General features: G+C 34.8%; 1 long non-coding RNA gene across 3 annotated transcripts; it reads left to right on the top strand.

Annotated features, from left to right (window-relative positions):
- The first annotated feature begins 33778 nt into the window (after positions 1 to 33778).
- Positions 33779 to 68217, top strand: LOC116456841 (uncharacterized). 3 transcript variants are annotated; one of them, XR_004244820.2, is made up of 5 exons: positions 33779 to 34173; positions 34273 to 34387; positions 49209 to 49410; positions 65978 to 66273; positions 66651 to 68217. It is a non-coding gene; the product is annotated as an uncharacterized LOC116456841 (long non-coding RNA). The 3 variants fall into 3 exon arrangements; XR_004244821.2 differs by having other exon boundaries at positions 33779 to 34387; positions 49214 to 49410; XR_004244819.2 differs by having other exon boundaries at positions 33779 to 34387.
- The last annotated feature ends 3872 nt before the right edge of the window (positions 68218 to 72089 follow it).

The raw sequence follows: 72089 nt of genomic DNA, 5'->3' as shown, positions 1-72089 counted from the left end.
CTGTGAAGAAACAGGCACTCTCTTAAATTACTAGGATTTTAAATGGTACTCCTCTTTGGAGGGCCATTTGGCAGTATATAACATAATTACGTATGCATTTACCCATTCACTCAACAATTCTGCTTCCAGGAAATTAATTCAGTCAGATTATAATGTTAATCATTATAAAATTATTTATAATAGCAAAATATTGGGAGTGTTCTTAATTCTCATCAAGAGGTTGATAAATCTATAATACACTCCACCCAATGTAGTAGTATCTTTAAAATAAACAAGAAATACTGTGAGTATCCTCTTTGTGTGTGTGTGTGTGTGTCTGTGTGTGTTCATCTGTGTGTAGAGAGAGTTTGGTTTTAGCTCAATCAAAAAATATGATGATAGATGGATGGATAGACAGATTGAGAGATAGGCAGGTAGATAGATAAAATGATAGATTCATGGATAGCTATATCTGTGTGTCTGTGCACCTGTATTTTTTTAATCTAGAAAAAGAGTGAATAAATGTGCAAAACATTGACAATTGTTAACCCTAAGTGGAAGGGTATAGAAGTGTTTGTTGTATTTATATTGAACCATATATTTCATAAAGCTGCTATTTGAACATTTTTACCTGTAAAAATAACCGTCTCGTGTGTTTCAATCTAAATGCAAACACTCTTCACCAAGTACACTGATGGTTTTGTAAGTTAGAAATAGTCCACTATTAGTAGTTTTATACACTTTCACTTATTCTATTCTATTTTTTAAGAAATAAATTTTTCCAAATAAAATGTTGCGAAAATAAGAAAATGCATTTTCCCAAACAAGGTCTTAATATGCTTAAATTCATAGAAAGGAAATAAAGAAAGAAGGAGAGATAACATCGTTTAAGGATCAACTATGTCGTGAGAACCATTCTATGGTTCCTATGTCCTAGGAACCCAGGAACCTTCATCTTTATATATAAGAAAATGTGTTCAAATAAATTCAGAGAATCTGATAAGTTTCTGTGGTTTGAAACATTTACACAGCTGACAAGTGACAAGAAACTGTGCCCATAATATCAGGAAAATAAATATATTCTCTATTAATTTTTAAAATGCAGACTAGAAAATAGCATGCTTGATGATAAAAACATCAAACTGAAACAACCTTGAGGAATTTTTATATTTTAAGCTGAAACTTTCAGTGTATGATCTGCAATAGGATAGCTTCTTCTAAATGCTTTTAAAAAGTATTTTATGCAATTGAATTTTTAATCTATTGATCTTTATGTTCAGTACATTTCTAATATTTAAAGCAATGTTTGGCTTTTCTGAGAGGATCATCACAAAGTCCTTTATTGATGAGAAGTTCCTGGTAAAAAATCCCCTGTTGGTTTACTCACTGGCCATCTGCCTTTCCCCTCCCCTCTCTGCCTTTTTACCTAGAATACTCCAAGTGCATTATATTGGCCTCCAGTCAGAGAACCATAGTCTGCTGATAAAACACTCAGTGTCATTTACCATCTGGCTATTCTTTCATGGCTTAAGAAGTGCAGTTTCTTTTTTTGTCATCAAACTTTATTTTTTCAGTGTTAAAATAGGATCTTCCAGTAGTACAAAGAATGTTGACATTCTTACAGAATCTGAAGTGTCAAGCAGAGAATATACATTTTAGCTCACTTACCAAAATTATATAGTTGTAAGATTCTGGCATGCTCTCTCTTTGTGTACAGGTGGCTAATTTGCAGACACGACGTGGGTGCTGCTGTAGGAAATAGCACAAAAAGAGGAAAGCAGGTCATGCCAGCCTCAACCTAATACAGGGCTTTTCAGCACTTTTCTTCAAGCTGGGGATTAATAAAATCCACTAAAATCATTTGTAATTTTATAAAAGTCTTAATTAGATAAAACTCTTTTCTGAAAGTTAGCTATATTTTAAAAGCATAGAGTATTATAAAAAATCTGTTCCTTATGAATATAGTACACTTCATACAAATTTATATTTTTTAAGTTAAAAATAATGAGCACATTAAAATTTGACATCTGCAGCTGGGTGCGGTGGCTCATGCCTGTAATCCCAGCACTTTGGGAGGCTGAGGTGGGCGGATCACGAGGTCAGGAGCTCAAGACCAGCCTGGCCAACCTGGTGAAACCCTGTCTCTACTAAAAATACAAAAATTAGCTAGGCATGGTGGTGGGCGCCTGTAATCCCAGCTACTCAGGAGGCTGAGACAGGAGAATCGCTTGAGCCCGGGAGGCTGAGGTTGCAGTGAGCTGAGATCACGCCACTGCACTCCAGCATGGGCGACAGGGTGAGACTTTATCTCAAAAAAAAAAAAAAAAAAAAAAAAAAAAAGAAAAGAAATTTGCATGTTAATGTAGCGTTAGCATGGGAACTCGTGATGCAGAAAGGCAGGTAAACGTCAAGACTAGGAAGACACATCTTTGCACAAAATCTTAAAGGAATGACTGAGCCATATAAACATGGAGAGGGCAGAGGGAAGAATGACACTCCCTAAGATTATCTGCTTGAACAGAGGCGCATTCAGAATTTTCTTAGTAGAAGGAGAGAAGCAATTGAATTACATTGAAAGTTACTTGGCTAATAACATAAATAATAATATTTAACACATCAAGGAACCCTAAAAAAAAGCAATTGCTCTGAGGTAAGTTACGGATTAATGAAAATGCAGCCATTTAGTTACACCCAAGTAGCCATGGTTAAACAGCACTTTAGTTTTTGACCGTACAGGCTTCATGTGCAGTCACTTTATTTAGTTTTTAAACCTTCCATCTCTTACAACACAGAGGTCTTCTAAGGAGGCCTGGGGGATTACATGGTTAGTTGCACAATTTCTCTATCTGGAGATTTTGGGGTTTTATGGAGCTTTGTTTTATTGCTGTTGGTTGTTTATGCATGTTTGTTTTGTGGCTTTCACAGTCTGACCCACTGTTTTCTGCCAGGATGCAATGCATTGTGGGTATTAACAACACTTCCTTGCATTACCAGCTCTGGTTACAGTGTCCAAAATGCTCTCATTTATAAGGGATGCTCTTGTTGTGCCAGACAGTCAATGGCTATGACTAAGCCCTACAGTAATAAAAATGCAAGACTTTTTAAATTTTGATGTTGCATATGGTATTGGGAATAGCAATATTTAAAAAAAAAGCAGCATCAATCAGGACATTTTTGTTTCTCTTCATTGACTTCTATGGCGTAGCAGGTGATGAACTCGGAGAGTCAGAGGCTGTTTTAAGCAGGCCAGAGGGCCTGACTGAGCTCCAGTTGTAGGTTCTGGAGAGGCAACTTTCTTCCTGAGGCATCCCTTTTAGACTCTCCCGTTGGGTCATAGAGTAGTGCTGTTTCATCAGATTATCACCCCTGACCAGCACTCCTTCCCTCTTTATCTCTAACAGGAGAATTTCAATTCATCCTTAAGGCCGGCTCGCATCATGTGGAACATTATAATCCCATAGCAAATACAGCATAAGGATGTTAATTGATTGGTTAATCCCCTTGCCAATGCAAACATAGTTTTATGACAAACACTTCACATCCATAACTTTGTAAATTATAAAGTAAACAGGTATATCTTTGAAGAATCTAGAAACATATATACTTTCTTTGCTTTTGTTTTCTATTTCCTTTTATTCCCTGAATTTGTCTCTGAATGTTTTTAAGTTACATTTTCCCTCTGTCATGTGGATATTCCTATAAGAACTTATAATTAAATATCTCTTCAGCTTCATAACTAAAGGAGCTTGAAGCAACATATAGCAATGCACCCAATTTCAATTAAGTTGTCTTGCTTACAGCTTTTAACATAAACAGAGTAACATATTTTCCTCAAGCAATTTGCATACGTTTTCTTCAATTTACAACAACTTCAAGAAGCTGTATATGAAATTCATATATGAGCTGCTTTCCAGTCTACTGTAAATTCAGAGTTTGTAAAGCAATTAGATTTTCCTTTACTTGACAACTAAATTTTATTTTAATCTAAAAGATGTTTGACTACTCTTCAAGAAATTTTATGCATGCAAAGATGGTATCATTATTCACATTAAGGAAACAAGTTCACCAAAATGCCATAGTCTTTGTGTCTGACTACATTTTAAACATTTAAACTGTAATTTATTTTATAAAAGAAAGTTCTAAAGAAATAAATTTAAGGGAGAAAATGTATTAAGAGAAAAAATGGATTCATAAATTGTGTTTAAGCTATATGTAAAGATGTGAAGATTTTATTAAATTCTCTGCAAACATAAATATATGCTGGTCATAAAAATTACTTTAAAATGTGTCTTAAATACCTACTGTGTAGATCATAAAACTTAATACTTACAAGTCTTTCTCTGATAACTAATTTAAAAAACTGGATGCTTTTATGTTTTATTGTTCATTTTAAACTATAAGCCCTTATGAAAACTAAAATTTATTTTGAAATACATTATTTATAAAAGCAATTTCAGTAGACATTCATCCTTTAAAACATTCATTCTTGAATTAAATATATATTAGCATACTTGATGCCAAACATTTTACAAATACATGAATGCTTCTGAGAAAAATTTTAGGGCAATGTGAAATATTTAAAAATGTATTTGGACAAATATCTAGTAAATGCTTCAAGAGATCAAGTGGTTGAATAATTTGCATATGGATACTTTTATATTTTAATAATTATACTTTTCTTTTCCTGAGTGAGTTAGCTGCCAAGTTTAGTTTAAGACTGAGAAAAACAACCAACTAGGAGTCTTGGGCTGTTGAGTTATGGTATTGTTAATTATACCTGGAAACGGAGGCAAACTTTCTTCCCTTCCTCCTTGCTGACCTATAGTGCTGGATGACTGAAATGCCCACCATAGTTATTTGCCTTCCTGGCCAATTAAGTAGAACACCTCTGTTAGAATAACATACTTTCAAACCTTGGGCTACTTAATAAATACATGAAAATCACATACATTTAGAGGGGTTTTCTAGGCTTGCCATAGGACATCAAGGTGTCTAATATAGCTTAATATCTTCCTCTTTTCTTCCTGCAACCTTAAAAGCACTAAATGCCAAAAGCAATGAGATTAAAATAGAATCTGAGATAAATCTAGACAAAGGGCAGAGGTGGGCATGACAATCTGACCCTCTTGGTAAGATGTCCTCAGTGTATGCTTTTCCTCTTGTTTTTAATCTTTCTCTTTCTTTCTTTTTTTGTTAATTATAAAGTTGTATCAGGATGTATAGTGGATAGATAAAATATTAAAGTTATTATGCTTAAAACCCATCATAATACTGTGTAAGTTTTGCTCGGTCAGGATTGGCCTATACATGGCCTGGCTTCTATTGTGTGGAAAATTCTATGAAGACAATTACACTTCCATAAATTCTAAAAACTGATTATTCTCATCACTGCCAATGCTGAGTCTTGGGGTAATATTATTTTTATTCAAAATTGTAATTGGCAACTATTTAGATCATATTATGAATTTCAAAATTAACAGTGGTATCCTAATGAACTCCATCTCACAAGGAACAACAACTTTGGGTGGAAACTAGGCTAGACAGAGATTTATTCAGAAACGAGTAAGTTTGAATGTACATGAATATGGAAATTTAAAAAAATATTAAAATACAGAGAAATAGTGTAAAAGAAAGTCTCTCTCATATTTAAATATAAAAGCTTTTCAGTGTCATCTTTTTTCTATGTTGAACTCTTCAACCCTAGGCTGAGGCTAACTGCCACAAAAATATTTCTTAATAATTACTTTATTTCTCTGATGGCCAGTGATGATGAGCATTTTTTCATGTGTCTTTTGGCTGCATAAATGTCTTCTTTTGAGAAGTGTCTGTTCATATCCTTCGCCCACTTGTCGATGCGGTTGTTTGTTTTTTCTTGTAAATTTGTTTGAATTCATTGTAGATTCTGGATATTAGCCCTTTGTCAGATGGGTAGATTGCAAAAAATTTCTCTCCTTTTGTAGGTTGCCTGTTCACTCTGATGGTAGTTTCTTTTGCTGTGCAGAAGCTCTTTAGTTTAATTAGATCCCATCCATCAATTCTGGCTTTTGTTGCCATTGCTTTTGGTGTTTTAGACATGAAGTCCTTGCCCATGCCTATGTCCTGAATGGTATTGCCTAGGTTTTCTTCTAGGGTTTTTATGGTTTTAGGTCTAACATTTAAGCCTTTAATCCATCTTTAATTAATTTTTGTATAAGGTGTAAGGAAGGGATCCAGTTTCAGCTTTCTATGTATGGCTAGCCAGTTTTCCTAGCGCCATTTATTAAATAGGGAATCCTTTCCTCTTTGCTTGTTTTTGTCAGGTTTGTCAAAGATCAGATAGTTGTAGATATGCAGCATTATTTCTGAGGGCTCTGTTCTGTTCTGTTGGTCTATATCTCTGTTTTGGTACCACTACCATGCTGGTTTGGTTACTGTAGCCTTGTAGTATAGTTTGAAGTCAGGTAGTGTGATGCCTCCAGCTTTGTTCTTTTGGCTTAGGATTGACTTGGTGATGCTGGCTCTTTTTTGTTTCCATATGAACTTTAAAGTAGTTTTTTCCAATTCTGTGAAGAAAGTCATTGGTAGCTTGATGGGGATGACATTGAATCTATAAATTACCTTGGGCAGTATGACCATTTTCACGATACTGATTCTTCCAACCCACGAGCATGGAATGTTCTTCCATTTGTTTGTATCCTTTTTTATTTCATGGAGCAGTGGTTTGTAGTTCTCCTTGAAGAGGTCCTTCACATCCCTTGTAAGTTGGATTCCTAGGTATTTTATTCTCTTTGAAGCAATTGTGAATGGGAGTTCACTCATGATTTGGCTCTCTGTTTGTCTGTTATTGGTGAATAAGAATGCTTGTGATTTTTGTACGTTGACTTTGTATCCTGAGAGTTTGCTGAAGTTACTTATCAGCTTAAGGAGATTTTGGGCTGAGACACTGGGGTTTTCTAGATACACAATCATGTCATCTGCAAACAGGGACAATTTGACTTCCTCTTTTCCTAATTGAATGTCCTTTATTTCCTTCTCCTGCCTGATTGCCCTGGCCAGAACTTCCAACACTGTGTTGAATAAGAGTGGTGAGAGACGGCATCCCCGTCTTGTGCCAGTTTTCAAAGGGAATGCTTCCAGTTTTTGTCCATTCAGTATGATATTGGCTGTGGGTTTGTCATAGATAGCTCTTATTATTTTGAGATACATCCCATCAATACCTAATTTATTGAGAGTTTTTAGCGTGAAGGGTTGTTGAATTTTGCCTTTTCTACATCTATTGAGATAATTATGTGATTTTTGTGTTTGGTTCTGTTTATATGCTGGATTATGTTTATCGATTTGCGTATGTTGAACCAGCCTTGCATCCCAGGATGAAACCCACTTGATCATGGTGGATGAGCTTTTTGATGTGCTGCTGGATTCGGTTTGCTAGTATTTTACTGAGGATTTTTGCATGGATATTCTTCAAGGATATTGGTCTAAAATTCTCTTTTTTTGTTGTGTCTCTGCCAGGCTTTGGTATTAGGATGATGATGGCCTCATAAAATGAGTTAGGGAGGATTCCCTCTTTTTCTGTTCATTGCAATAGTTTCAGAAAGAACAGTACCAGGTCCTCCTTGTACCTCTGGTAGAATTTGGCTGTGAATCCATCTGGTCCTGGACTTTTTTTGGTTGGTAACCTATAATTATTGCCTGAACTTCAGAGCCTGTTATTGGTCTATGCAGAGATTCAACTTCTTCCTGGTTTAGTCTTGGGAGGGTGTATTTGTCAAGGAATTTATCCATTTCTTCTAGATTTTCTAGTTTATTTGCGTAGAGGTGTTTATAGTATTCTCTGATGATAGTTTGTATTTTTGTGGGATTGGTGATGATATCCCCTTTGTCATTTTTTATTGCATCTATTTGATTCTTCTCTCTTTTCTTCTTTATTAGTCTTGCTAGTGGTCTATCAATTTTGTTGATATTTTCAAAAAACCAGCTCCTGGATTCATTGATTTTTTGAAGGGTTTTTTGTGTCTCTATTTCCTTCCGTTCTGCTCTGATCTTAGTTATTTCTTGCCTTCTGCTAGCTTTTGAATGTGTTTGCTCTTGCTTCTCTAATTCTTTTAATTGTGATGTTAGGGTGTCAATTTTAGATCTTTCCTGCTTTCTCTTGTGGGCATTTAGTGCTATAAATTTCCCCCTACACAGTGCTTTGAATGTGTCCCAGAGATTCTGGTATGTTGTGTCTTTGCTCTCATTGGTTTCAAAGAACATCTTTATTTCTGCCTTCATTTCGTTATGTACCCAGTAGTCATTCAGGAGCAGGTTGTTCAGTTTCCATGTAGTTGAGCAGTTTTGAGTGAGTTTCTTAATCCTGAGTTCTAGTTTCATTACACTGTGGTCCGAGAGACAGTTTGTTGTAATTTCTGTTCTTTTACATTTGCTGAGGAGTGCTTTACTTCCAACTATGTGGTCAATGTTGGAATAGGTGTGGTGTGGTGCTGAAAAGAATGTGTATTCTGTTGATTTGGAGTGGAGAGTTCTGTAGATGTCTATTAGGTCCGCTTGGTGCAGAGCCATCAGAGAAATGCAAATCAAAACCACAATGAGACACCATCTCACACCAGTTAGAATGGCAATCATTAAAAAGTCAGGAAACAACAGGTGCTGGAGAGGATGTGGAGAAATAGGAACACTTTTACACTGTTGGTGGGACTGTAAACTAGTTCAACCATTGTGGAAGTCAGTGTGGCGATTCCTCAGGGATCTAGAACTAGAAATACCGTTTGACCCAGCCATCCCATTACTGGGTATATACCCAAAGGACTATAAATCATGCTGCTATAAAGACACATGCACATGTATGTTTATTGTGGCACTATTCACAATAGCAAAGACTTGGAACCAACCCAAATGTCCAACAATGATAGACTGGATTAAGAAAATGTGGCACATATACACCATGAAATACTATGTAGCCATAAAAAATGATGAGTTCATGTCCTTTGTAGGGACATGGACAAAGCTGGAAACCATCATTCTCAGCAAACTATTGCAAGGACAAAAAACCAAACACCGCATGTTCTCACCCATAGTTGAGAATTGAACAATGAGAACTCATGGACACAGAAAGGGGAACATCACACACCGGGGAGTGTTGTAGGGTTAGGGGAGAGGGAAGGGATAGCACTAGGAAATACACCTAATGTTAAATGACGAGTTAATAGGTGCAGCACACCAACATGGCACATACATAGGTAACAAACCTGCACGTTGTGCACATGTACCCTAAAACTTAAGGCATAGTAAAACAATAATAATAATAATAATAATTACTTTAAAATTTAACTTTGCTACAAAATTTTTAATGTTTAGAGATATCAGAAAGGAAACAAATGCTAAACCTAAGGAGTCAAAGAAATTAATAAATATTTTGTAAAGTATGTATCTTAATTATCACCATCCAATCCACCTCAGCTCTCTTGAGTTTGTAAGAAATATCATGAATATTTTTACGACTGAAAAATCAGGGGCAATTTGGGAGTAAATAAATATTCATCTGTCAGATTATTTTTTATCTTTGGTACTGGAACGCTATTGACATTTATCCCGGGATCTCTACAAGAATCTATTATCCCATTGTACAGGATTTGTAAAGGATCTGTTACTCTTTTGCTGTGAAATTGAGAATGTCAATGAGAAGATAGAAGAAAAAATTATTTACACAAGAAATTTAAAAATAGGAGATTATGGCGGAGAAAGCCATTTATTTATTCATTTTAAGAATAAAAATTTAATAAATTGAAATCAAATATTTAAATCTGTGATTAAGACAATGTTGAGTGCTTTTATGGACTAGAATAAGATGCTAAGATAGAGCCTAAAGTTTCTTTGTGGGAGTTTCCTAGGAGTAAAGGAAGAAGATGGTTATGCTTGTAGTTTAGGAATAATTTTGTCCAAGGTACAAGAAGTAGACTAAATAACCTCTCAATGTCCTTTTGTTCTAATATTTAAATAATTATTTTAAAAGAAATCAAGAACTAAACGTTTGCTATGACTTGCAATATCTTAGTGCACTGACCTAGGCTGTGTAACTCAATATCTGTGAGTATTAATCTATTTTAACGAGATAGGAACAGAAAAAAATGAATTGCAAAACATGTTAATGAGATCAAAGGTCTCAATATATTTTGCATGCTTCCAAGACCCAGAGGTCAAAATCCAGAAGGAGGAGGAATAAAGTGGAGAAAAATGAAAAAGAGCTTGATTCAGAATTTAGTCATTAAATGTAGATGCTGTGGATGAGGGACTAAATTTAATTGTATTTTACTGTGTTTGTGATGAGAATATACATTAGTTGGAAGATCTCCTTTCTATGGGTCATTTTAACTGAACAAAGTTGCATTTTAACCTGAATAAAGATTTTATTTCTTTAATGTGACCCCAATGTAGCCATTTCCAATGGTGAGATGATCCTCTGAATAGCAGTGTTAGTTAATTGAAATTTTAATCCTTACAAAAGAATAAGTACCACTGACATTGATTGCAATCCTTCACATTAATTATCAAGTGCATATTTTTTAAAACTGTAGTATTTCAAGACTTTTTTTAGTATCATCTGTAACATGAGTCGATATAAAAAGAAGGATGAAACTTCAATTTTCGGACATGGATCTGTAATAGATGCATTAATTAATTCATAGTATCACATTAAAATAATATTGAAATACTTCACAAGTTGATCTTTGTATTAATTTCCTTTAAATTGATCTCATTTTATTACTTTTGCTATGTTAGTAATTACAACGATATGTTTTAATATTAAAAAACATTTAACAATAGCTAGAATTTGAAAAAAAGAAGTTGTAGGGAAAAAGCTATACAGGTAGAGACTATCAATGTGTGTGTGTGCAAATGTGCATGTGTGTGTGTGTGCTTGTGTGTGTGTGTACCTGCACCATGTACATTTTATCCTTAAGAATTCCTTCCATAGAGTGTTCTCTAAACTGGCAAGGAATAATATGGCCCTAAAAGTATCTTTGAACATCAGCCCAACTTCATACATGCCTACCAGCCAGGAATTCTGCTTCCTTACACATTTTTTCTCTTTGCTTTTACATTTTACAATATCCAAATTTTACCTCATTCCTTTATTCCTACAATTACCTAGGGCTGGCAGTATCCTCATCTACATATCTTTGCTTCATTTTTTTGCACTAACAAATCTCTACATTCTTACAACCTGAATATACCAGCTACTCTACTGTAGCCTGCTATTTCTATTTCTTGTTCAAAATCAATAACTGATATCATTAACTATGTGCTCTGTGCCAGACATTGTTCTTTATCTTTACATGTATTGTCCACATATCCACAGCAATTATCTTATGTAGATACTACTATTATTTTTAATTCATAGCTGACAAAACTGAGATGCAATGGTGTTTAATTAAGTGGACCAAAATTACTTAGCCAGTAAGTGGTGGAGGCAGAATTGGAACAAGGCAAAGCTTAATTCCCTGCTTCTGTTTATTCCATCGCACACTAGACTTCAGACTACTTTCTTTGAGCACACTGCAAACATAATTTCAATAGAAAGATTAAAAGTTCAAACTTAGCAAATGATTGGCCATAAGTTCTAGCTTTGAACCTGGAAAAGAGTTAATTCCCACATTCACATCTAAACCATTGTGCTGACACATTTAGCATAATACTTTCAGAAGTTACACTCAATTCTCACCTAGAGTAGGGCAGAGCAAGATGGCCTAATAGAAGGCTCCACTGATTGTCTCCACTCCAAGAACACCAATTTAACAACTATCTACACAAAAGAAGCACTTTTGTAAGAACCAAAAATAAGGTAAACACTCCTAGTGCCTGGTTTTAACTTCATATTACTGAAAGAAGCATTGGAAAGGTAGGAAAGATAAATGTCTTGCTTCTGTCTATTGTCACCCTGCCCCACTTCCCCACAGCAGTGGCCATGTGGTGTGGACACAGACTCTGTGTAATTGATAGAGGAAGAGCCCAGCAATTGAACAACGTTGCGATAAACTCACTGCTGCCCTGTCATAGCAGATGTAACTCAGCTGATGACCACTGACAGTGGACGCATTTAGACCAGCCCTAGCCACAGGGGAATTGCTAATCCCAGTGATCAGAACTTCTGACATGCCTTGCCATAGTAAGCTAAAGTACTGTGGGGCACTAAATATACTTGAAAGGCAGTATAGGGAATAAGGACTGCAGCTCCAAGGCAAGTTTTAGTGCTTAACTGAGCCCAGAGCCAGTGAACTAGAGAGGCATGTGACCTACTGAGACACAAGCCAGGGTGGATAAAGGAGTACCACCCTTCTGTCAACCTTAGGCTGCACAGCTCATGGCTCCAAAAGAGATCCCTCCCTTCCACTTGAAGAGGGAAAAAGGAAGAATAAAGAGGACTTTGCCTTACATCTTGGATACCAGCTGAGCTACAGCAAGATAAGACACCGGTTAGTCATAGGCCCCTTTCCAGGCCCTAGCTTCTGGATGACATTTCTAGAAATACCATGGCCATTAGGAAACCCACTGCCTTGAAAGGAAGAATCTAGTCATGGAAGAACCCATCACCTGCTGACGAACGAGCCTTTTGACCCTGAATAACCATCAGTGATACCCAGGTAGTACGCTATGGGGCTTGGGTGGGATCTGAGACTCGCTAGCTTCATGTGAGACTCAGCACATTCCCAGCCCACTGCCCCAAAGGGTGAGATCCCAGACAGGCAACTTAAACTACGAACTGATCGAAGGCTTCTCCAGCTTTAAGACAACTTTGGTGGTAGTTTGGCAGTACTCACTGTGGGCCTGTGGTGGCAGTGGCCACAGGATGAGACTCCTGTGCCTATGCAAAGGAGAGGGAAGGGTGGGAAGGATTACATCTCTTGGTTAGAGTGTAAGCTTAGCCAAGGTAGAATAGAGCACCAGGTAAATTCCTGTTATATTGACTTCAGTCCCTGGCTGCTAGGCAGCATCTCTGAACCCACCTGGGGCCTGAAAGAACTTGCTTCTCTGAAGGGAAGCACATAAACCCAGTTGGCTTTGCCACCTGCTGATTGTAGAGCCCAAGGGCCTTGAGTAAACTTAGGTGGTATCTAGGTAATGGTGACAGCAGGCCTTGGGGGAGGCCCAGTGCTGTGCTTGTTTCAAGTCTAAACCGGCACAGTTCCAGTAGCGGTGGACACAGGAATGCTGTGTTTCTCCACCCCCAGTTCTAGAAGATCTAGACCATAGAGAAAGACTCCATTTGTTTGAAAAAAAGTAAGAGAAAAGAACAATAGTCTCTGTCTAGCAATCCAGAGAATTTTTCCAGATCTTATGCAAGACCACCAAGATGGTACATCTAACGAGTCTGAAAGAATCACAGCATTATTGGGTTTGGGGCCCAAGTCTCTTTAAATACCTGAAAAGCCTTCACAAGAAGGATGGGCACAAACAATTCCAAACTATGAAGACTACAATAAATGCCGAATGCTCCAGTGCCCAGACTCTGACCAAAATTTGCAAGCATCAAGACTATACAGGTGAACATGACCTCACCATATGAACTAAATAATGCAACTGGGACAAATGCTGGAGAAACAGAGAAATGTAACTTTTCAGACAGAGAATTCAAAGTACCTTTGTTGAGGAAATTCAAAGACATTCGAGATAACAGATAAAAGGAATTCAGAATTTGGTCTGATAAATTTAACAAAGAGATTGAAATTATTCAAATGAATGAAGCAGATATTCTGGAATTAAAATGCAATTGACATACTGAAGAATACATCAGAGTCTCTTAATAGCACAATTAAACAAGCAGAAGAAAGAATTAGTGAGCTTGAAGACAGGCTATTTGAAAATATAGTCAGAGGTGGATAAAGAAAATGTGGCACAAATACACCATGGAATACTCTGCAGCCATAAAACAGGATGAAGCTAGAAACCATCATTCTGAGCACACTATCACAAGGACAGAAAACCAAACACCACATGTTCTCACTCATAGGTGAGAACTGAACAATGAGAACACTTGGACACAGGGTGGGGGACATCACACACCGGGGCCTGTCGTGAGGTGGGGGGAGCGGGGAGGGACAGCATTAGGAGATATACCTAATGTAAATGACGAGTTAACGGGTGCAGCACACCAACATGACACATGTATATATATGTAACAAACCTGCACATTGTGCACATGTACCCTAGAACTTAAAGTATAATAATAATAATTTAAAAAAGAAAGAAAGAAAAAGAATATATAGTCAGAGGATACAAAAGCAGAAAGAATAAAAAAAATGAAGCACATCTACAAGATCTAGAAAATACCATCAAGAAGTAAAATATAAGAGTTATTGGCTTAAATAGGACGTAGACAAATACTATTCTGGACTTAGGAACAGGGAAAGATTTCATGACAAAGACACCAAAAGCAATTACAACAAAAGCAAAAATGGACAAATGGGATCTAATTAAACTAGAGGATTTCTGCACATCCAAAGAAACTATCCACAGAGTAGACAGACAACTTACAGAGTGAGAGAAAAAAAATTGCCGACTATGAATCTGACAAAGGTCTAATATCCAGCATCTATAAGGAACTTAAACAAATTTACAAGAAAAAGCCAACCCTATTAACAAGTAGGCAAAGGACGTGAACAAACACTTTTCATAAAAAGACATACATGTAACCAACAAACATATTTTACAAAGCTTAACATCACTGATACTAGAAAAATGTAAATCAAAACCACCATGTAATACCATCTAGCACAAGTCAAAATGGCTATTATGAAAAAGTCAGTAACAGATGCTGGCAAGGTTGCAGAGAAAAAGGAATGCCTATATACTGTTGGTGAGGTGTAAATTAGGTCAACCATTGTGGAAAACAATATAGTGATTCCTCAAAGAGCTAAAAACAGAACTAATATTCAACCCAGCAATCCCATTACTGGGTAAATGCCCAGAGGAATATAAATTGTTCTATCATAAAGACACATGCATGGGTATGGTTATCTCAGCATTATTCACAATAACAAAGACATGAAATAAACCTACATGCCCATCAATTACAGACTGAATTTAAAAATGTGGTACATATACACCATGGAATACTATACAGTCATAAAAAAGAATGAGATCGTGTCTTTTGCAGGAAAATGAATAAATTCAGGAGGCCATTTTACTTAGCAAGCTAATGCAGAAACAGAAAACCAAATACTGTATGTTCTCACTTGTAACTGGAAGCTGAAAATTAAGAACACACGAACATATAGAAGTGAACAACAGATACTTGGGCCTACCAGAGGGCAGAAGGTGGGAGGAGGAAGTGGTTCAGGAAAAATAACTAACGGGGACTAGCCTTAACACCAGGGTGATGAAAGATACTGTATAACAAACCTCCATGACATGTTTAGCTAGATGACAAACTTGCACAAGTACCCCGAACTTGAAATAGGAGAGGAAAACAAAAGAGCTAGAGAAAGAGATAGGGGTAGAAAGTTTATCCAAAGGAATAATATCAGAGAACTTACAAAACCTAGAGAAATGTATCAAAGTTCAACTACAAGAGAGTTATGGAGCACCAAGCAGATTTATCTCCCACCAAAAAACACTACCTCAAGGCACTTACTAAAACTATCAAGCGTCAAGTATAAAGAAACTGTGCTAAAAGCAGCCAGAGAAAAAAATAATGGCAAATAACACATAATGGAGCTCCAATATGTCTGGCAGCAGACTTTTCAGTGGATACCTTACAGTCCAGGAGAGAGTGCCATAACATATTTAATGTGAGGAGGGAAAAAACTTTTACCATAGAATAGTATATCTGGGAAAATATCGTTTAAGCATGAAGGAGAAATAAAGATGTTTTTAGACAAATAAAAGCTGAGGGATTTCCTCAACACCAGACGTGTTCTACAAAAAATCCTAAAAGGAGTTCTTTAATCTGACAGAAAATAATATTGATAAGCAATCATCTGAAAGTTAAAAATTCGTTGGTAATAGCACACAGGAAAAAAACAGAATATTATAACACTAGAATCTTGATGTGTAAAATTCTCTTATGTTAAGTAGAAAGACTAAACAATGAACCAATAAAAATAATAACTAAAACAATTTTCCAAGGTCTAGGCAATAAGACATAAATAGAAACAACAAAAAGATTAAAAGTGGGGGAACAAAGTTTAAGTATGGAACTTGCATTAGTTTTCTTTTTGCTTATTTGATTATTTACTCAATCAGTATTAAGTTGTGATCAGTTTAAATTAAGGGGTTATAAGATAGCATTTGCAAGCCTCGTGGTAACCTCAAATTGAAAAAACATACAATGGATACCCAAAAGTAAAAAGGAAGAAATTAAGTTATACACCAGAGAAAATCACCTTTACTAAAAAGAAGATAGGAAAGAAGGAAAAAAGAAATTGAAGACCAAAAAACAACCAGAAAACAAATAAGAAAATGGCAGGAGTAGTTTCTTATTCATAATGACATTGAATGTTAATGGACTAAACTCTCCAATCAAAAGACATAGACTTGTTAAATGAATATAAACAAACAAGACCGAATGATCTGTTGCCTACAGGAAACACATATCACCTATAAAGATACACAAATACTAAAAATAAAGGGAAGGAAAAAGTCATGCCTTGCCAATGGAAAGCAAAAAAGGGCAGGAGTAGCTACACTTACATCAGGTCAAAAATATTTCAAGGCAAAAACTGTAAGAACAAAGGAAGTTATTACATAAAGATAAAGGGGTTAATTCAGCAAGAGAAGGGAGCAATTATAAATATATATGCATCTAACACTAGAGCATGCAGATATGTAAAGCAAATATTATTAGAGCTAAAGAGAAAGATGGACTTCCATACAAAAATAGCTGGAGACATCAACACCCCACTTTTAGCATTGAACAGATTGTACAGTCAGAATGTTAACAAAGGAACACTGGACTTAATTTGCACTATGAAACAAATAGTACTAGTAGATATTTAGAGAACATTTTATCAAAAGGCTACAGAATAGACATTCTTCTCCTCAGCACATGAATCATTCTAAAGAATAGAGCATATGTTAGGTTACAAAACAAATGTTAAAATATTCAAAAAAATTGAAACAGTATCAAGCATCTCTTATGACCACAGTGGAATAAAACTAGAAATTAACAATGAGAGAAACTTTAGAAACTATAGAAACACATGGAAATTAAACAGCATGCTTCTGAATGATTAGGTCTGAAATTAAGGTCAATAATGAAATTAAGAAAGAAATGTGTAGATCGGTCAGGGTGGTGGGAAAAATTATAGGAAAGATGAAAACTTTGGAAGGCCTGGAGGTTTTGCAAAAGCTTCGGGAGAGAATTATGGCTGAAGGCAGCCAAATTCTCTTATCCAGAGGCTGAGAGCAAAGGGCAGATAACAAGGGAATGTAAAGGAACTTATCTAGATAAATTGGTTTACTTATGTCTCCGGAAACCAACCCTTGGTCATTTGCATACAGGACTGCTCTCTACTCAGTCTTGGGAGGATGTGTGTGTCAAGGAATTTATCCATTTCTTCTAGATTTTCTAGTTTATTTGCATAGAGGTGTTTATAGTATTCTCTGATGGTAGTTTGCATTTCTGTGGCTTCGGTGGTGATATCCCCTTTATCATTTTGTATTGCGTCTATTTGATTCCTCTCTCTTTTCTTCTTTATTAGTCTTGCTAGCTGTCTATCAATTTTGTTGATCTTTTTAAAAAAACCAGCTCCTGGATTCATTGATTTTTAACAAACCTGCAGGTTGTGCACATGTACCCTAGAACTTAAAGTATAACAAAAAAAAAAGAAAAACAAAAAAAAAAAAAATAGAAGAAATTCCCTATAAACTAAACAAAAATTTTCCACCAGATAAACTTCATATTTTTGATCTTTGCTTTGAAAATCTTTGAAATTAGAGCTAAATAAACCTCAAGTTTATTTTATAGTTTTGCTTTCTGGCCCTAAATAAGCTTTCCTAAGGTGACCAACAACTCTGTATGCAGTTTTTCCTCATGACTACGTAGTAGTTGCTTTATTTTAGGCTTTATTTTTCCTTCTTTCAGGCACATCTGTGAATTACCAACCTGCAACAACACAGTCTTTCCTCAAGAAATAATTATTAAGCAAATAGCACGTGAGAATTATTATACTAAATACTGTAAAATAATTGGGAAAAGAAGGTTGGCACTTCACTTTAAATAAGTGTACTTAACCTCAAAGGAACATTACAAAAAGCTTGTAAAATTTAAAAGTCCTGATGTCCAGTCCGTTTTCTAGACCAATTAAACTGAAATATCAGGAGTTGTAATTCTGTGATCTGTATTTTTAAAGCATCCAAGTGATACTAATGTTGAGCTGAATTTGAAAACCCTGAGGCAAGGGAAGAAGGATGAAAATGAACAACTTATATCCAGTAACTGGGAATGTAGACCATAAGTTTCAATGCAAGTCTCTCTAGCTTTAGATGTATTCTGCCCCTCTGCCACTTACAGTAAAAAAGAGAGCAAAAGGATAGAGATGCCTATAGTACAAGGTAAAAAGCAATAAACTTCAAGAAAACATAAAAAATGTTTTAATGCCTGAGCAAGAGCTATTATTTTGGCTGTTTCATAGGAAGTTTTATGGTATAGTAAGATGGTATATTGTTAATTAAAATAAAAGTGTTTTTCTTACACTCTCAACACTCCCAACACCAAATTTTTGGGTTTTCACACACTAAATAATTAACCAATTCTCTCCAGACACCACTGAGAGTCCTACAATTCAATTTAATTTTGACACTGTCTACCTGCAGTTAGCATTAAACCCCACAAGTTAAGCACTCAGTTCTACAAGCCTGTTCCCACTTTACAAGCCAATCCAAATCTGGGCCTCCCTTCTCACTTCTGACTGACCAGTTACATATAAGTCAGGGGTCCCATAACCCTCTTGTCAGGCTTAACAACTGGCTAGAATGCTCACTGAACTCAGGTAAACACTTTACATAAGTTTACCCGCTTACTATAAAGGATACCATTCAGGAATAGTCAGGTGAAACAGATGCATAGAACAAGGTATGGTGGTGGTGGTGGGTGAAGGGGTGTCAGAGAGCTTCCTTGCCCTCTCCGGGCATGTTACCTTCCCAGCGCCTCAATGCGTTCATCAACCCAGAGGCTCCCTGATTGCCGTTGTTTAGGATTTTCATGGAAGTTATTTACATTGGTAATTGATGATTGAACTCAATCTCCTCTTCCCCGGAGACTGGGGGTGAAGCTGAAAGTTCTAAACTTCTAATTACAAAAGGTGCCCCTCTCACCTCTGTCACTCAAGGAATTATAAGGGTTTTAGAAGCTCTATGCCAGGAACTGGAGAGCAGAGACAAAATATATATTTCTTGTTACATTACAGTAAAATAGTGGGAAAGAAGAGTAATAAAGATAAAAGCAAATAAGAAAGATAGTGCAGGGTATTTTGGTTAAGAAAAATGAAGCTAAATATTGACTATTTGAGGTGGTCAGGCCAAATCTGGAAAATCTTAGAAGTTAGTTGCAGAGAATAGAAATTTCTAATAGGATACCTTTATGGCTTGAACCAAAGAGAGGTGTCAAAACTGCATATAGTGATAGGAGAGTCATCTGTAGGACAGTAATGTTTTAAAATGTAGAACAAAATGGTAACAAATTCAGAAACTTGGGCAACAAATGGGAAGTTTTGATGAAAATAGAAGAAAATCCATCATCAAATAAGAAGTGTACAGTATAACCAAATCTGAGTCATAGGAGTTCCAGACACAAGGAGTAATTGAGAGTCTTGTGCTATAAAATATGTAAAGGGTGAGTGATTAAAGATGTTATTTGATTTGCTGACAAGATGGTTACTGGTAATATTTTCAGATAATAATATCAGAGGAATATTGGAGATACGAGACTGGCTTAATATTCTTAAGAATCCAATTACTAAAAAGTTACAGAAATCAATAAAAGTATACCATTCTATCCAGCATATTGGATCTCAAGAAAAATCTAGAAAATGGTAACCCAATAAGATGGCATTTTGATGGAAGAATGTTTTAAGGAATTAAATAAGTCATTTTTACTTCCATGGATCTGTCCCCCAACTATGTTATTATATCCATCTGCACTCACATACTATAACCAACTCTTTTATGCTAATAGAAACAATGTTGTATTTCCAGAACACTTTGCATAAACCCAAATGATAGTCCTATGTTTTGTATGTGTTTGTTTTCTTATGTATTTCCCAACTGGGCTATAAACCCCTGAGAAGAAATTCTATGTTTTATTCACTTCAGCAACCACAGAACTTAATCACAGATCAAAAGATATCTAAAGAGTTAATCAGCTATTTTTCATTGTCATTGTAGTTATAATTATTTCCAATGTTTACTCCAGGTAAATATTTATCAGAATGGCAGGAAGAAAATGGGAAAATTGAAATGTCCAGTGTTTGTTCTATTTAGGTGTATAAAAGTGCTACAATAACAGATTGTGAAAAGAATGTACTGATAGTAGTAAAAAGCGCAAAATATTGTTATTGACAAACTATTAATGACTTCCAATCTACATTTTATTGTTTCCTAGACTATCCTACACAGGTAGAATCCACTGGTTTAGAAATTGAGGTTGTTGCCCTGCTTTCCCAGGAGTCGATGCTCTGTAACAAATGAAAAAAGTTGTAACAAAATGAGAAAAAATGCCCATAAATTCTTAAAAGCTCCCTTAAAAGACAGACTAACGCAGTACAACATTGGTTCCTGAAATCTGGAGGTAAAAACCTGAGGTTTCCTCATATTGACAAGGCAGCTTTAGGAAGGAGGTGGTTCTGATTGTACTAAATTGCTATCATATGTAAAGCAAAGAGAGAGATCTCTAGGCAGAGACAGAGTTAGCAAGAAAAACTTGCAATCACCAGCCAGATGACAGACTCCTAGATCTGTGAAACAAAGTGGAAATGAGGCAGGAGAGTCATCGCCATTCCCCACCTGCTCCCCTCCATATATAGTTGAACAGAAAATAAATAAATTGAGGTAACTCCCCAAATACTAAGTCTGGGACACATGCAGGGTTCCTGCTTTTAAATGATGTAACTAAGACAGTAATTGATTCTATGTGGAAGACTACTATGCACCTATAATATATTGACAGGAACAGCTCTGCATTAATGGAGGTATTCAGAAAAAAATAATTATGTTTGTTTATAGACAAAATCTATAGGCAACTTTAATTACTTCTATCACTGATGGCATGTGGGCTGCTTCTGAACACTGTCACTCATATTAAGGGTTAGTTGATAAAATACCTTCAAAAGCAAACAAGGGATTGAGAGGGATGTGTGTGTGTGTGTGTGTGTGTTTGTGTGTGTGTGTGTGTGTGTGTGTAGGCTGGAGCAATCTGTCCTCATCTTTATATCATCAGGACTCCATATTATGTTCACACATCATTGATGCTCAGAAAACAGGGACAGGGATTGAATGAACAAATGTGAATTAAAATTATAGAGAACAAGTTTCAGTATTTAAACAAGGGAAAAGTTATGATGAATGTGGCATTTGGGAAACAATACTCTTTTGAATATATCAAGTGATGGGATGAGGAAATATGTGTAGGTAAAGAGGAATTATGGAATAGTAGAGATACAATTATGACAGCATTTGGTGACTGACTGGATACAAGGAGAAAGAAGAACAGAATATCAAAGAGAAAGACAACTTTACTAGACACAGTAAGCTTTATATGTCATTGAAAAATGATAAGTTGTTCTAGTTTGGAAGCAAAAATATATGGAACTAATTTTCAAGAAATAGCCTCCTAAATTACTTTGAATATGACTGTGTGTGCAAAAAAAAAAACAGGCAGGGAATCTTTAGGCTGCTATTTCAAAATTACGGCTACTACTTCATCTCTGTTTGTGTCCCTTGGCCCAACTGCAGAAACAAATTGAGTCCATAGACTGGACAGTTATTTTGTATCTGGATGACAAAGCAAATAATCAGGCTGGACACAGGAAGAGCTACTGATTCCTGAGTCATTCTTTCTCTGAAACTATTAAACCTTATACTAATAGGATAGATCTATGGAACTTGCTACAATCACATTTAAACACAATAAAAATGAGTGTCATCATGTCCTCTTACATGTTCTGTTAAGCACCTTTAAAAAGAAAAATTTTCTAAATTTAAATAGTATAGAAATGAACAAAGTTGATATTGCCGGAGACTCAGGATAGTATATAAAGGAAACAGAAGAAAGTAAGGTGTTATTTTGTTTATGAAGCCAGTGTTTTCTCCCCGAAGAGAAGCTGCAGCTGGTAATCAATATTGTATTTGGATACTCTAGGAAGAAACTTTGTCTCAATTGTGACATTTAAAAAATACCAGAATTTCAGTGAGTTTTTTGAGGAACAAACAAAAGAAGCTCATACTCTAATGAGAGTGAAGCCAATTTTCATATTAATATAATATCAACAATAATAACATTTATATAGCATGTGCTACATGCCAGGCACTCATATAAATCTACTGCATGCGCCGTTACATGTAGAACAGAAATAATAGCATTGAGAATTTTTCTTATTTTTCTCTCCTAATACTTTGTGAATCCTCTGAAAAAGAGCTAAGAAACTTGAACGTATCCTTGAAATAAAAGTTGCTCTGAATTCCATACAATCAGTAAAGCCAGGGATTAAAATTGAATACTTTAAGTTAGTTCACCCCAAGTTCAATTCCTTGATCCACTACTTATGACATTGGGAGAGTTACTGAATCTCTGTGTTAATTGGCCTCTTCATCTGTAAACTGTGGTTAACCTTGGCTCTTACTTCATAGTGTTGGAATTGGAAGTCATATAATATATTTGCAAATGTCATTAGACATCCTGGGTTCTAAAACTTGAATCCATTTCTCACCAGATGCGTGACTTTGAGAAAGTTGCCTAACCTGTCTTCGCTTCAGTTTCCTTAGCAGTGAAAAGGAAATAACTCTGTGTCTTTCATTGGCTCATAAGGATCCAACGTGAAAATCTTTGTAATAAAATTGGTTGGGGACATAACGCAAGAAAGCACTCAGTAAATGTTAGCTACTGGAGCATGTACTCATTTTCAGACCAAACACATGGAGATGTTATTTCCTCCACTTTCTGTACCTTAACTTTTTTTATTCTTGAGTTTTTGTCTGCTGAGGAGCAGACTAAAATTAATTATAGCTATTGTTTGTAAACTGAAAAATTGCAGTAGGGAAGAGTCTTGAATATTTAAAATTTGCCTTCTTCTTATGCTGGAGAGTGCTGTTGAGGTAATTCACTCTACGTCTCTCTTCCTTAAAAAAGGAAAATGGTCTTCATGCTTCCCCCACTATTCTCATTTTCATCCATTTACTAAAGTTTGTAATTTCTTTACCAAAATCTTGAGACCCTCCACGCTTATTGGCCTTCATCAGTCATTCTGTACTTGTGTCCTTACAGTGCCAGCCTGATTCTATCTTAGAACCGCATCTAATCACAGCTCTTCTCCCACCGTAATATAATGATGGACTCATGGCTTCTCTAAAATTTTTTGAATCCCTTCAGGTTATATCACAGAAATTGAGATACAAGTCTTCTCTGCTTTGTAATTACCTGAATGTTTTATTCCATATGGAACAAATACAGTGATCCTTCTTAGAACCATCCGTGCCTAACCTATTACTCGGGTCTCTGTCTCTAGAGTAAAAAGTCTCTTTTCAAGCAAACATAATTTTTTCTTTCTCTTCTCATTTTCCTCAGTAAAACACAAAATCTGGAAGATGTTCTTCCATTCCTCTTTTAATATTTATGAAAAATATTGCAATGAGTAAAATGTGTGTGTCTCCAGTCTTCCCTTCTCAGTAAATTGTACCTTCAGTTTTCCAATTGTTGAAGCCAAAACTTTTGAATTCATCTTATATTCTTGATGTGGTTTGAATGTTTGTCCCCCTCCAAAACTCATGTTGAAATGTGACCCACAATGTTCAATGTGGGGCCTGGTGGGAGGTGTTTGGGTAACAGGAGCAAATCCCTACAAATGACTTGGTGCCTGCCCCGTGGTTATAAGTGAGTTCCCACTCTGTTAGCTCATGTGACATCTGGTTGTCTAAAGGAGGATGGCTCCTTCTTCTGTCTCTCTTGTTCTCTCACCATGTGACACGCCTGCTCCTGCTTTGCCTTCCATCATAATTGTAAGTTCCCTGAGGCCTTACCAGAAGCCAAGCAGATGTGGGCACCATGCTTCCTGCACAGCCTGCAGAACTAGCCTGCAGAATCATGAGCAAATTAAACCTCTTTTATTTCTTTGTAAATTACTCAGTCTCAGATATTCCTTTATTATAATGCAAAAGGGCTAACACAGCTCCCTTTCATTTTTTTACCTCTCGTATCCAATTCATCAGCACATTTTTTTTTTTTTACCTTTTCCTTCTGAATATATCCAGAATCTGACCAGTTCTCAACTTTCCACTCCCATATTCAGATCCATCCCCTTCCAGAACCACTACAATATTATTTGAACTGTTGCACTGCTTCCTCTCTTGCCCTATATTTGGTCAATTTCCTACCCTGCAGTTTCAGTCATCCCGTTTGAAGCAAAAGTCAGATCAAGTGACTTTTGGGCTGAGACTCATTCAGTGGCTTAATATTTAACTAAAAATAAAATTTGGAATCCTTAACGTTACCAATGTTCTCATACTGGCTACCCTTGCACTCTCTTTCCCTTTCTTAATCAAGTCACATTGGCTTTTTTGCTGCTTCTTGAAAATGCAAAGGAAACTCCCACCGCCAGTTTCTGCACTTGCTGCTGGAAGGTTATACTTCCAAATATCTGCAAGTTTCACCCGAGATTTCTCTTAGGTGCTAGATCAAATGCCACCTAATAAGGTGGCAATGGCTTTCCTTTAATTTTTAGTAAGAAAGGCAATGGTTTTCCTTTAGTTTCCTTTATAAAATAGCTTCTTACTCTCACCTTACTCTTTATCCATTTATCCTTCTTTATTTTTCTTTATAATGTTCTCAAGACATGTTATATAATATGTCTTCTTACTTATTCATTGTCCTCTTTCATCATGAAAGTTCCCATAGAAGAGGGTTTTTGTCTGTTTGCTCACTGCTCCATCAACCCACAATAGAACAGGCACGCTGTTATTTCTTAGCAAATATTTGTTGAGGGAATAAAATACAATCTTTGCCTCTTGATTTTCAAAACTACGTTTATGAAACCATCACTATCAAAACCATTTTTTTCTAAAAATGTTGAATAAGCTTCTTGCAAATCAAAGACACCTTAGTTTTCAAAACTCAAGACTCACAAGCATTTAAAGAAGTCTGTTTTAGAGGTTCTGATCACTTTCATCTTTAACATTTATTGAGAGTTTCCACTGAGTATGGAACAACCTGAGCATTCAGTCTACTATGAAATCCTTAACAACATGTGTTCCCTCTTGCTCTCCCATTCTTGGAGTAAATAATTACTCTTGAAGCAATGAATACCACTAGATCATTTGGGGAAGGTGTGAAGGGAAACATGAAAAAGAAATACAAGAAATGGAAATATTCTGTATGCTGAGAAAACTACAGAAGACAGAGAAGACTCTTTCTTTATTCAATAGCGGAGAATCCAGTTCCTGAGATCGATTTTCCACTGGCAAGAAAGACTAAGAAAATTATAACTACCAATGATCCCAAATTCTTGTAATTCAGGAGAAATTAGTTTTTGACACAACAGACTTTAAATTTAATTTTAATTAGTATGGCTACGTCAGTTATATATATTTGTAGGACACACGATATTTTGATATAGGCCAACAATGTATAATGATTAAATCAAGGTAATTGGTTATCCATCACATCAAGCATTTATCATGTATTTGTGTTAGGAACATTTTAATTTCACTCTTTTAGTCATTTCAAAACATAAACTAAATCATTGTAACTATAGTCATCTTATTGTGCTACTATGACACAGCAGACTTTTGAGATTAAAAAAATGGTCTTCATTTGTATGCTCCCTGAGAATTCTCACACGGCTCTAATTTTATACAGTGAATAATACCTCAAAGGATAATACCATATGTTTATCCATGTGGAAGATTGATAATGATTGGCTGAAAAGCAGCATATATTAAAATGTCATAGTCCACCACTTAAAATATCTAGTCAGAAGAAACATTGGCACTGCCATATAACTTCCTAATTAGCTGCCGAGCATTTGAGTCCAAAATCAGTGTATGGCGAAGTGACAATTAACTTAAATCAAAATTTTCTGGTGTTCTACTGTGTTAATATATCTCATCTTGTGCTTTAAAGCCCACTTGGCTTTATTTTTTTTCCATCCTTTGTTAATAAACTGTGATTGTGTCTTGCAATGAATAAACCCGTAAACCATCTGGCAGTTGTCTCACGGCTCATTACTTGCTATGGGCCACTCTGAGAAGCTGCCTCAGGTAACATTTAAACTGGTGCATGGAGAGAAAATCACTTTTTATTATTGAAACCATGTTTCAGGCGAAAAGGAGAGGTCTCCCTTTTCTTAACATGAATATTTAAGCTGAAGGTGTAGTTAGTAAATCATAATGCAACCCACACTTTTCATTTGGGGTTGTAAATTACAGTTCTTTGCACATACATATGTATGTTATGTGAGCAAAGAATATCATGTTACACATTGTTGTTGAGACTTCTAGCACCTTTGTCATTTCTTAATTATCAATGATGTATTTTCATACTGCCACACTGTTTTGTAAAGCACCGTGAATATTTCATGGGGACTAGGAAATGCCATTGTGTCTACAATGGCATTCTGACATTCTTCCTGGGGTAAATTTATGCCCCTAGAGTCCTCATCATGGTGGACATGTAAGTATCATTAGTTTCTTTCCAAGATATGCTATCATGTATTCTACTTGTGGTTTAGATCTTCCACTTTTAATACTGTGCATTCTTCTATGCATAATATATCTCCTTAGCAAAAATCATGATTAGTGCTCTAACTTACAGTGTGTCATTGTATCATCAGGTCATGATAAGTTTACTGTGGCTGGGGTAGTGTGTGGAAACAGTGTTTTCAAAGAATAAAGCTTACAGGGAAGGGGCCTCCAGGATTCACGACACTCAAATGAGATGTATTGAATTCATAATTCCATTCAAGGTAGAGTATGTCAAAATTCTGCTACATAGCCATGAGATCCACAATCTAAGTAAATGAAAGCAGCCTGCAAAGTGTATTATAGGATTGATTTGTTCATGTATTTTTCTAATGGAAACAAAGTTGTTATATTATTGTCTTATTACCGAAAAGAGAGCATAACTTTGCTCAACTGATTAAAATCATAGGACAGATTATTTAAAGAAATTACTCTGCTGTAATAAAAAGAACTAAAAAGTGATTTTGAAATTTTAAGGAAGAATATCTTAAAAATAAGTTTTTTCTTAAAATTTTACTAAATGCTTAGAAACAATGACCTACTAACTTCCTCAAGATACTGTAATACTTACCAATACACTTCTACTTTAATTTTATTTTATGGGACAAAAACTTGAAATAAGTGCAGTTATAAGAAATGTTAATAAATGATTAGAAAGGCCTGGGTTAGTTAATAAGTATTAGAAAATAATAACTTTGAATAATGTACTATATTGGGAAATGACTGAAAAGTTTTCCTTTAGGATTACATGATGCATTCGTATTTCTATAAATATGCGGATAACATTCATTTTGGGTAATGAAATTTGGTACAAAGAAAAAGCCTGGGCTGAGAAGCATGAGACTTGAGATTCTGCATTCTCTTCTTCTTCCTCTGTGGCCTGAGATAAATCATTCAACCTCTACAAAACTCCATTTCCTTCTTTTTATCTCCTTATGACCATTATAATATATCTACAATAGAGGTACCTATTCCATAGATTTCTGATGAAGTTAATGAAAATAGTTTACAGTGCTTCCAAAAAGTAAAAACATGTTTCAAAATAAAATGTGGGAACATAGATGCCTTAGTTTTAATACTGGTTTTGCCACTTTTTAATTGCTTTAGCCAAATTGTGTAAAAGTGACGTGTGTGTGTGTGTGTGTGTGTGTGAATATGGCCATATTTTTTCATGTGGTCAACTTAATGTTCTCTATCAAATGCAAATCTAAGCACACCTTTCCTATATCCCTTTAAGATAAAACCCATATTAATTAGTATGTTAGGATAACACCTTGTTGTGAGTCCTGTCCATTTCTACAGCTCCGTCTGTCAAATCTTCTACTCTATCTGCCTGCCTATTTGCTTTTTACGAAACAACATACTACTCTTCATCTATGTGTCTCCAACTAATTTTATAAAACTCAGTATACCTATCACAACCCTGGATCCTCAAGGTATCCACTCTGTTCTCAAAGTAGCTCTACTATAGCACCATATTAAACTACATTGCACTTACCTGTTTGCATTGTGTCTCTATCAGATTCTAAGTTTCTTGAAAGGGAAGTGCATTTATTTTTGTATTTTCCTTAAATGCAGTAGTGAAAAGGGAAACCAAAAATGTTAAGAAGCGTTAGATTCTTTTCATCTTCTCTACAAAAATATTTTAATTATCTCCAAAAATATTTTAATATTATTTCAAAAATCTAATGCTAAGTTTGGACAGAAACTCCAGGAGCGTGGCACTGCTTTGAAGGTTTTGTGTTTGTTTATTTGTGTTTGATATACTTATTGGAGCTGCATAATTCATTTTTCTGTGTCAGAGTGAACATTAAACACCAAACACAATTCAGAATGTGTAAAATGACTGACCTAGTTTACAAGTTTACACTCTTAGTTGCATATTTTATGTAGTTTCTGAAAGAGCTTTAATTACATTTGATCTCAAACCTTTATTCGTAGCTTTTCTGAGCGACAGATGGAGATTTCTACCTGAACACAGCTGGTGCCAAGGAAGTCCTGCAGGGAACACATTTCAAACCTGTGACTCAGCAAGAGATTACCAAGGACTGGAGCACATGATTTGGAGAAATTGGCTAAGGGTGCACAGCTCTGAGTTATACAGGGTGCCCAAGAGCAGGTCTGTTTATTTTCTTCAACACTATCAAGGAAATGCATTTGCTTATTAGCAGCTATTGATCCCGAGAAGGCAAATGGAACAAAGCCAAAACTCTGCCCAAATCAGGTCATACACTTTCGGATTTGGCCTCTAGATAAGCTGTGGTGAACTGTACATATGAAAAAGAGGCATATATTGAGTTTCTAAGGCAAGGTAAAAAAGTATTGACAACGCTGGGAAGTGTAAAGAGAGTCTTTAAGTAACTTATAATAATAGTGTTGGAAAAAACATTTATCTGGTAATTAGAGAATTATTATGAAACAATACATTACCTGAGGTTACTCTATTATTACAAAACATGTTTAAATATAAGATATGTTTAAAGATGTTTTTATATAAAGTCATTATATATATATATATATATATATATATATATATATATATATATTCTATCCTTAATAAAGATGTACATTTACGCAGGACAAGGAGATATGCATGAAACTAATACATATCACGCATGCATGCATGAACAGAATCCAGTTTCTGATTGGCCCAGGTAAATCTCCAGTACAGTAGATTGTCTAATGATTCTTTCCCACTGGCTTCAGACAGCTGTTAAGAGCTACTATAAATCCTTATTCTCAGGCATAAAAGCTAATTACTATCATAGGTTAAGAATCAATTTTCCTCTTTCCTCTGTGCTGCAGTAGGCTATTATACAATCAGCTACATAAAGGAGATTTTTAGGCCTGATATCAGAACATTTATTCTTGTTCACAGTAAGAAACAGCTAACTGTATTGTTGGTCAGATTGTTACAGTGATTCTCATGTTAAGAACTGTGCACACTGTCTATACATTGATGCAATAAATGTTATTGGAAAGCAGGTTCAGGGACATTTTCTAAAATGGAGCTGTATACGTGATGATGTAAAACCTCACATAAAGTCTCTGCAAAGAGTACATGCACCACGTGCAAGAGTTCTTTAGTGAGCCTTTATTTAGAGCTCTTGAATCTTTTATTCAATGTCTTATGTCAGTTTTGAAAAATTCCAAGCCATGGCCGGGCGCACTGGCTCACGCCTGTAATCCCAGCACTTTGGGAGGCCGAGGCGAGTGGATCACAAGGTCAGGAGGAGATCGAGACCATCCTGGCTAACATGGTGAAACCCCATCTCTACTAAAAAATACAAAAAAAATTTAGCAGGGCATGGTGGTGGGCGCCTGTAGCCCCAGCTACTCAGGAGGCTGAGGCAGGAGAATGGTGTGAACCCTGAAGGCAGAGCTTGCAGTGAGCCGAGATCATGCCACTGCACTCCAGCCTGGGGCGACAGAGCGAGTCTCCATCTCAAAAAAAAAAAAAAAAAAGAGAAAAAAAGAAAAAGAAAAATTCCAAGTCATTATCCCTTAAAATTTTGCTTCTACCCTATCCTGATTCACTGCTTCTTCTTGGACTTCAGAACAAAATGTTAGATTTCTCATTAAGTTGTATATAGCTATTATACTAATTTCTTTTTCATTTTTTCTCATGCTATTATTATGCATCAATCGATTATCCTGTATTTCAGTTTAATAATTATATACTCTATTTAAAAAATAGTTAAACTCATTTATTGAGCTCTTCATGTTAAACCTTTCATTTTTTAGTTCTTGACTTGCCATTTGAATCTCTTCTAGATTGTCATTTGAATCTCTTCTAGATTGTCATTTGGCCAGGCACGTTGGCTCACTCCTGTAAGCCCAGCACTTTGGGAGGCCGAGATGAGTGGATCACTTGAGGTCAGGAGTTTGAGACCAGCCTGGCCAACGTGGTAAAACCCCATCTCTACTAAAAATAAAAAAAATTAGACAGGTGTGGTGGTGGACACCTGTAATCCTAGCTACTCAGGAGGCTGAGACAGGAGAATCGCTTGAACCCACGAAGCGGAGGTTGCAGTGAGCCAAGATCATGCCACTGCACTCTAGTCCGGATGACAGAGCAAGACTCCATCGCACACACAAAAAAAGGAGATTGTCACTGGAACCTTTCTATCTCACTGGAGAAATTTACAATATTGTCTGTATTTACTTAAACATATAAGAATTATTTTAATGTTCATGTCTAAAAACTGCCATTTTTTATTTATCTTTTATTATTATCATTGTCTTATTTTTTTTTTCTTTCTGATCCTATCTCTAGACATGCTGGGCCATTTTAGATCATCGTATAAGAAAGTACTGTAAAAACTCAAGGTGACGTAATGTTCCTCCTGGAAGGATTTTGTGTGTGTATTTATTTATTTATTTTGGAAAGTCAACCAAATAGGAACAGAATGCCTTGCATCAGTCTGGAGCAAATGATTGGAGAAGGGGTTTTAAATTATTCTGCACCAATCAATTTCCAGTTTCCTCTTCCTCCTTGAATATCTCCTTTCAGAGGTTGCAATTGAAAGCCTGGGTATTTACTGGAGTCCTTTCTCCTTGGCTCTGAACTCACAACTGTTTCCTCAATACTGCAAGGCTACCAAGAGCTGTCCTTAGCTTTGGCCTCTCCATTTTCACTTTATATTTGGCTTCTTATCCTCTTTTTCCATTCATCTTCAAAATCTGCAAGTACTATAAGGAGAAAAATGGACAAAATGCATGTGGTTTCCTATTCTCCAAAATCCTAGTTTCCCAATTCCTAGCTGCCTTGGTAGCACAGAACTTCAGTTTTTGTCTCTTAGTGCTGGGAGGCTGAAAACACGCTGACCCCCTACTTTCTGTTCAAATGGATTCTGTATCAATAAAGAGTCAGTCAATGTCTTATCCAGTGAATCAAGCCATTGCTGTTCTGGAGTTTGGCCACTCACATTTTGATTTTATTGAATATTCTCTGATGGCTTTAAGGAGCAATTTTGTTGTTTTTGTTTTTGTAACTCATACATCATCTACAGTTGTTGCTTTCACAGAGAGATTGGTCTGGTAAAATATAATCTGTCATAATCAGAAGTGGAAGTTGTATAAGACTCTCTCTAAAAGGTTTTAAGATTTTTTTTTTTTTTTTTTTCTGAGATGGGAGTCTCACTCTGTCACCCAGGCTGGAGTGCAGTGGCATGATCTCAGCTCACTGCAACCTTCATCTCCAGGGTTCAAGCAATTCTCCTGCCTCAGCCTCCGGAGTATCTGGGATTACAGGAGTGCACTACCACATCCGGCTAATTTTTGTATTTTTAATAGAGACGGGGTTTCACCATTTTGCCCAGGCTGGTCTTGAACTCCTGACCTCAAGTGATCCACCTGCCTCAGCCTCCCAAAGTGCTGGGATTACAGGTGTGAGCCACCATGCCTGGCCCTAAATAAGATTTTTAGCAGAAAAAAATTAAAATAATAAGGGGGCATGAGAAGTGTAAGCAGAAAAAAATTAAAATGTGTAAGCAGAAAAAAATCAAAATAATAAAGGGGCATGAGAAGTGTAAAGATGGGCAAGGAATTCCTGAGAAAAGAGAATAAGAGAGGGAGGACAACTCCAAAATGTTTTACAAAACGAATCAAATTGAAATTTTTAAAAGTGTTTAGCTTTAGGGAAAAAAAAACCAAAAAACAGCTAAAAACATAAATATTTGTCAGGTGTTTGCCATCCAGTCAAGTAAAACAGATTGATTTTTATCTGTAAATTGTTATTGACTGTGAAAATCAGCTGGCTTCTGTTGTTAGAAATCAGAACACAGTGCATTAGGCTGAATAAATGTGATGCCTAGTAAACTGGCATGGAATTAAATTACATTCAACTGGTGAGTAGTTTAACGATTTTTTTCTCTAAGATGTGAACATGTATATTTCAAATGGTGTGTTTTACTCAGTCAAATTTGTAGGCAGAGAGCTTAAAAGCCTAACAGAAAGATAAGAGAAGTCGTAAAAGTGATGCGGCAAAGCAGATATCCAAACAGCAAAAGTGATCTAATTTATCTGTGAACATTTAACTGAAATTCTTATATTGTGACAGCAAGTATCAACGGCCTGTATGCATGAGTTAGAGTCATTCATTGTGAGAATTATAAAGATGATCAATGACTTGGCTTTCTGACAAGTAATATTATGAATACATTAAAATTTCTTGTCCTATTCATGAAGTATCTGTCCACTCATGAACACATCAGACATCCTGAATTGTCAGGTATACGTACAGGTATACGTAAAAAAACACGTATCGATTTAAATATAACACTTTGCAGCACTTATTAGGTGCCCTCTATGTGGCCAATTAGTATGAACTTGTGACAAATATACAAAACTGTCAAGAAAGACTCCTTTTTGACTGTTAGAAAGGAAGATAGTGATGTATATAAAATCACATGTTGAACCAAATTGGTTGAACATATAAAATGTCTCTGGCATTTAGTAAGTGCTGAGGATACAGAAACACCAAAGACCACTCAGTCCTGTCCTCAAGAAGCATATAATACAATTGGGATAGCAGATAAATAATTTGATATATAGGGTAGGATGTGATAAATAGTGTTCACTTATTTCCTCCAAAAATAATTTTTAATAATATTAAACACTTAAACACAAGTTTAAAGGAGTGAAATTTAAGTTAGTACAATTAGAAAATTCAAAAATGTAAAATGAAGAAAATATAATATTTAGACATTAATTATATGATATGTTATAATAATTATGGTTTATAATATATTATTATAATAGACATTAGCAACATTAGTTAGAAAGTATGAGAGAAGAGATATTTAAAACAAATTGTGCATTTAAAAGAGAATTCTCTGTGGGGGAGGAGATATTATCCAGATGAGGTGGTAACACTGAGGTGAAGGGACTCTTCAGGCAGAGGAGGGGATACACATAAATAGAATGTGGTGGTTTTTTACTATAAGATTTTAGCTAAGCAGGCACGGAATTTTCTAGAACTACTTTCCCTGTATAATTAGGATTTGGCACAAGGAGCTTCAAGTGAGATTTGGAAGGTACAAGGGGAGCAGCAGTCATTACAGAAGATTAGTACAAGCCTCCATGCATGGCCAGCCCTTGGCACATTTGCTGCTGATTCACGGGCTTCTCTCACTGGTGTGCATAGACCCACAGCTCCTCTGCCTGCTGTCAGATCGCTTCCTTCAGCTTTTCCAAGTCCTGAGTCAGACACGTGTGCAACTCTGGGGTGAAAGACACGAGTTTCTTCTGCAAATTACCTGTATCATTTGGGTATGAAGCATATTCTGATTTGTCTTTGTGAATACCAGTTTATTCTCAAGGATTTTAGGTTGTCTTTACTCTTTTTTTTTTTTTTCCTATTTTGTTTAGAGCTTTTCTTCCTGATGGCTTATCCACTGATCAAAGCAACTTCTACCTCACCACCAGGTACAGAGGCAACTTCTTCCATAGATTTCTTCACCAGTTTTCCTTAGCCGTCTCCTTGGTAAGTGACTTTTCTCTGATGCTTCAACCATCTCCTGGAACTTTAGTTCACCGACTTTCCCCAGAATTTTGTAAGGCATAAATCCTTATAATGTGTTTTATTTTATATCACTCACAGTTGTTCTGGTTCCATGATTGAATCCTAACCTATACTTATGGTAAATACTGTAAAATGTTCATCTAGCAACTATAAATAGATGGTGTGTCTGGAGGAGAGGATGCATGTGGGGAGCAGCAGAAAATAAAGCCAGAAAGAAACCACATTATAATCTATTTTTAGAGTAGGATTTTGGTTTCTATTTTCCACAAATGTCACTTGCTGCTTGTGAAAATGGATTGGAGTGGCTATATCTACAACAGAAAAAAACTGTAGATTAGACTATTGTACATTCAAGAAGATAATGTTAGAAATCTGTACACAGGTAAGAGGGTGGGTGGAGAGGCAGGGAGGGATCAGAGTGAAGCACAAATAAATCTGAATAAATATTTTAAAGCGTATTTGGTGCTTGTCGTGCCATGAGTCTTTGCACTAGCAAAGGTTTCCCAAACTCAAATCCTTGGTTCTGTTTTTCAAACTGCCTATAAGACATAACGTAGTGGATGTATTCATTTTATAACTTGTTGAATGTAAGTGAGTATGGATAGGCATACTGAATAAAAATGTATTTCTTAACTCCTCTTTATCAGGAACATTTGAAATCCTCTGGTTCTTTGGCACTCAAATATGAAGGTCATTTCATTGAGGGCCCAAAATTTTTATAGAGAGGATTTGAGAAAGGAGATCTCAATAAAATAAAAAAAATAGAAAGAAAAGCTATAGTAAAAGAAATATTGCTACTTATATATGCAAACGAAGACTGAGGACAACTATTATCAGCTTTCTACTCTTAAGAATTATTGAAGTTGCTACTCCTACTTCTACATTTGGACATTGCTTTACCATGCCATTTTTCCTTATATATATTTAAAAAAAAACTCTTAAAAATTAAAACGGTAGTATGCATGTTTTCAGGCCAAATATATATTTCCAAATTGTTCTAAATTTGTTACTACCATGTTTTTACTCCTGAGTAATCAATAACATTGAGTAATAAAGGCAGAATTATTTATGTATAAATAAAAATTCGCATGAGAATTGTTGTCCATTTTTCCCTTTCTGAGTTGAAAAGCAGCCATTTTCAACATAGCTAAATGTTGCTACAGTATCATTTTAAGTTAATGTGGTACAGTGTATACTGAAATAGCAATGGAAAAATATTTAAGTTTTAACAATGCTCTACTCAGGTAAACATCCCTGCAGGAATCAAAATTAATAAATATTATCTTCAGTAGACATAATAAAATATAATATCTTTAATAAGAGTTGCTGTTTTACTGAATATCTTCCATTTGATGTTTGTGAAAAGTTTGTTCATTGACATAGCTCAATAATATTCCATTTTTCAAATATACCACAATTAATTAACCTATTCTTCTGTAGATAGATGTATGGGTTTCTTTCCTTACTTTACATTATATTAAACTTTTATATTATGAGCAGTTCATTGAATCTATTGATCCATTTGTGGAGAATTTATATCTTTATGATATTGATTTTTCTTCCTAGAGGTATAATATGTCTTTCCATTTATTTGAATCATTTTTAATGTTTTAAAATTTAAATACATTTAATTAATGTATATGTATCTGTTTGTAAGCTTACTGCAATGCTAAACAGGTAAATATTCAGAACACTCTGGAAAAAACAGTTGAACTGCCACCTTAATTACTGACTTTTTTTTTTTTATTAATTGTAAGCAGAAATGGGATACTGTTTTCTCTGCCACATTTCTGTCACTTGTGGTCATAATCCCTCGAGCTATATAAGGGAAGTTGTCTGTTCAAATTATGCAGTGTTCTTGTGTCACAAACCAAAACCTGAGTTTATTATGCCGAGCTAATCTGCTTTGACCTGGGTAATTTCCATCCTGGGATGATCTGATATGCCAGGAGGTTTGGCTGTAAGATTTTGGTGACTTCTGCTCCTCAGAGAATTCTCAGAATCCCAAATTGCACCCCATCTCACTAAGAGTGTGGAGACGAAAAGAGAGAAGGATAGAAAAAGCGAAGGAGGAGGAAAAGGAAGTATCTATCTATCTATATGTTTGTATCTATACCTGTATTTATACTCACTTACAGTAAAGGACATTTGTCAGAATAGCCCCCAAACACTATTGCTGCACCAACATCGATTAAAATATAAACCATCTTTAATAAATACTGAGCTGTGTAAATATTTATTTGCATGCAAAAGAAAAGCTCTTTAATATTCTTAAGCCAGACTGAGCAATCAACAGATGATTTTGATAAATGTCTGTTCATTACCTGAACATTTCCATTGCAATATAAAACAAAGATTTCATCTACATTTTATTTTTGCCCCATGATGGTTCTACACTTTCTAATCAGTGTTATTTTTAAGATTAAATTTGGAAAGTAATGTAAATATGGGAGGGGAATGGGTGTCTAAGAGGATTTTCTGGTTCATAGTCATTATAATAGTCACAATATACAGGATAATTTGTACGTCTAGGCCCCCTTTTGCTCAGGCAGTCTAATTCTTTATGTCCAAGAATTTTGCTCTAAGTAACGTTCTTCATGTTAATAAATATAATAAAAACATACCCTTTTCTGGTAGTTGTCTTCTTTTAATATTAAAGTCATTTTTCTTCATGATTCCAAAAACAAATATGAACTGCTTTGTAAATATTGATCAATGAATACTTCATGATACTCCCTTTTGAAAGGTGTATGACTTGACAGCCGCTATTTAGACATTTCATTTATGTCATGGATTTTGTTTTCTATTTTTGCTGTTGTTGTTGTTTTAAATCAGGGCTTGATATTGATGCAGCAAGATTAGGAAGTAAAGAACCACATAGTTCTCTCTCCTTCAACTCTTCCTGTGTTAATAAATGGTTCCATGATCTAATAAAAGAGCAAACAGGGGAAACAATAAGAGGAATCAAAAAGTGAAAATAAAACAAACAAATCTAGAAACAAGCAAACTTTATCTTGAGTTTTGTGGACTTCCTACAGAGATTTCTCAATTCCTGTTTCTACTCCAAATGCATTCATGTGACTAGCATGCTCAGTGAATTGGGCATCTTTTGCTCTTTAAAATTACTCATTTAAGAAAAATTTATGTATACTCTGATCCTCTTAATTCTGTTGCATTTGCAGGTCCACTATGGCGTCTGCTGCTGAAAAGGCTGTGTGCAATGTAAAAAGTGTGTTTAATTCAAACTTTTATTAATTCATCTATAACTTTGAAATTTAGATTTTTATTTTATCGACTAGTTAACATCTTCCAATCACCATTAAACATCGTACAAGTATTATTTTCTTCACTTTTTACAGAAACCTCACTGTGAATTTACATGTTATAAGTGACACAGCTAAGGTGTAGAGAAGGTATATGCACGCAAAAATTCACACAATTCATATCAGACTGAGCTAGGACATAAATTCTAGTTCCTTCAAACTTCTTAACATACTGCCACCACAAATTAAGTATCTTACTGGTAATTTATAAGGAACAGAAACTTATTAACTTACAGTTCTGGAGGCTGGAAAGTCCAAGGTCAAGGTGTCCCTAGGTTAGGGCCCAGTTTCTCTGATTCCAAGATAGTGCCCTGCATGTGGCATCCTCTGGAGGGCAGGGGAATGCTGGATTCTCACATGGCAGGAAGGCAACCCAAAAATTCGTTTTATTAATGCACTAAATCCACTCATGAGGGTGAAGTGCTTGTAGTCTAATCACATCTTAAAGGCCTCACATCTTAATATAGTTGCAATGGCAATTAAATCTCAACATGAACTTGGGAGGAGGCATTCAAACTACAGCAATCTGGCCTGACCACCCAAAACTTACATCTTTCTCAAATACAAAATACATTTATTCCATCCCAGTAGCCTCTAAAGTCTTACATTGTTCTAGCATCAACTCATAAGTCCGAAGTCCAGAGTCCCATCTAAATTAGATATGAATGAGACTCAAAGCATAATTCACCCTGAGGGAAATTCTCTCCAGTTATGAGCCCATGAAATTAAACAAGTCATATACTTCCAAAAGGCAATGGTGAGATAAGAATAAAATAGACATCCCCATTCCCAAATAAAGAAATAGTCAAGAAGGAAGCAGTGACAGGTACCAAGTAAGCCCAAAACACAACAGGGCCAGCACATGAAGTCATAAGGCTTGGGAATAATCTTTGACTTTATATGCCATCTCCCAGACACATTTGGGTGTAAGCTGGACCTCCCCAAGTCCTCAGGAAACCCAACCCCTATGACTTGGCTGGACTTAGCCCAAAAAGCAGCTCTCATGGTTTGGAGTCAGGTGCCTTCATCTTCTCCAGTCTGGCATGGCATGCTGGTACATCTACAGTTCTGGAGTCTTGAGGTGGCCCTGATCCCATTGCTCCCTTAGGCGTTATCCTAGTGGGGAATCTCTGCAGTGTTTCATCCCCTGAAAAAAGTCTGTTTGTGCCCCAAGGTTCTTTCTGACACCCTTTGAAATCTATGAGGAGGAGCCATACCTCCCTAGCTCCCGCATGGTGTGTGCCTGCAAAATTAGCACCAACTGGATGCCACCAAGGCTCACCACTTGCACCATCGGGAGCAGTGGCTCAAGCCTGCCCTGGGCCTACTCTACCCACAGCTATAATGGCTGAGAAGCACTGTGCCAGAATGTGGGAAGCAAAGACCCTAGATTACACTGGACCACGACACTGAGGTCCCATGCATACCCTGGGCCCATCTCCAAAACAATTCTGCCCTCAAGGCGGTAGGGCTCAGAGCCTGTGATGGGAAGGGCAGCCTCAGACATGTCCAAAATGCATTGGGGGGGTCTTTTTCCCATTGTCTTAATGCATAGCACCTGGTTTCCTCCTATCCATAGTAATCTCTTTATCAAGCAGTTGGTTGACCATACTCTTGGTATTCCATCCAGAGCACACTTATTTATTCTTTACATGATCTGGTTGAGAGTTTTCCAGATCTTTATGTTCTGCTTCCTTTTTAATCATAAGTTGTCTTTAAATCATTTCTATCTGCTTACATTTTAATATACACAATTAAAAGAAGCCACACAGCACCCTGAATGCTTTGTTGCTAAGATATTTCTTCTGACAGATACCCTAGTTTATCAATCTTAAATTCTACCTTCCATAAAGCTCTAAGTCATCGACACAATTCAGTCAAGTTGTTTGCCACTTTTTAACAAGGATGACTTTTACTCATTCGCATCTGAGACCTTTGCAAAATTGCCTTTACTGTCCGTATTCCTATCAACACTGTTTTCAACCACTTAAGGAATCTCTAAAATGTTTCAGACTTTCCCTATAGCATTCCTTTTCTTCTGAACCCTCACAAGACTTTTTCAAGCATTAACTTCAAAACTGTTTCAGCTTCTATTCCACTATCCCGTTCTAAAGCCACTTTCCCATTTTGAGGCTGTGTTATAGCAACACTCCACTTCTCTGGTACCAATTTATTTGTGCTGCTATAATGGCATACCTGAAATTGTGCCATTTATAAGAAACTGAAATTTATTGGTTCATGATACTGGAGGCTGGGAAGTTCAAGGTCAAGGGATCAGCAGGTCTATGGCCTGATTTCTCTGCTTCCAAGATGGTGCCTTGCATGTTGTATCCTCCGAAGACAAGGGAAATGCTGGATTCTCACATTTAAAGACATCAGGGGGCCAACATAGAGAGTCCATACCAAAAATATCTTTTATTAAGATATTAAACTCACCCATAGGAATGGATCTCAATGGCCTAATCACTTTGTAAAGTTCCTATCTCTTAATGCTGTTACAGTAGCAATTAAATCCCACCATGCATTTTGGAGGGGACAAACATTAAAACAATAGCAGTCATACACTTCCTTATTGTTAAAGTGCACATTATAATATCTATTTCACAAATTTCTTAGAAGAAGTAATCCCAAATTACTGTAGGCACAATTCAAAAACAAAAACAATAATCACTGGAGGAGTGATTATTTGAATACAATCTTATGGAAATTCAATAGTAAAATAGACAGAGAAAGATAATAACATTAATTACTACTGTTTGGAATATTAATTGTTTGGCTTTTTTTTTAAAACTTTTCTGTTCATTTTTACTTTTGTTTACTTTTCTGTTCATGACCCACTCTTTGTTAGCCAGAGACTTCCACGTGCCTTTTAGAAGAATTAGAATTGCTGCAAAAGAAATAAGGACAGAATCAATGCCCAGTTTATGACTTCTAAAACCAGCATTTATGTACTTATTTTTGAAAGCCAAAGTTTTTTCTTGTTTTTGTTTTTTGTTGTTGTTGTTGTTTGTTTGTTTTGAGACAGAGTTGCACTCTGTCATCCAGGCTGGAGTGCAGTGGTGAGATCTCGGCTCACTGCAACCTCCGCCTCCTGGGTTCAAGCAATTCTCCAGCCTCAGCCTCCTGAGTAGCTGGGATTACAGGCACCCGCCACCATGATTGGCTAATTTTTGTATTTTTAGTAGAGATAGGGTTTCACCATCTTGGCCAGGCTGGTCTCAAACTCCTGACCTCAGGTGATCTGCCCGCCTCGGCCTCCCAAAGTGCTGGGATTATAGGCGTGAGCCACAGCACCCAGTCGAAAGCCAAAGCTTTTAATTATATTTATGTTCTCTATGATTTATCAACACATGGAGTAAGATATAATGTTTATGAAATGATAATGGAATTCAAGAAGAGACAGAATCCCCTTTTCTTAAGAAATCAGATAAAAATTACCTGGAAGTCAAGTAAGAAAGAAGAGCTGGTTTGGGCTTAGCCTTTGTAAAGTTCACAAGGAACACCCAGGACCCAAAAATGGTGGTTTTGAGTGAGGCTTACTTAAATTTCACACAAAATACATTCAGGATTCTAGGCTACTGCAGTGATCTTACTGGTTTTGTGTGTGAACCTGAGCTTTCGCACTTGCCCACGTTATAACCACATTGCTACCTCTCTGTCTCTTTCAACTAAGTGCAGTGAAATTGGTGGCAGACATTTTTTTACAAAAGATAGCTCCAGCCAGCCATCTAACTTTACAACTCAAGGAACCAGAAAACATAAACTATGCTGAAAAACAGCAGAAAGGAGGAAACAATAGAGATTAGAAGATAGAACAATAAAGTAGGGAAAAAATCAATAGAAAATATCAAGGAAACCAAAAGCTGGTTCTATGAAGAGACTGTTAAAATTTAAAAGCCATTACCTAGTTACACTAAGAAAATAAGAGAGAAAATCCCTAATACTAAAATCAGAAACTACCACCAATTCTGCAGAAATAGAAAGGATTGTAAAAGTACTAAGAACAATCGTATACCAACAAACTCAACTTAGATGAAATGGGCAAACTGCTATTAACACAAAACTTACCAAGGCTAAATCACAAAGAAATTAAAAAATCTGTATACGGCTATAGCTAATAAAGATATTGAATAAGTAATCAAAAAAAAAAAACGCTCCAACGAAGAAAAGCCCTGGGCCTGATGGCTTAACTGGTAAATTCTAGCAAACATTTAAAGAGCTAACACCATTACTTCATTTTTTTTTTTTCAAGAAATTGGAGAGGAAATACTTGCTAAATTTTTCTATGACATCAGCAGTATCCTGATTCCAAAGCCAGAAAAAGACACTATATGAAAAATGAAAATATAGGCCAATGTCCCTTATAAACATTGATGCCAAAATCCTCAACAAAATACTAGCAAATCAAATCAGCAGCATATTAAAAGGAATATATACATCATGTCAAGTGAGATTTATTCCTGGAACACAAAGATGGTTCAATGTATGAAAATTGACCAATATACCATACTGCAATAAGAATGAGGTAGAAAAAAGGACATGATCATTTCAAATGACGCAGAAAATGCATCGACAAAATACAACACCCTTTCATGATAAAAACAGTAAACAAAGTTGAAATATAACAAAGCTGCCTAAATATAAAAAAAAGTTATGTATAATAAAAAACACGGTAAATGTCATATTCAATGGGAGACAAACCGAAAGCTTTTCTTCTAAGATCAGGAATAAGGCAAGGATGTCTGCTTTGGCACTGCCTATTCAGCATAGCACTAGGAGTTTTAGTGAAAGCAGCTGGGCGAGAAAAAAATAAAAGACATTTAACTAGAAAAGAAGAAATAAACTTATTGGTGTTTGCAGATGATATGATCTTATATGCAGAAATCCATAAAGAATCCACAGAAAAACTTTTACAACTAATAAATAAATTCAGCAAAGTAGCGAGATACAAAGTCAACACACGCAAAAATCAGTTGCATTACTATAAACAATAAATAACCCAAAAAGAAAATTAGGAAAAGAATTTTGCATCCAAAGGAATCAAAAAGAATAGTATTTAGCAATTAACTTAAACAAGAAGGCACAAGACTTGTACGATGAAAACTTGAACATGTTGCTAAAAGAAATTGGAGGCATAAATAAATGGAAGTGTACCACATAATAATGGATTGGAAGAGTTAATATTATTAAGATGTCAATACTGCCCCCCAAAAATAAATGGAAGTGTATCCCATAATTATGGATTGGAAGAGTTAATATTAAGATGTCAATACTACCCAAAACAATCTACAAATTTAATGTAATCCCTGTAAAAATCCCAATAATGTTTTCTTGCAGAAATTAAAATAAAATCTTAAAATTTACTTGAAATCCCAGGAGACCTTGAATAACCAAAACAATTTTGAGAAACAAAGCTGGAGAACTTATACTTCCTGATTTCAAAACACAACAAAACAATGATATGGTAGTCAAAACAGTGTTGTACTAACATAATGACAGACATATAGACCAATGGAATAAAATAGAGATTCCAGAAAAAAACTCTTACATATGTATCCAAATAACTTGTGACAAGGGTGCCAAAAACATTCAATAGGAATGACCAGTCAATTCAACAAAAGGTGCTGTGAAAACTGGATATCCACATGCAAAAGAATGAAGCTGGACCTTTATCTAACACCATATGTAAAAATTAACTCAAAATGGATCAAAGACTTACACTTAAGAGCTAAAAATATAAAACTCTTGGAAAAAACAGGGCAAAAGCTTCAAAGGTTGAATTTGTCAGTGATTTCCTGGATATAACACCAAATTTTGTTTTCCTTTTGGCAAACAAAATTTGGCAACAAAAGAGAAGCTAGAAAACTACGACTTCATGAAAATTTAAAACTTTTGTGTGTTAAAAACCACAAAGAGCAAAACAAAAAAGCCACCTAGAGAATGAAAAATATTTGGAAATCATATATCTGATAAGAGATTAGTAGCCAGAATATATTAATAACTCCTGTAAACTTAACAAAAAGCAAACAACCTCAAACAACCTGATTCAATAATAGACAAAGGACTATTAAAAGTGATGCTTGGCCAGGCAGGGTGGCTTACACCTGTAATCCCAGCACTTTGGGAGGCCGAGGCGGGCGGATCACCTGAGGTCAGGAGTTGGAGACTAACCTGACCAACATTGAGAAACCCCATCTCTACTAAAAATACAAAATTAGCCGGGCATGGTGGCACATGTCTGTAATTCCAGCTACTCAGGAGGCTGAGGCAGGAGAATCGCTTGAACCCAGGAGGTGGAGGTTGCAGTGAGCCAAGATCGCATCATTGCACTCCAGCCTGGGCAGCAAGAGCTAAACTCCATCTCAAAAAGTGATGATCAACATCACTAATAATTAGGGAAATGCAGATCAAAACTACAGTGACATAATACATCATAAACATTAGTATGGCTACCATTAAAATAACAGAAAAGTGTTGGTGATAATATAGAGTACTTCATACTCTTGTGCATTGGTTGTGGGAATGTAAAATGGTAGTCACTGTGGAAAACATTATAGTGGTTCCTCAAAACATCTAAAAAAATTACCATATGATCCAGCAATTCCACTCTTGGGTACACACCTGAAATAATTAAAATCTAGGTCTCCAAGAGACATTTGCACACTCATTTTCATAGCAGCATTATTCAAAATAGTTAAATTGTGGGAACAATCCTAGTGTTCATCAGTAGATGAATGAATAGAGTGTACTATATACAGAGACAATGGAATATTATCCAGCCATTAAACAGAAGCAAATTTTGACATACACTACAACATGGTTGAACCTTGAGAGCATTGTGCTAAATGAAATAAGTCATTACAAAAAGGTCAGTCCTTACGATTCCACTTCCATGAGATAGATACTTAGAATAGTCCACGTCATAGAGGCTAAGGGTAGAATAGTAGTTACCAGGGACTGGAGGAAGTTAGGAATGGAGAGATTTGTTCAATGTGTACAGAGTCTCAGTTTTGAAAGATAAAATGATTTCTGGAGATGGATAGTGGTGATGGTTATACAGCACTATGAATGTTAATACCACACAATTCTACACTTAAAAATGGTTGAGATGGTAAATTTTATATTATGTGTATTTTACCACGATAAAAATATTGACAAAAGAAATATAGGCTCAGCCATTCCCAAAAACTAGCTGACACTTGGTACCCAGCTCATGGAAGGGTTGGGGTGACAGCTTTGGATACCAGCAGGGGAAGGAGGTGTTGTGAACAAGGTAAAGGATGCCTGTTTGGGTAATGTGGTGTGGAAAACACGGGTTCAGCCAGCATTATCTGATCACAACCTAGGAATGTAGTAATTGTGTCCTAAAGAGTTCTAGAGAAGGTATGGCTGAACAATGTGTTATTCTGTGTTTACAGTATTATGTTAAAAATAAATTTAACATAATCATGAAATGAATTCTTATTTATCTTTCCCTGAATAATCTAGGTAAGACTTGGATTTGTTGTTATTGTCAATGAAGCATAGTAACAACCTTTGAGAGCCATTCGATGCCAATAGTCATGGGTGTCATAATGGATGATTCTGTGCCAAGAATAAAGATGTAATCTGCATTACATAAATGACATTAGGAAACGCAGAAGCAAGAAGACCCAAATGTTTTAATACAAATAGATTCTGACAGGCCATGGCATTGTAACAGTAGTATTGTTATATTTTTCCTCTGGGTTAAAGATATGAAATTAGCTAGGCAGATTGCATTTGAAAATAAAGAATGTGAAAAGATGTCTCCTGGACAAGCATAGAAAGTAATGGTGACTGGACATTATTAAGAATGTTTATGTGTATTCACTGGAAAATAAACACATACATAAGTACCTCTCTCCACCCTCAATTTTTTTAATCTTCATTGACATGGGCCATAAAATTATAAAATATTTTAAACCAAATTGTTTCTGTTTTCATTTTTGTTTTGAGATGGACTCTCACTCTGTCACCCAGATTGGAGTGCAGTGGTGTGATCTCCGCTCACTGCAAGCTCTGCTGCCAGGGTCCTGGTCCAAGCGATTCTCCCATCTCAGCCTTGTGAATAGCTAAAATTACAGGCGTGCACCAACACACCTGGCTAATTTTTTTTGTATTTTTAGCAGAGAGGAGGTTTCACCATTTTTGGCCAGGCTGGTCTTGAACTCCTGACCTCAACTGCTCCACCCGCCTTGGCCTCCCAAAGTGCTGGGATTACAAGCCACTGCCCCCTGAGCCACTGCCCTGTCCACGAAATTGTTTATATAAAAAGAGCTCCACAAAAATAGTTGCCTATGCAGTGAGCCATGATCATGTCATTGAACTCCAACCTGAATGACAGAGTGAGACTCTGTCTAAAAAAAATAAAAATAAAAAAATAAAAAATAAATTGCCTAGTGTCTGCACACCCTATAGAGGATCTTGGTCATATAATCAAAATTATTTCTAATACAGATAGAGGTACGGTACAAATTAGACTTTCTGATAATTAAAACCCTCTTGTTAATTGCTTTTAATTGTTATAAATCACTGGATCATTGGAAATTTGGACTCTATGATTCTATACTACTTTTTAAAAATCAACAGTAATAAAAATCCAATTTATTTTTATATTATTGGTTAATTGGAAAGACACAACTTTTTAGTTATTAATTGGACATTGTGTCAATTTTTATTGGACTACTACAGATTTACTAGTTAGTCTCAATATTTTATATTGATTTTTAGAATAGCATATGAGCTTTGAAAAATTATTAAAATAGAAAAAAAAGAAGTTAATATTCCAATATTCCAAGTGTTACTACCAATGGCATATTGCATTTTATTTGAGATTTTATTTTATGCATTATTTGGATGCTTTTTAAATTTTTTTAAATAGGAATGAATAGCAGATAAATGTACCTAATAATATATAATTGTACTCTATTTAATAGCATGGTAATGATATTTTGCTAATATGTATCATAAACAGTCAACAAACGTTCAAACTCTCAAGGATGTTGTTATTAGATCTCCAAAGACAGACAAAGATTACGTTTAAGTATTTCTAAATTCAATGTAAATATGATATTTTAACAAGGAAGTACAATATTTATGTTATTTAACCAACACATGGATGTGACAATAGGCAGTAGTTACATGTTTTTCCAAACAAATTAAAACCAGCTATTCAAATCTACCTCTGAATTTTATATTCGACTTCTTAATGCAAAAATGTGAAAACCACAAAAATTAAAATAGTTTTAAAAAATAGCATATGCAGAAATTATTTTCTTTAATTATTAGACTCCTTAAATAGTGGGCAATTTATCGTATTTATAGGTCAATAAGCAAATCCATTACAAATTTTAAAACCATTTCAAAAGAGTTCATATTTTTAAGATACTTTTTTTCACTATACATCACCTATTTCCACAAATATGTAAATGAAATAATTCTATGTAAATCTCTTTTTTCTACCAATAGGTGGCACTAAAAATGTGTATATTTCAGTAATAAAGTATGTTCACCGCTACGTTGGTTTAAAAGGCCTTTTCCTATAAGGCAATTTCAGCTGTAATTTGAGTTAAGAACTCTTATTAACAATAAGATTACTCTGATATGAACAAGAAGACTTTCATTAGACAAATACAATGTAAAATCATTATAACGATGGACCATTACATGAATATTTTACTTTGCTGGTATTAAAAACTTTGTGTTGTGATCAACTAAAATTGTATATTATTTAGTAAATTAGATATCATATTTTCCTTTATTATTACATTACTGTTATTGGGTAAGTTTGCCATTTTCACCTTAGTCAATGTTGTTAATGTTTATCTGAGTAAACAGTGCATATAAAAGAATTCTACAGAATTTAGAAGCATCTTGTATTTGCTTTGACTGTTTATAAATCTATTCATTGTTTTGTAATATTTAGTAAAACTAGGAGAAAATATCTAAGTATTTATATTTGTATTAATTTTTTTAGTAGCACTCTTCATTTTACCCATGTGTATATACTTAAAATTATTTACCTCCTAGTATTAAAAAAATCCTATAGGGCCAGGAGCCGTGGCTCATGCCTGTAATCTCAGCAATGTGCAAGGCCGAGGCAGGTGGATCACTTGAGGTCAGGAGTTGAGTACCAGCCTGGCCAATGTGATGAAACCCCTTCTCTACTAGAAATGTAAAAATTAGCCATGCATGGTGGCAGGCACCTGTAATCCCAACTACTTGGGAGGCTGAGGCAGGAGAATTGCTGGAATGTGGGATGTGGAGGTTGCAGTGAGCCGAGATCACACCACTGCACTCCAGCCAGGGTGACAGAGTGAGACGCCACATTAAAAAAAAAAAAAAAATCATATATCTCAGTGTTTTAGAATACTTTTTAATGTAGTTTGTGCAAGAAGTTTATTTCAAGAACTCCTAGGGGGAAAAAACCTTATGCTATTCAGTGTGCACTGTTAACAGCTGTTTTATTAAAATGATTTATTGCCATAAGACAAATCCTAATGATATTCTTATATTATAACTCTATTTTATTCTGGGCTTGGTTGGTGTGATTTATTCAGATTTTCTCAGAAAGTCTCAACCACTGTGTAGCTGTAGCTATTAAATAGCAAATGTGTTTTATATTATAATAATGAACATGCATTTTTCATACTTGAACTTTCCAATAACAGATATTCTTGAGTAGTTTCAGTGCTTTTATTGGATCCCATTGAAGTCTTATTATCTTGTACAATTTGTCTCAACTGTACTTCTGATTCCTATTTTCTGCTCTTAAAGCCTACATGGGAAAATAAACTGAACCTGACATAGAGTCTGCTTTAATTCTATGTCCAGTGTCTCATCTCTGATCAGAGATGGATCAGTATGAAACACCTTTATTTGTCCTCTTTGCTGGCAGGAATTCAGCTTAACTTCATTCCTTTCTTGAGCTGCAGAAATCTTATTTCTTGATGCCGTCCACACCACTTGACTACTTATGGAGACTAATACACACTCCTGAGTTCCCTCCCTTGATCACCCTCTTCTCTTCAAACCACCATAATCGGATTTTGTGTTTTTAGGTTTATAGAATAAGGAGAAACAAACAAACAAACAAACACACCTTAATCACTATAGCGAACAAACAAACTTAGATACTTAAACCAGAAAGATACTTGTTATTTTAACTTTTAAATGCAGGGAAATATTCAGGCATATTTAAAGATGGATGCATCTAGGTCCTTGCAGTAGTCAGTTTCCAAGGTAACTCCCAGTGATCCTTGGCTCTTAGAATTCACACTTCTGTGTACTCCCCTCCCACACTGTACCAGGGTTGGCATGTGTGACCAACAGTATATAGCAGAAGTGATGTTATTTTCAGAATTATGTTATCGGAAGTCTGTGGTTTTGTCTTAGGCACTCACTTTCTTGCTCACTGGGTCTCTGTCACTTGTCCGAAGGAAAGCAGATACCATGTTATGGAAATACCATAGGAAAAAGTGAGGTCTCCAGTCAACAGACCACATGGAATTGAAACCTGTCAACAAACAAGTAGTGAGTTTGGAAGCAGATCCTCCAACCCCATTTGAGCCTCAGGAGAGACCCTGAGACTAAAACACAAGCTAAGCCACTTCTGGATTCCTGACAAACAGAAACTAAGAGGTAATAACTGTGTATTGCTTCAAACTGCTACTTTTTAGAGTAATTACTTATGCAGCAGTAGGTAACTAACACAGATCTCAAACAATATTATCAGAGTATGCATCTCTCTGTTCTTGGCTGTGATAACATCAAGTTGCACCAAATGCAAATAAATAGAAATGAATTCTGGTGATCAAATAACGCAGTCATGATCTGTCTATCATGTGGATTCTAAATCAGGAGTTTACAAACTACAAATTGCTCGTCAAAAACTTACCATCTGTTTTTGTAAATAAAGTTTTAATAGAACACTACCACTTCATTTACATTTTGTCTATGACTTTCATGCTACAATTGCAGAGCTGGGTAATAAAGACAGAAATCAAATGGCCCATAAATCCCAAAATGTGTGCTATTTAGCTCTTTACAGAAAAGTTAGCCAACCCTTGCCTACATGGTGGAGAGTATGCACATTGACTTGCATGATTCCTGGTTAGTAGCAACTGAAAAAATAAAAAATAAAAAATCCATAACTTGACAGAGAAAGCTTAAGAGAGAACCCTAAATTACCTGTCTTGGACCATGTGCCTTCGTGCCAATCATGTGGCCAGGTGGAAACGTTTCTCTTTTGTCTGTTCTTAGTGAATGCTGATATCAATATTATAAATAAATAGAAGACAAATAGAAAGTTACGGCATACCAGTTTGAGAGAAGAAAATAATAATATTTAAATTATTTATGAAAGGTACAGTTTTAGTGCAGTACCTTTAAGAAGATGAACTTAAAAAGCGATCTGGTTTTATTTTATGAACATAATTAGTGCACTGGTTCTTTAAACCCTGAGAAAAGCCAGTTACTATGAAATTAAAGGCAAATATTTAATTAATAGAATTGTGAGAGCAAAGAGGAGCAGAAACTGTTCAAAGGAGAAATACTTGCTTTTAGATATGTTCAATAATGGATTATTAAAGCACCACCAAAAACATGTTTATGAGACAGATGAGTTTATTGGTTACTACGGTAAAGGGGAACAATACTACCACAGTCTTAGTACCATCTTAGAGCAGAAAGGGCAAACTTGGCATATTTATGAGATTTTAGAGCTTGGATTAAGGTGAGTCTTTCAGTTCAGGGATGCAGTGGAGGCGGTGCAGGGCATGCTTAGGAGTGGGCGAGAATCATAATATAATAGTTAATGACTGGGGGACACAGCAAGTTGAGGATATATATAATATATGATATGATATATATTATATATACTATATATAATATATTACATATTATATATAATATAATATGTAATATATTACATATTATATATAATATAATATATATAATATACTATGTATTATGTGTGTGTTTAAAATAATTGTATAATTATTTTATATTATATATGATATATAATATATGCATTTAAAATAATTGTATATTAAATAATTGTATAATTGTTTAATATAATTGTGTAAGTGTATATTTATTTTAAACATATATAATATAATACATGTTATATTATATATAATTATACTTCCCACATGGATCTGTCACCACATTCACACCTAACTACTTTATTTCTATCATATTATATATATGTATATCATATATTATATATACTATATATAATATATATCATATATTATATTATAAAAAGAATTCTATGTGTTAAGAAGAATTGTTATAGTCACATTTAATATATGTATTAATATAGTTGTGTGTCTATGTACACACATAACATATATTATATGTAATGGAATATATACAGATACATATAATTTACAGAAGTGGTCCTTGGAAATGAGAGAACCTGAAGTCTATATGAGCAAAATTTTATATAATATATGATTATATACTTATGTTATGAATTTATTTAGATAGATATTATATCTGTATATATAATACATAATTATATAACAACATATATGTGCATACATAGATATATAATTATATTATATGAATACATATATATATATTAAATGTGACTATAGAAATGCTTCTTAACAAATGGAATTCTTTTTAGGCCTAAAATTACCTAAAAGCTAATAAAACTTAACCTTCAGGATCTCTCATTTGCGAGAAACACTTCTATAAATTATTTCTTTGTAGGTACTTTTTCAAATTATCTAGATTTGAGTGTACCATTTATTTTATACCAGGATCCTGACCGATACTATATTTTCAAACAGAGATCATGATTTGTCACCTCTTTCTCTCGGATTTATCTCTGAATGAGTTTACCTAGTTTAATCTGAACCGCCGTTGCTTTCAATTTAGCTTCAGTTTATAATATTATAAATTTTCAGATATGTTCTATAGTTTGAAACAAGCAATGTTTTTATGCCTACTATGTTTGAAATGTGACAATTCTGCTCATCTAGTCTTATTAGAGACATTAAGTAGATTATTTTTAAGCAATTATATTCTATAATTCTGTGACCTTTTCAATAAAAAATACTGATAACTAAGCTCCGAATCAAACAAATATGGTAGTATCATCATGTTGACTAATTAATAGTAAAAAACAACCAGTAGAGGGTGCAGCACACATGACAGTACAGTATTTTTCAAGTGGTCCATAAATATAACAGTGATAGAGAGTGAATCATAGAAATAAAGTAGTTAAGTATGGATGTGGTGAGAGATCCATGAGGGAAGTTTGTGGCTCCAGAGCTAGATTATTCCTACACTGAACAATTCATCAATTAGAAATTGATAATGGCAGAGTCAGATAAAGTAGAATGCATATTTAAAAGACATGAGGCAAATATAAAATAGAGCTCCTGCCCCGAGGATTTTAAAATCTAGTTAAGATGAAAGATATTTTAAAAGATGGAATATGAATTACAGTATATGAGCAAGGCTATCATATTGTAATAGGCGTTAATCACATCAGTTAAATGAATGTAAGAATATAAAAAGCGGACTCAAGAAATTATAGCAAATACATGAGAACAAATATGAGAGAAAAGAATGAGCTTTTCATAGTATAAGGAAAAGTTAAGAATAATCAATGGATCTGTAAGTAAATAAAACATTTTGTGCTTAACTTGCTTTACTGATTCCTTAAATTAATTGTTTAAGTAGATTAAAGGAACACTTAAATTTTAAACAATGGGCAAGAGATGCTAGGAATAATAAATATGGAAAATTTAATGTTTATTTTTCTAAAAGTCTCTTATCTAGAGTTTAATATTAGGAGTTATTTTTTATTTACAAGTTTCTGAGTTAAATTTTTCTAACTTCCTTGCAGCACATAAATCATAACTTTTTGGGGTTTTGTTTTGAAAATGTCCTAGCAATGTACATACTTTATAAATTTGTTTATTTAGAAAAATTTTGTCCCCTGACATCCAGATAATTTCCTTTTGCTTAGTTTTCACCGTTATTCAAGTTAAAACTAGGTAGGTTTAAATATCATTTAATTTAAAATTTAAGCAGGAATAGAGTACATGTTTGAATGTTTATATTGAAGATTATACTTTTACTACAAAAATGTAATTATACCTGCAATGAGATTCCATGCTGAGCACAAAAGTAGCTTTTATCACAAAGTTATCATTTAATGTATGTCCAACACCAGAAATTCTGAAAGCCCAAAAAGAAATATACATTTCTGACAGGTAATAGAGCACAACATTAATTTTGGAGGGTACAAATATTCAAACCATAGCTGATGCCATAGACCCACTAGACTCATTCTCCTTCCCTGTTAAGTACAGCTATATATCCTAAACATATAGGGTAGGCAGACAAAAGGGAACTATGAAAGGTGAAAAGAGGGAGGCAAACTAGATTGGGACTTCAGGGCTGAAGGAAAAACACAGCAACAGAGTGTAATATGTCTCCCCACTCTAAAGAAGGAGGTAATCTATAATCAGCATTTTCTGAACCCTCTTCTAACATGAGACGTTAGCAGATATGACAGAGGATAAAATCAGTGAATGTGAGGATGAGCAATGATGTGGTAGGCAGAATGGGAATGGGTTTAAGGAGGTACCTATATTAAGCAGCATATAAGTGTGGTAGACAGACTAATGGTCCCCAAAGGATATCCATGTTTTAATACTTGGAATTTGTGAATATTTTACCTTACAGGGAAAAGAAATTTTGCAGATGTAATTAAGTTAAAGATTTGAGATGGAGGGATTATTTTAGATTATCTAAGGTGTGCCGTATGTCACAAGAGTCCTCATAACAGACAGTTAAGAGAGTCTGAGATAAACAAGAAAAAGTGACAATAGGAATAGATATCATAGTGGTGTGATTGCTGACTTCGAAGATAAATGTTGGAGCTGCAAGCCAAGAAATAGAGTTGGCCTCTAGAAGCAAATGAATTCTCTCCTACATTCTCCAGAAAGTGTACAATTCTACCAACATCTTGATTTTAGTCTAGGGAGAATTCTGTAAGGTAACACATTTGCATCTTTGTACTCTAAAGTTTGTAGTAGTCAGAATAATATCTCCTCAGAGTAGTGATTTGGTATACCAGTACTAAAAAACCAACAGAGATTTTGGGACTTGAAATTCAGATGCTGCTCTAATATGTCTCTAAAATGTGGAAGTCATTATGGATAGAGCCAAAAATGATTTTGAGAATCCTGAAAGAAAAAGCCTAGATTGCCTTGATCAAACTACCAGTAGAGATAAATGGTTATTGATTACTTTACTTGAAAGAACTCAGAAGGAGGGGAGGGGGAGTGGGAAAGAGAAAACGTACGTCATCATGGGAAATACCAGAATCATCAGGAACAGATTGTGGTAGAAATATGGATGTTAAAGGTACTACCAGTGAGGGTTCAGAATGAAATAAGAAACATGTTACTGGAAACTCAAGGAAAGGAGGACTTTGATATACATCAGTGGAAAGTTTAGCTGAATTGTGCCCTTTAGTTGTTAGGAAAGCAAAATTTATTTAACAACCAACTTGAATATTTAGATCAGGAGGCTTCCAAGCAAAGTATTGAAGGCTTGGCCTGATGTCTTCTTGCTGCTTATGGCAAAACAGAAAACAAGGAAGATAAATTGAGAAAGAAAACCTTAAGCAAAAGATCAAGTATTTCATTATTTGGGAAATTTTCAGCCTATCTAGGCAGCAAAAGATGCTAAAATTGGGAGATTCACTAAAAACATGCTCTGGCGAAAAAGCAAAGGGTGTGGATGCCCCCCCCCCTTTTTTTTTTTTTTTTTTTTTTGCTCTTTCTAGCACCTTGGGAAAATCAAAAGTTCAAAGTATTCCTCACCCAAACATGTCTTTAAAGAGATTAGGCATGTGACTCCTGAATCTTTTCAGCAATCTCAGCAGAGGCCAGAATAAAGATGGGATTATACAGGAAAGATCTGTGTAGGACCACTCTCTTCTCTAATTGACTGAATCTCTGTGACATGCATGAGAGATCCACAAGGGCTTTGAGTTACTGCACAAGCAGAAACACTGTCAGCTTGGACTGAAAAAGACAAAAAAAAAAAAAAAAAAAGGGCCAAATAATATAGGCGGGAAACAGCCTGATAAAACTAATCAGCTGCAAATGTGCTACCTTTCATTAAAAAGAAAGGAGACAGGCTGGGCACGGTGGCTCACGCCTGTAATCCCAGCACTTTGGGAGGCCCAGGAGGACGGATCACCTAAGGTCGGGAGTTCAAGACCAGCCTGACCAACATGGAGAAACCTTGTCTCTAATAAAAATACAAAAATTAGCCAAATTAGCCAGGCATGGTGGTGCATGCCTGTAATCCCAGTTATTCGGAAGGCTGAGGCAGGAGTATAGCTTGAACCCGGGAGGCGGAGGTTGCAGTGAGCCGAGATTATGCCATTGCATTCCAGCCTGGGCAAGAAGAGCGAAAATTCGTCTCAAAAAAGAAAGGAAGAAAAGAAAGAAAGAAAGAAGAAAGAAAGAAAGAAAGAAAGAAAGAAAGAAAGAAAGAAAGAAAGAAAGAAAGAAAGAAAGAAAGAAAGAAAGAAAGAAAGAAAGAAAGAAAGAAAGAAATGAAAGAAAGAGAAAGAAGAAAGAAAGAAAGAAAGAGAAAGAGAAAAAGAAAGAAAGAAGGAAGGAAGGAAGGAAAAAAAGAAATAGAAAATGAAGCTGAAAGCTACAGAAGATTACCTCCAGGCTTAATGGAGTTTGCCACTTTGGATTTCAAAATTGCTGGATATTGGTGACTTTTTTTTCTTCCATTTACTTCCTTTTGAAATGGAAATTCTCGTAACTGGTATCCTGTACCTGGCTCACAATTGTATTTTGGGAGAAAACACCAACATTTTTTCTAGTTTCAAAAATTTACAGATAGAAAAAAAATTTTGTCTCATGATGCATCTTATTTATAATTGATTGAGATTATGAGATTTGGGAATTTTGAACTGATGATATTTACATGAGATCTTTGGACCTTGATGCTGTAATGGGTCAAAACTTTTGGGAATGTTGGAATTGGGTTGTGTGAAAGCATTTTGCATGTGGGACAAATAAAAACATTTAGCAGCCAGTGAATGGACATTAATAGACAGAATAATGGTCCCTCATTCATGTCCCAATCTTTGGAATCTGTAAATATGTAAATTTACATTGCAAAAAAGACTGCACAAGGGATCAAATTATGGATCTTAAAATGGAGAGATTATACTAGATTATCTAGGTGTACTCAATATAATCACAAAGCTCCTTATAAAGGAAAAAAAGGAGGCAAGAGATTCAGGATCAGAGGAGATATGACGGTGTAAACAGATGTCATATAAATGTGATTTTTGCTTTGAAAATGGACAATGAAGCTGGAGAACAGGAGAAAAAGTATTCCTCCCTAGAACTTCCAGAAGAAACTCAATCCTGCCAAAACCTTGATGTTAGCTAAGTGATATTTGACCTCCAAAAATGTAAGAGAATAAAACTGTGTTGTTTTATTCTACTAAATTTGTGGAGATTTGTTACTACAGTAATAAGAAAATAGTGCAAACAGATAAAAATGAACACAGCCTCAGGGACCTGTGGAACAATGACAAAAGGACCCACATTTATATTATCAGAGTTCCTGAGGAGTGGAGAAAAAAGATGAGCTAGAAAAGTATTTGAAGTAATAATGGCTGAAAACTTCAAAAATTTGGCAGAAAACATATAGCAACAGAGTCAAGAAGCTGTGTGAACCTCAAATACATTTATATCAATATAATACCATAATTAAACTTCTGAAAACTAAAAGAAAAAAGTTTTGAAATCATTGAGAGAAATGACACATTACTTATAGGAAACAAAAAATCTATTATTTTTGAATTATCTAAATGGCAAACAGTAGTAATAAAAGGGGAAATATATTGGATACAAGAAAACTAAAATAATTTGTTGCCATAAAACTTACTCTTAAAGATTGGCTAAAGAAAATTCTTTTAAAAAAAGAAATGATAAAATAAGGAAATTTGAGAGCAAGACAGATCAATAAAAAGTGGAGAAATATTCATATATAAAATAAAATTTATTGTATGAGTTTTATAAATCATACCTAATCAAAATCTAATCACATGTAAACAAATTACAATACCATCTGATACTCAAGGTAATGATATTTAAAAGTGGGAAAGGTAAAGAAATCTAAAGGGAAGTAAGATTTTCCCACTCCACTTGAACAAACAAAATGCTGATACCAATAGACTCTGTTAATTCACATATGTACATTGAAATGCCCAGAGCAATCACATTCAAATATAGTATAACAAAATCAAGAAAGGATCCTGGAAAATGTTTGGGTAATCTACACAATGGCAAAAAAAAAAAAAAAAAGGAATTAGGACCAGAGAAAACAAATAATACAAAATAACAAAATCAAGTTATAATATATCACTAACTGCCTTAAGTATAAATGACCTGAATATGCTAAATGACAGAGATTGACAGAGTGGATTAAAAAAAGAAGAAGAAGAACATGATGTATCCATTTACTGTCTACAAGAAACTGACTTCAAATTCAATTACATGGGTTGGTTAAAATTAAAGTGTGGAAAGTCATATACAAGCCAAACACTAATTTATGAAAAGAAGAAGAGGCTACATTAATAAATTAGCACAGCAATTATGGAAAAAAATAATTGGCAGTTTCTTAAAAACACTAAACATGCAATGACCCTACTACCCAGTAATTATACACTTGGCCATTTATCCCAGAAAAATGATAATTTATGTTCACACAAAAATCTGTGCACAAATATCCATAGCTTTTTTCATAATAGTAAAAAAAAAAAAACAGAAACAGCCAAATATACTTTAATTAGTAAATATAATTAAGTGGAAAAAAGCTAACTTAAAAAGGCTGCATATTGTATTATTTTATTTATATAACATTTTTGAAATGGAAAAATATATGCAGAAATGGAGAACTATGAACTAGAGGTTTCCCAGTTGTAAGAAGGAGGAGGGGAGAGCAAAAGAGAAGTGAATATGATTATAAAAGGGCAATGCAAGGCATCCCTGTGATGATAATAGTGTTTTGTAATTTGATTTAATGGTGAATATATGAACCTACACATGAAATAAATTTGCATAAACACATACATGATTAAAAGTAAAACTGGAGAGAGTTGAGTAAGATGTGCATTCTGACATTGTTAATATCCTAGTTATGATGTTGCACTATAGTTTTTCAAGAGGTTACAATTGGGGGAAACGGGCTGAAGTCTAAGCAAGGCTCACCTATATTATTTGTAAAAACTGCATGTGAATCTACAACTTTACAAAATAAATGGTGTAATTAAAATTAAGTGGGCATGTGTGTATATTTTAAAAATTCTCCTGTTTGCCTTATTGATTCATGTGTTATTTAAAATTCTGATGTTTAATTTCAAAATAATTGAAAATTTTGTACGTATTTTAATATTGTTGATTTCTAGCATATTTTACATTATTTCAGTCTTTTTAAATATGTTAAGATTTGTTTTATGGTCCAGTTTTGCTTTTTTTTTCTTTTTTGAGATGGAGTCTCGCTGTCTCACCCAGGCTGGAGTGCAGTGGTGTGATCTTGGCTCAGGTTCACGCCATTCTCCTGCCTCAGCCTCCCGAGTAGCTGGGACTACAGGCGCCCACCACCACGCCCGGCTAATTTTTTGTATTTTTAGTAGAGACAGGGTTTCACCGTGTTAGCCAGAATGGTCTAAATCTCCTGACCTCGTAATCCGCCCTCCTCGGCCTCCCAAAGTGCTGGGATTACAGGTGTGAGCCACTGCGCCTGGCCCTGTTCTGCTTTTTTATGGCAGGAGGACCAATCCTTCCCATAATTTGAACTAATATGTTGTTATTCAAGAATTCTCTTTTTTAGCACATAATTTCAGAAGACTTTTTCAGAATCTCTAATCAACTGAACGATCATAAGTAAGAGTCGGTACACTGAAATAAGTGATTGGATGTAAGTCCTGGTTTCATCATTTTTTAGGTGTATGAGATTTAGCTTATGGTATTAAGGTGCTATATTTTTTTCTAATGAAAAATATATCACTACATTTACAATGTGAAGAACATGATTTTGAAATGTACAAACCAGTTACACTAAGCATGTAGTGTTCCTAAAGATGTTCCTAAACAAACAGCTAAATGAGAATCTCTTTTGAGGTATTAATTTCATCTCACCAAAGCATTAATTTGCCATGTTGGGATACTAGATGCAAGATTCTATGCATTTCTTTTGTCATCTGGGTTTTGAAATATCTTGCTTTTCTAAAATTCTATTCTGATTTGTTTAAACCATAACTCTAACATGTGTTTCTTATTATATATCGGTCTTCATTTTCATTTATGTTGTGGAAGACTGACAGATTTCCTTTGCACACATCGATATATCTCATCACTACTAGCATTACTGCTGCTTATCCATCTTGCTCCAGGCCTCATTGCTGTTGCACTTTCCTCATCAGCTTCCTTCTTCCTTTTGCTAGTACTGCTGATTTTCCCTATCTTACCCATGAGTCACATCCTCAACGTGCTGGTGTATTTCAGACATCTGTACCTTATTCAAGCCTTTTCCATTTTATAAATTTTGATCAGCCCTACTTAACCTCATAGTGGGCAGGCTTTAACTGGCTTTTATAAATGTCTATTCTTTCAGATGAGAAACACAGGTTCCCAGATAGCACTGCGAATCATCCAGAAGTCAAATGTAATTATATCTATTATTTCAAATTTTTATTATGAACATTTTGAAAACACAAGTATCAGACAATAATGTAGTGAAATTCATATACCCTTCACCCAGCCTCAACAAATTTAAACAACTGGCCAATTTTGTTTTATCTGTTATCTATATGCACTAAATTATCCTTGTTTCCCTTTCAATTAGTTTAAAACAAATTCTAGCCACTATATCATTTTACCCATAATACTTTAGTATGAGAACTATTGAAGAAAAAACTTCTACTTAATATAACCCTATCTAGATTAAAACAATTTACAATAATAATTCTTGAATATTATAAATATATATTATATCATCCCTGATTATAAAACAGTAAGTTATAACCAAGGGAAACATATGTTGCCATTTTTACTTTTAAAACTTGTACTAACCTATTATAATACATTTTATACACATTCATTGTATTCAATTTCAAATCATGCGGTTAGTATTAAAATCCACCAAATATATTACACACAGCATATTCAAGTTTTGTAAAAGATTTCACATCACTATTTTCATTTTGCGAGGTGAGTTATATATAACTAAGAAAAATTGAGAGTCAATCTAATTTTATCTAGGCTTGTAGTCATATTCGTCTTTCACTCTTAACACCACTTGGTAGCAAGGGCTTTAAAATGTGTATTTCCTTAGTATCTTAGTAAAGGGTATGAAATTTGTCACATTTTGCAGATGAAGAAACTGAGGCTCAGGAAATAGTTGATATAAGTAATAAATGGAAAAGCAGCTTTTATACCCCCATGTCTTTTCAGCCCATTATGATGACGTTTTCCTGTGTAATTGTGATGGTAATATTAAATTGCATTGTTTCTTCTACACCAGCCACGGTACCAAATGTCACCAGAGAGAAATTAGTAATGGCCATAATTTCAAAGATACAAACTCTGAAGTAAAAGCAAAATTCTTCGTCTCATTTTACCTTTCAGTATTTCTTCCTTAAAACTATTCAACAGAGTAGTCTATCACCCAAAACTCCTTGACTCCACCTAAACTCTACTAATGACTACAGTGATTAGTGCATACTTTTCCTCACAATGAGGTGTTTAAATTGATTTTAGAGTCAACTCTGATGCATCTCCAAGGAGTTCCTAAATATTCTCAATTGCATCTCTTCCACATCTTATGAATACATCCCCCATTTCACTGATTTTTTTTTTAAAAACAACTCTGTGCAAAGGAAAACTGTGTTATATGGTATATAAAAATGATTAAGTACTTTTAATGCCTTCCAAAGAGTTCACAAAAAAGGTATTAAAGAAATGTGCATAAATTATTACAATAAAAGTGAAAATGAAATTATCTTAAGAAAGACACACAAAAAGAGCAATATGGGAGTTAAAGAGGCCCTGTAACTTTCAGAAAAGTATAGAGAAGAGATACAAGACTGAAGAAATATACCTCTCTGGTCAGGTTCAGCAAGTGACATGGGGAACCCAGAGTTTAAGAGGCAGATTTTCAGCATATAAGAAAGATGTATATGTTTAACCTATTCCACCCATGGCCTTACTCCAATGTTAGTGCCAATACCTCTACTTTTCGCATAGGACTCTTGACATTTAAAGCAGAGTCTTTAGTCATGCTAAACAACTCTGATCTCAGATGGCCCTACTAACCTATTTATATTTTATGCATAGTTCTGCATGTAAACCTGTTCAGCAGCATTTATAAATAATTTCAAGCGCTTTCATCAGTTTTCCAGTATAGTTAATGTTGTATGTCTGCCTTTCTTTAGTATAGCTATAAAGTCAGCTTCTACTTCCTAAGATGTTTTAATCTGCATTAAGATTCAAATACCTTCCTCAAATTCAGTGTCTACCCAGGTAGCACTTTCTTTGAAAACTGTGGAGAGCATTATGCCAACACACTTCTCATTTCTGGAGATGAATTCGTGGGTTAATACGCCATTTTAACATTTTCCAAAAAATACTTGCTCAAATAGATGTGAGAGAGGGAGAGAACAGGTGGTATCAATGATTTGCATGTTTTACAGACAACTGTAAGTTGGCATGCAAGGAAACTCTCATCTCTTTTATAGTGGAATTTTTTAACCCTGGCAGCCTGATCTGAGCACCATTCTACTGGCTCCCCAATCACAATAGCTCTTTAAGTAACTGTGCCAACATATGGGTCATTTACCAGGACAGGCACAACAAGTACACATCTAAATAGGTAAACAGAGTAAACCTGTGGTTTATAAATTGTTTACATATTACTTAAAGCAGGCTTTTATGTTTAGCATACATTTTTCCAAAACCTATTCGTGGAGCTTTAATCTTATGATTGAGATTAAAATTTAGAAGAATAGTTATATGCTAAGACCTAAGCAAATAAAACATTCTCTTCTTTTTAGAGTTAAATTTAATTTGTTTAACCTAATAGTTTCATCATGTATTGTTTGATGGAATAACCAGTGATAAATGTTAGGACTACGGTATTTTTTAATGGATAATAAATTTTTAATTGAAAAATTATGATAATGAAGCTCAGGATTCATGATACTGGATTAATTCAGAGCTCATGTTGCAAACACAAAGGAAATTTTTAAATACTCAGTTCAAGAGTTTTCTTGCTTTAATTCTGTTAAACAGTGTTGATTACTTGAGACTATAATTAAAAGCGCTGCTTTGATTTTTCTTCATGGAAAATTCAAATGGCAGAAGAGAAGCGTCATTACTAAACATTTGTTCCCAAAATGATGATTCTCTTAGTTCTTCCCTTAGTCATCCAGAGACGTATCAAATTGGACAGCTTATAATAAAGAATTCACTTTATGCAACCTAATTTTAAAACTTCTGTCTTCTGCCCCAGACAAGAAGTAAAATTTTATTGGGATAATAATTTTTTTTTAAATTAAAGACCCTTCTTAAAATTATAATTGTGCTATTAGTAAGCTTTCTACATGAGTACACCTGAAAAATTAAATTTCCATCTTGAGGAGATGAAGACTTGAGAATGAATATAACTAAACACTATTAACCTAACGAAAGTCACATTGGGCAATAGTTTCAGAATTTGAGAACAGCTTTAATTTTATTCTCCAGAGCCACACATATTATTGTTGAAATGTTAAACCTAAACCAAATATGAGGAAAAAAATTAAACAATAATTTTAAATTAATCCAACAAATTATTACAAATCAGAGATTAAAATAATTCTACAAAAAGTAGAACATTTGAAAACCAATTTAATTCATTCACAACTGACTGAATAAAAGGGGATTGGACATATCAAATAATCTAATCAAACATTTTCCAAGCTATACATTCACTATTTTCCCTTGAGCCATTTCTCTCTATTTGACAACCATTGTCTCAGTGTAGTCATTTAATATTTAATCCACTTTACGGAACATCTGCCAAATTATAACCTCTTCCTCATTCACCCCCCTCTGAATGTTTTCAGTCAATTATTTAATATTTCTAAAAATTTTTCCCCATGGAAAAAATGAGATCTCTATCTCTGTTCCTTCTGTCCTTTGCCCTAGACCCTTCATCTGGGGCCACAGAGATTATGAATTATCCTACATCTATGGCATTAACATTGAGCTTGAAAGAAATTACCTGTTCTCTGAGCCTTCTCAACTAAATCTCTACTTTGTATCCTTTTTCAAAAAGTGATTAGACAAATTTTTAGTTAATGGTTCAAGAGAAGCTTGAATTTTCATTTTTTGGGTGAGGTGGTTCACCTATTGATATTAAGGAGAAGAAAATACGAGGAAGCCGTTGGTGACAATGTTGGTATCTAAATACTAACCTGAACGAATCGTTAGTCTGACTCAGTATGGTCTTTCTGATGGTTATAAACAAATCTGCTATATGAAAATAAAAATGTTCCTTTAGAATTCAGTCTAAAGGCACTGTCGGTTATACTTAATGATTAATAATAGTCACTGAGAAAGTTATGCCAGTCATATTGTTTTGCATAAAGAAGCGATCATATATGGTGCTTCATTTCTTTGCAGTATTTTAATTTTTAAACCTAGAGGTTAAAAATTTTGTTTTAAGAGGTTATACATATCTTAAGAAAATAAGCTTTCCACGATATATTTTTAAAAAACACAGTATTAGCTCAAGTCTTTATTAGGATAAGAGCTAAAAAAGAATAATTCAGCTATTTGTTACATTTCCCTTGGGCGTTCAGTTCTATAAAGCTTTTCTAATTTTATAAGTATCAGTGTAATTTAATGTCCATCTTTCATAATACCTTCAGTGTTCTTTTTCAAACTATGAACTGGAAACTGTTACTTCTCTGAGAATAAGAAGTAGAAGAAAAGAGGTGTGATGGCTTTTATTCCTATTATTTAAAGCACAAAATCTCCAGCTCGTACTATGGCATGTACAGCATTTTGCAATCAACTTCCAGAATACTTTTCCAGTTTCATCTCCATGTTTTCATCATATTCCCTCTTGCACAGGCCACTGTCTCTATAAAATATGCATCTTCCTTTTCTGTTTGCATAACTCATGCACATGCTTGTGAGATCCAATTCAAACTTCCCCACTTTTCCCTAAGCATAAACAGTCCCTCTCTTCTCTGTTCCCAGAGATTCTAGCATTTGCATCCATAATGAATTAATAATACAGTTATATTACAGTAGACTGACATCCCCTCAAGAGCAGGCAATGTGTGTCATTTATCTTTGTCCTTCGGTGTCCTTCAGGGTGCCTGATACTATGGAGGAAATGGACTTGGAGGTTTTTAATCTCAGCATCTAATCTTATCTTTGTCTTTACAACTAACTCCTTAATTTTGATCAAGTCCTTTCAGCCCTTTTGGTCTGGGAGTATCATGGTCATAGGCATGTGTCCCTTCAGGCAAGAAGACAATAAAATATGATAAAAGAACATAGACTTTAGAGTAAGAGAGTCATGTAATGAGGATATCAATTTATTGTTAGATAAACTCTCTTTTATCCCAGTTATTTTTGGAGCAAATACAAAAGGGATTAATAATAACTACATGGTGGTTTTGTGGTAAGGATTGAATGAGATATAGCATGTTAAAAGACATCTTGCATAAATTTGACTAGATATCTTCTAAAATACATTAGGAGCTCTAATAATCTATGGATGAAAGAAAAAGCTTTTAGAAAGCTTTTCTAAGTACAAAAATAGCTGAATTTTTATCCTAGTTACTTTTTTATCAAGAGAAAAAATGGTTAAATTGAAGTTTGTCAAAGCAAAGCAGTAAAAATTCTGAACAACTGAAAAGGATGGGATCTTGAATTGAAAGTATTAATTGGAATTGTATAAAATTTGGTTCTAATGGGGATGTTATTAACAGCCTTCAGAATTTTAAAATTTAAGAGGAAAAAAAAAGAAGAAGAATTTATTCAAAGTTTTACATCTGAATAAGAACTATAGGACAAAAGGAAAAATTTTTAAAAATACTGTGGTGTGAGAATTGAAGTTTCAGACTAGAAATGGAATGTCAAGGAAGAAAATAATGTTTATCAGAGATCTGCGTAATTTTTTAAACAACGTTATGTAAGGTGAGACCTAGACTTTACAATTCTCGTAGATTTAATTTTAAAGCAATTAATTACAAATTCATTTATTTAGATTAAATAACACGGATTGCTAATGTATTGCTTAAAATATGCCAATTAACACTGAAAAACAGTGACGTTTTCTCATGATAACACTTTTGTAGTTTTCACTTTTAAAAAAATCAATTCCCTTTAGAAGTGATTATTTTTGTTTCTATTTAAAAATATATTTAAACTGTATTTCAGAAGTACATTTATGAAGTGCTTTTCTAAAATCAATAATGTAACTATGGTGATTGTACTCATCTTATTCTCTGTTGAAATTTATTTCAAAGATCTAAGCTTTTTTTCCTGGTGTTCTTATAAAAAATTCTAAACATTTATGTCCAAAATTTTTGGTTAAAAGAACAATTGTGTGTGTGTATGTATTAGCATATTTGTATAAACATCCTCTTCACAACACACACAAACACATATCTACTTTTGATTTTTTTTTTGAGACAGACTCTCACTCTGTTGCCCAGGCTGGAGTGCAGTGACTCAATCTCGGCTCACTGCAGCCTCCACCTCCTGGGTTCAAGCAATTCTCCTGCTTCAGCCTCCCGAGGAGCCGGGATTACAGGTGTGGGCCACCACACCTGGCTAATTTTTGTATTTATAGTAGAGACAGGGTTTCACTGTGTTGGCCAGGGTGGTCTCAAACTCCTGACCTCAGGTGATCCACCCTGGCCTCCCAAAGTGCTGGAATTAGAGGAGCGAGCCACCACACCCAGCCTTCATTTCATTCCCAAACATATTATGGTATTGTACAATCTGGTCTCTGAAAGACATTGATAAATTACTCATTTCAGCTCCACCAATCTACTGAAAGTGTATAATAGCGAGATATCGGCCAACAGTAAGCATATTCAAAATTAAATTAAGTATCCTTTTCATCTTTTCAGGAGTCTCATCAAATTTTAGTCACAAAATTAAAGGGGAAAGGAAAAAGGAAGGAGCAGAATGATGGAGTAGAAGACTCCACTGATCACCGTCCACCCCTGACAAGGACACCAATTTAACAACCATCTACACAGAAGAAAGACAGAAAGAAAGAAAAAAAAAAAAAACAAAAAAAACACCTTCATGAGAACCAGAACCAAAAATCAGATGAGCACTCATAGTAGCTGGTTCTGACTTCACAATGTTGAAAGAGTACTATGTCAGCAACACTGACATCTTGTTAGGGAGACTTTAAAGCGTGAGTTCCATTTGACATATCTTCTAGGCAATTCAATTGAGAGTGTCCTATGGGGTATTACTTTATGTTTGTATGATATAGTAAGAAAATTATTTTATAGGGCAAAATAGACATCGTTTAAATGATTTTATTAAAAATCTTATAAACTAAAGATTATATTTAAATCTTGGAAAAATCAGTCAGTCCAAACGATTTCTACATGATGATGTAATTTAGAAGTTGGGAATTCAGTGCTGTCATCCCAGTGACTTTTGGTCAACCAAATAGTGAACTTAACCAACCTCTTTCACATTGCTGTGATACAGAATCTGTCAGGGCTGAGGATATACATTATTATATTGAAAAATAATGTGGTATGTTTTACTTCTTTGTTTCAGAACTTTTGGGAACTTATTTGCAAAGAAGTCCCCGCCATAAAGATCTATAATCTTTTCAACAACCTATTTGGGAAAATGCATGATAGAGCCGTGAAAAACATTACGTTCTAAGACAAAGGCCTAATATTACCATGAGCAGCATAGAGTGACGGAGAGAACACTAAATGCTGACTGGGTGCTGTTTGCAATTTGATCATCAAGCGGCCATGTGACCTTCAATGGATACCAGCTTTCCATGAGGCTTCAACTCCTCATTCACGAAAGGGCAAAATAATATTTACCTCAACTTCTTTCTAGGGCTATAGAGAAAAAAAAAATGTTTAGAAAGAATGTAATATTTTAAGAGAGCATGTTGTTCTTTATTGCCATAATAAAAGTAAGCATAATCTACATTATGAGGATCACCTTGGTATAGTATTAAGCATGACACTGAGAAACAGGCGATGAGTTTCAGTTATGCCTTCTGAATTTATTATTGGTTGGCCTTGGAAAAGCTCCTTAACTTCTCTGCATCTCTTTTGCTGCTTTTGTAAAAAGCAAATGAAAAGACAACACATTAATCATGGCAGGAAACTGGAAATTACAATCTTTCCAGGTTAAAACCACATGTTTTGAAGTAAAATCTTCTGGTCTAAGATTTTTTTTTAAGATAATGGATAATGAATTTTCAATAATAATAATAGCATATTCTCAATAATCATAATACTTAAATGTATTGAACCTCTACATTATTTAAGAAATATGCTACTTTATATATATGTTATTTAGTCTTCAGAAAAAAACACTCTGAGAGATATTATTTTTGTCATTTCACCACTAAGGAATCTGAATTTGAAAGGTTAAGTAACCTTATCAACTCATAGAGAGACTAGCAATAAGTTTGAGATTTAAATACAGTATGATTCTAAAGCACGGGTTTTGAACCATTATGTTCCAATCTTCTCAATATAATATAATAGCTCTGGGTATGAATAAAGAGTTTCAGTTTGAGTCTGTAAAAGGTCAGTGGTAATTCAAGAACAAAAACAATTTAGTCTTTATAAGACGTAACAGTTGTGCCCTACTTGATATTTTACCCCTCTTTATACTTTATTTACACTGTGCCCATCATATAGGAACTGGATGTTTTATACTTGAAACAGGGTTAATAGCACTCGGTTATATGATTTAACAGTCAGCTTACATGTCCATTCACCTCACTTGCGATTCTAGACCACACTGCCAAAATATTCATTTTAGTTATGAGAAAAAATATATTAGAGAACTGTGGAGAGAGGGAACCAAAGTTAGTTTAGGCATGAAATTGTTCTGAGCTGAGAATTTTGCCCCTAGGAATTTTAAGCAAATATGGATCCACTCCTCCATGAATTAGAAACATTTGTAGTTTCCTACATAGTGCAGACCTGAGGATTTCTTTTATTCTTTTGTTCTTTATTCTTTAATTAGAAGAATTAAATTGAATGGTTCCTGAAAGACTTATGGCAGATTGTACTTTCCAATATAGCTACAACAATATTTCCCAACACTTATGCTCAACTGCAATGTAATTTTGTCTTTTTGGAAACTGCAGAGGCTAAAGTATATTTAGGAAGTAGAATAAAAACGACTTGACATTGAATTGAATGAGGAGTGAGAGTTATTTTGGCAACAAAGTTAAATCTCAGGTTAGTGGCATGAAGGTTGGTGTCTTTTCAAAATATCAAGAATTTTTTGTGTTATTGGGTTTGAAATAACTAAAGGCATCTAAGTAGAGATTGTGAGAAATCAGTAGATAGGGGCCAGTGGTATATTTTACACCAGAGGAAAAGTTGGGCATGAAAAATAAAATCTGAAGAGGGCTTGAAACAAAAGCTTATGGATGCACATATAAATATATATGTGTATATGTTCGCATGTATGTATTTCTCATATGATTGTTTTAATAAACTTCTCACAAAAATGCCTATTTGTTATTTGCTTTCTATATAATTCATTTTAATGATTGGAGGTTTTTTTAAAGACTAAGTTTGGAGTGACTCTTAGAGATCATAAGGACAAGTCTTTTATGAACTATAGAAACTCCTCTTGTAATAATCTTGGGAGGTGCTGATTAAGCATCTGTTTCCATATTCCAGACAACAGGAAACTCACTACATTAGGGAATGGGCTAGTTCATTATGGAATGCCTCACTGGAGGGATAAAATCACCTCTTATATACATGGGTCATAGTTTTTTTGTATAAAACACCATTAAATAGAAACTTCTCTATTTTTATGAAACCTTTTCAAACACTGTGAATGGTATTGTGCCTGTCCAAATACTGTTTCTTGAGGTAAAAACTCCTCATTTTTCCTTCCACCTTCTCGGCAACTTGTAACATGGTTTTCTGGTTCCTCTGGGTAGTTTCTGAATGGATGCATAGTGGTTGGTAAGTATATTCCTTAAAATATTTTATATATACATATACATATACACATATATATACATATATACACATATATATACATATATATACACATATATACATATATACACATATATACATATATACACATATATACATATATACACATATATATACATATATACACATATATACATATATACACATATATATATACACATAAATATATATATATACATGAATGCAGAAGTGGTCTCTCAGTACATATAATTTTGTAAAAAGAAAGAATCTATAGAAGAAAACAATAATGGGTTAATTCCCATTAAGTTAGAAAGAGTACATATTACAGTCATTAGGAGTGTATAATCCAGAACCAGATTACTATAGTTTAAATTGCTTTGCCCGTACTTACTATGTATAACTGGAAAACTATTTGATTCCTTGTAACTACTATCTTTTAATTTTTTAAAAGAGGGGAATAATAGTATCTATTTATAGAAAATTTTTACATTGTTATATGCATAGGTCTATACAGTGCCTGGCATGTATCAAATACTTTATAAGTGGTAGATATTATTTAGGGTAACCATTTTTTAAAATGATTTGTTCATTCATTTATTAAACAATAACTTTTTGAGTCCTAACTATATCAGCCTGAAGGCTGAATGCTAAGGATAAACTGTTGACCAATATAAACAAGTATAAACAAGTTCTCGCATTCATGAATTTTATACTCTACTTGAACTATAAGTTGTTTGATGTGTTATTTTGATTTTACCGATATTAAAAAGAAAAATGGCAACATGTGCCTTAAGGACTTGTATTAATCCGTTCTCATGCTGCTATGAAGAAATACTGGAGACAGGGTAATTTACAAAGAAAAGAGGTTTAGGCTGGATGCAGGCCGGGCACGGTGGTTCATGCCTGTAATCCCAACACTTTGGGAGGCAGAGGTGGGCAGATCATGAGGTCAGGAGATTAAGACCATCCTGACCATCATGGTGAAACCCTGTCTCTGCTAAAAATACAAAAATTAGCTGGGTGTGGTGGCATGCGCCTGTAATCCCAGCTACTCAGGAGGCTGAGGCAGGAGAATTGCTTGAACCCAGGAGAAAGAGATTGCAGTGAGCCATGACCCCGCCACTGCACTCCAGCCTGGCGACAGAGAGAGACTCAAAAAAAAAAAAAAAAAAAAAAAGATGTTTAATTGACCCACAGCTCCACATGGCTGGGGATGCCTCAGGAAACTTACAATCACGTGGAAGGAACCTCTTCACAGGGCAGTAGGAGAGAGAATGAGCACAGAGCAAAGTGGAAGGCCCCTTATAAAACCATCATATCTCATGAGAGCTCACTCACTATCCTGAGAACAGCATGGGGGAAACCGTCCCCATGATTCAATTATCTCCACCCCATCCTGCCCTTGACACATGGGGGTTACTACAATTCAAGGTGACATTTGGGTAGAGACACAGAGCCAAACCATATCAGGACTTTAAAAAGGTAATGTTTTCCTCTAAAATCCAAATTAATACCAGTGAAGGACACTAACAATAAACAGTATATAACCCAGTATTATCCAAGAGCTTATCTCACTATCCTTGCTGAACCCAAAGATCAAAACAACCACACAGCAAACCTCCAGGCAGTCCTCATTTAAAGGCCTTTTTCAACCAGCCAGTTCCTACAAGCCCATCTTTCTTTGTTTTCTACATCTGTTCAATATGTAATATTTTATATATTTATAGAGTACACATGATATTTCTTTCCATGCATAGAAGGTATTACGTTCAAGTGAGGGTATGTGAAGTATTCATCACCTTGAGTATTTATCATTTCTATGTTTTGGAAACATTTCTAGCTACTGTGAAATATACACTGCTTCAACAGAGTATGTGATGCTATGATCTGTCTCAGTCAGTAGAAACTATTATTTGCTTAGCTATATTTAAGTGTTGGGATGATCCTCATTATTTCTGTTATGTATCCAAGCACATTACATAAGGTGTCTCATGTTTGCAAATAGAAATTCTGCTCTATTTCCATGAACATTTATTGATATAGAATAAACATATTCTCTTTCTAAATGCTTTTAAAAAGCAGTCATAATTTATGTGTAGTTTAGCCTTTCAAATTTCAAATAGGCTTTTCCAACTTAATCTAACATAAAACATATTTAAAGTGCCAGTTATCTTAAACCTGAGATTTATAGTAATAATGTGTGATCTGCTTCATCTCACTTGATTAATTAGACTAGGGTTGTACATCCATAATAATGAATAATTATACTCTATCATTGTAAGCTAATTCTCAATGATTCTTTACATGGAGAAAATCCCACCTTCACCCTTCAGGAAAAAAAAAAAGCACACTATGGCTGAAACAAATTAGGGTTTTACTATTATCTCATAAAATGAAGTCATAAGATGGGCCATTCAATACTGATATCATCAAGGACCTACACTCCTATCTTTTTGATCAGTCATCTTTAGATTGTCTTTATTGCCTTATAGTCATGAGATAGCAGATTCGTATTCAGCTTCTTGTTGGTGAAAGCCTTTGGAAGAAGTAATATTTGAGCTCAGAGCTCCTAAATTATGAAAGAGTTAGCCACATTACTTGTTGGAATAAGAGAATTGAAGGCAGAAGGGACAGAAAATGGAGATAGTGATAAGCAGAAATGTTCAAGAGGAAGAAAGCAGGCCAGTGGAATGGGCCATGGAGATCAATGGAAATATGGCATAATAAGAGATCAGAGGTCATTTGGAATCTTGGAGTCATGAGAAGAAGGATGATTTCTGTCCTAGAAATCCAGTGAGATTTCTAGGCATGGAATAGACATGTTCTAATTTACCATATTAAAGAGTATCTTGGATTCCATGTAGATAACATAAGATAAACCATTAAAGGCATTACTGACATAAGAAAATCAATTTAAAAATTTGGTATGGCCATTGTGGAAGACAGTGTGGTGATTCCTCAAAGACCTAAAGACAGGAATATCATTTGACCCAGCAAATTCATTACCAGATATATACCCAAAGGAATAAAAATC

The sequence above is a fragment of the Hylobates moloch genome, unplaced genomic scaffold (genome assembly GCF_009828535.3).
Source record: "Hylobates moloch isolate HMO894 unplaced genomic scaffold, HMol_V3 SCAFFOLD_17, whole genome shotgun sequence".
NCBI classification, from domain to species: domain Eukaryota; kingdom Metazoa; phylum Chordata; class Mammalia; order Primates; family Hylobatidae; genus Hylobates; species Hylobates moloch.
Note: the sequence above shows the minus strand (reverse complement) of the source record. Positions and strands in the feature narration are given on the sequence as shown.